Source organism: Mytilus edulis, chromosome 12, assembly GCF_963676685.1.
Source record: "Mytilus edulis chromosome 12, xbMytEdul2.2, whole genome shotgun sequence".
In the NCBI taxonomy this organism is placed as follows: domain Eukaryota; kingdom Metazoa; phylum Mollusca; class Bivalvia; order Mytilida; family Mytilidae; genus Mytilus; species Mytilus edulis.
In genome coordinates, this window is record NC_092355.1 from 30,616,938 (window position 1) to 30,689,026 (window position 72,089).

Consider the following 72,089-nt stretch of genomic DNA (forward strand, 5'->3'; position numbering starts at 1 on the left):
AAGATGGATGGCTACTTATCGTTAAGCAGCAAATAAATATGCATATTCAGGAGAAGAATATTATGTTAATGTGATATGCATATTAACCCTGTTTTACTAGACCAACACTCTGAGCCGAATTATAACGTGCTAATTCAAGGTAACAGTCCACAGGAAGACAAGTTACCTTACTCGGACACAATATTCTGACCTCTAACCGACTAGTCTTAAAAGTTTGCTGTTACTCCTTAGTGCCACGTTCGGAGAAGCAGCAAATATCAATTTTAACGTCTTTGTTTTTATAAAGCCGCAGTCTGAATCCACAACATCTCGCAATCGAGACGAACTCGCGATACCACGAGAACACTGAGGCGGTATATGCATATTTTCATCTCTATCCCTGGTTCTCAACTTTATAGTTACAAGGTTTTATATTATATATGGCTTCTTAGTATATTTGTTTTCTTCAAGCCAATTCGCTCCGAATATTCTCCTGAATTCAATATTTAATAAATATCATTCAAAATAAGTGACGGGTACATGTACATAAATATAAAAAGATATGATATGAGTGCCAATGAGACAATTCTCAATTTAAGTCACAATTTATAAAAGTAAACCATTACAGGTGAAAGTACGGTCGTAAACACGGAGCCTTGGCTCACACCGATCAGCAAGCTATAAAGGGCCCCAACAATTACTAGTGTAAAACCAGTAACGTGCTTTTTGTTTTATTCCTTCGGAGCTTAAAAGTAAGTCCTTGACGAGGTGCAAAAATAACAAGATATGGGATAATTGCCAATGAGACAACTCTCCACCAGGGACTAAATTACATATAGAAGTTAACAACTTCCGGTTACCATACAGCCTTCGATGATAATGCGTTAAACCCATACCGCTTAGTTAGCTATACTTACTTACAATGTTGACTCTGGTTTTAGAAATAACTGTATGAAAGAATCGTGGCAAAGTTCCCCTCATTTTTTTCACGAATTGCAATTTGCTAATTGGTAAGAAAATGCATTAAACAGAAACATGTAGGGCATACTGTATATACTAGTATATAATGCTGGCGTCACATATTGACGTATAGACCGGCGTGCACCAGACATACAGAGAAAATTGACAAAGTCCGTATACATTAGTTGCACGCTAGAGGAACGCTAAGTAATCGTTAAACGCGCGTTGCATAAGTTTGAAGTACGTCGAAATGCAAAGGTATACGCTTGGGGAACGCTATAACTCCAGGAAATTTTAATGCAGCTTAAACATTTTCATCCAGCTCAAGTGTGTACCAGTACGCTACACACACGCTATACATACGCTACAAGCGTGCTGAAAACGCTACAGATAAGTTTGAGACACGTTGAGAGCACGTTTTATACGCTTCAAGATCGACTTTAACTCAAACGTATGCGGGTGTGTTTGTAACAAACACCCCATAATTAAACGTCCCAGACACGCCGAAAGCACGATGTATCGTCCCAGATACGACCGGGACGTGTCTCAAATACGTTCAAGAAACTATTTTCCTTCGTAGCGTGCATTCTATCCACGTTAGACAAACGCCAGAAATACGTTAACATACGTTACTTGAACGCCCGATAAACTGTTAGGTACGCTGTTCGTACGCCCAATACGCGCTTAAAGTTCGTTGTGCACACGATACAGATATGATTGACATATTTAATATGTAAAATTTATATAGTCTGATGTATTGTTAAGTGTATGTATTTACTCTATGAAAAAAATTCGAGTTGTAAAAAATGAAATATTGAATTCGATTTCTTAAATTTCTTTGCACTTTAACCCTAAAAGGCAGCCATTAAAGTTTTTCCTTAAATCTTAACTTACTTTTCTATCACTTTAAATTTAGTTAATTTCGTGTACATCAGTGTTCTTGTTTTCTGCAGATATCTTACTTTGTAATATTTCATTCTGCTCAAGAAAATATATCAGGAGCGAATTGCGTAATTTTATTTATTAACGTTGAGTTATATTTTAATATGATTAAGTTAAGAACGTATCAAATTATTGTCACACTGGTGGTTTTACTTGCACAATTATTTTTCAAATAAAGATTTAGGTGACAAAGTTAATAGGCTTATACTGAACATTGAATTAATCTTCATTATAAATTTCTAATCTGCTTTATTTATTGGATCAAATTATCGTCAAAGTCGCATTTACTTGATAACAAAAACGTTTTGAAAATTAGCTTCATAATCTGCTCGGAAAACGTTTTCACAAGGCATTAACACATGATAGGGCATAAAAGGGATGCTATGATAATGCTATCATCTGCTCGTTTATTTGAAAAGTTATCGACTCTGATTGAATAATGCGTTTAATGTATTTTGAAGTACAAACCTTTCCTTGAGTTTCAATATAAGGTTTCAAAACACTTATAAAATGATAGTATATAAATAAAGGAATAAAAAAAATAAAATAAAAAATATTCAAGGGTCCGTTAGCTTTCGTTCGAGATATAAGCCTTTGAAAAATTGGCGGGAAATGATTCTCTCAAGACTTTTCACACATTTAACTCTGGCACCTTGTTCCTTTGAAAAACTATGAAAAAATAACAATAATTATTGTTTTATAAGATGATCAAATATGGCGTTTAAAACTATATGTAATAGGAAAATATGGAATCGAAGCAGAGTTTAGAGGGCAATACTTTTTATGTCATTACATGGATAAAACCAGAGAAATCCGAGTATTCTTTAAAAAATTTAAAAACAAGGTTTAAAGGAACGAACATCCTTTAATAGAACTAACAACTACAAATGCATAAAGTTTTGAAAAGTTAAAGGTGTTAAATAAACTAGAGTCGTGATGAGGTTTACGAAAAAGAGCAAAAGGGAAAAAGAAGAGAAAAAAATGTAAACTAACTTCAAGTTTAAGAATAAAGAAAATAAGTTTACTAAGTTTTACGGACGCCATTACGAGTTGGTTTTAATACTGTCGTGAAAGATCAGTTTCACAGATGAAAGCGTTCATTTTCTTTATGTCGAAACTACAATTTTGTCCCCTTTTCCGGAACGTGGACTAACGAATTTAAATATATCAGGGTTTGTGCTAACATTAACAATACGGCAGGTGCCACATGTGGAACAGGATCTGCTTATCTTTACGGTACACCTGGGATAATTCCCAGTGCTGGTGCGGTTTGTGTTACGCAATCATAATTTTTCTATGTTGCTTTTTTTGTACTTATGTGTGTCTGTTTATCTGTTAATCTTTGTCTTTAATAGATTTTAATTTCGGATTGTTTATATGCGGGGTATCGTTTATTTATCTACAGGAAATGTTTAATCAACTTCAATGGCTATTACTTTATTTGCACTTTATTTAACTTCTAATCCAGAAGTCGTAAGAGAACCAGCGGGGTATCATCTATTTATCTGCATGCACTGTTGAAGGAATAATAACAGCTTCATTTCCAGCAGTGTTTATAATATTTCCAATGCACAAGAGTACAATGTAATTTAAAATGAAGATACAAACTGTGTTTAAAAAAAACTTCTTACATCATTGCCTAGCATAGCTCTCCACGTGATGCTATCATTAACCATTTTTTTTGGAATTTAATTTACCAAGTAATAGCTTAATATGTATCATACCGTTATTGATATTTTAAGAGGCGATGGATCATTTTGCGTATTTTGATAGTACAAAATGTGAACAGCGACAAGCTTCACTCGGCAAACCTCGGTAGATTCCGCTGTCCTACATCTTGTTAGATCTATCATCGAGGTGTGCCGAATGCAAAAAAAAACCCCCTTATATTTTGACATGTCACTGCCTACGTCAAGAAAGGATTTTATTTAAAACTTCTCTTTAAAGACTGTGGTTTAAAGTACTATGACAGTTTATTTGGTATAATACTAATTAAAATAAACAACTTGTAAGAGTGCACGAACATGTTCAATAGTAAAATATTCTGTTAGATACTGTGTCTAGAGTTTATGTAAAGATAAAGTTTTTCGGGTAGTATTTCATGTTAAAGATGTATATGTTTTTTTTTTTTTGGTTTTATACATTATTACGTTTTTCTTGTTCAGGTTTTAAAACTCTGTGGACATAAATTCATATCCAATGATTTTTTACAAGTTTTTTTTACTTATAATAAGCGTTTCAGTCGTATTAGTCTATAGAAACAAAGACTTTGTACTAGGTGACAAAAAGATCATATTTTAGAATACGATATATGCAATTTCAATTTCTTGGATTTCAATTTCACGAAAAGTGTTTTTGAAACTTAATTTATTTTAAATGTTTCTTCAATGTTGATTAATTCATATGAGTATTATTTCGTTCTTATTAATGTCAGATAATCTGAGTACACTGCAAGTTAACATATATTCTTAACTTTGATCTGAGATCAAACTTCGTTTACACTTTTTAAATAATTCAACAGTCATTCAATAGAGAAATGACAACCGACACAGGAATAAAAAAGAAATATTAACTATCAATTCACATGCACACATAACCTCCAATGTCGTTTCTTGAATGTTAAAAAACGTTTGAGCATTCTCAGATCGATTTAGCAAAAAATATCGATGGTTCAGCATTTCTATACATCCAACAAAACATACACTAAGTTACTGAGTTAATTAGTGCATGCACCCAATTTTTGGGCCGGAAATATGGAGGTTTTTGGTTTAAAATATGTGCAAAATATTATATAAACAATCTTTATATCGAGTTGACTTTAATCCTCAATTGACAGAACTGGTACAATCTAATAAGTTTTGATAATGTCTACAGATATAACTTGATTGAGCAGTTGATGAAATCGAACATCGTCTAATTCATTTTCAAAACTCGTGACTATCAAAGTTGCATCTACTGACAAAATAATTGTATTCCTCATATCAGATATGGACTGAAACGCAGCCTTTCACCTCATTTCATAATCAATGAATTTTATGTCCAGATGACATATTTTTTAGAACACTCGATTCTGACTATTACAGGCGCGTATTATTTCTCCACGAGTTTGATCTCAGATATTGAATCTAACGCAAACTTTAATCAGTCACTCATATGTGAAATGTAGGTCAAGATAATCTTATTTTCATCAGGATTCCTTGGTTTTTCAAGGCTGATCTATGAACAAAATCTCATGAACAAAATCTCATGAACTATTACTTATACTTCCACATATAGATGGGGTGTCGTTGTGTAGTGGTTAGTGTATCGGACTCCTAACACAAATGTTCCTCGTTCGATCCCCGATCCGACCCTCCCTTGACACCATTTGCGTGATCTCGAGAAACGATGATAGTCCGTCGGAAGGGGACGATAAATGGCTGACCCATGTTAAGAGAGAGTCATATATATTGCACGTAAAAGACACCCTTGCAGATTTCGAAAAAGAAAAGGATAAATCCGCTAAAAGGCAGCACTCGGACCCGCAAAGTGGAAAGGGATTAATAAAAGTTGCAAAAACTTGTTTTCCAATCCACTTAAATACATATGTTTTAACTAGATAGATGGACTTTTACTTTATGATGGACAGACGAAACACTGAATCCTCCCTCGATTTCGTTTGACAAAATATATAAACCTTAAAGCAAACACAATTTCAAATTATTCCTCTCAGCAAAGTTTGAGAAATCTTAATATCCATAATGTTTTCATTTCTATTCGCTTTTTGGTGAAATTTAAAAGTATCAACAAACAGTCATAAAAATAGGAATGTAGCTTTGTTTGATATCTAACCATGAATTCTGCTCAAAACCAATGCAAAGGGTTAACTTGAACTTATTATCAGTTATAAGAAATATTGATCATTGTTGAATGCCTCATGATGACTTGAAGATGAAGGACAACAATAAAAACGTACCATATTTGGGTTTTACCATGTATTGATATTAATAGTGTCTCATGTACATTTACTCTATATTCCCTTCATACTTTCATTGGGTATACGACAGACTAAAAAACTGCTTAATTCATACTACAACTAAATATTAGAAAGCTTCAGACAGTGTAGTAAATTATTCTCTTCGTAACAACTGAGAAATCCTTTACAAAATGTATTCATTTCCAGTGTTCTCCCCAGAAATTTTTGAAGGCGCAAAATTCAAGGGCGCGTAACTCTTTTTTTGGGTGAAATATTGTGACACGAAAGCAATCAGTCATAAATCATGGCATGCAATATGAATAATAAGGCTTTGTGACATGTATTTAATAATGCATAGTATTTATAAATTAAAAGAATATATACATGATGATGTATGAAATGAACTGATTTCAGTTTAAAAAAAAAGTAAATAAAGTTAAAGAAAAGATCCTCCTGTTCTTTTGGGTCTTCCAGTGCTGAACAGCTTCAGAAATATCTATCTCTGTACTCTCTTCTCCTTCTAGGGATATAGTCACAAGACAGTTTGTTATCTTATTTGATAGCCTGTTCCTCAACTCTGTCTTGATCCTCTTTAGGGTTGAAAATCCCCTTTCACAATCTAAAATATAAATAAATTAATACCTGAATTTTTATATTTCAACTAGCAACTTAAATAAATAGTATGATAAATGAAAAGATTATGCATACTCATGTTATGATGTAAAAGATTTTATTTAGGATATATGTATTTACCTGCAGTAGATGTAGGCAATAATAAGCCAACAGCTGATAGGCTGGACAACAGAGGAAAACCTGCTGCTAACTTGCCAGCCAATTGCTGCATGATCAAACTAGCAGATAGAGACTTGAGGCTGTCATCAGTGTTAATTGTATTCTTTAGTAGCCTCCACTCCTGGCTTAATGGCACCAGATCCATTTTGAAGTGGTCTGAAAGGATCTGAAAAAGATATATTTTCAATTTGAAAAAATAAAATAAATGAATGGAATAAAATAATAAAGAGCCAAACAAACTTTTAGTTGTTATACTTTGTTATATTACATAGAAGAAGTACATGTATAAAGCTATTTACCCCTATTTGCTCCCTGCCATAACCCTCAGCTTCTTCTGGATCTTCTGGAACACTGTTGGGGTCAAACACAGAAAAGCTTTCCAACAGAGAATCTGGAAACCTCTTCTCCAAATTCTCCACCACATGGTCAATGTATGGAAAGTAGACCTAAAATGTATTTTGGAAATGTTTACATTGTGAACAATTTTATAGAACAGACATATTCAATTTACAAATCCATATTATTGGTATGTCATATACATGTACTTATGAATTACCTGTCTTTCAAATTTATCAAATTCCTCCTCTGTTGGACTCTTGACTTTGAAGTTTTCTTTGATTAAATCATCTATCACTTTCCTCACTGAAGCATAATGTTCCCCATGCCTTTCTTTAAATGATTGGATGGTCTTTATAGTTCCAGTCACAAGAGGTCTTACTACTGTGTAGTCTGCATCTTTTCTCAAATCTTGTATTTAATAACTTAATTTAGATTATTTGCCTATTTGAATCTTGACAGTGCAGATATTATAAAATTTTCAATCTCTCTTGTTGCAGTAAAAGTGCAAAGTATTAACAAACTCCAAGTGGAAATTTTAGAGGTTTGGAAATCACTTTCAGCTCCCTAGATCGTTTACGTTGAAAGTGAAGATATCTTTATTTATTATTACTTTTATAAATGATGAAAACTATATACATTATAATCAAAATAGAATATAACATGAGAAAATATCGCAAACTTTAAATCATTCCCATGTTCCAACGACGAGTTGTAAGAACATGGTACCTTGTTTATATTTCTAAAAAATAACTAAAAATAGCCTAGTTTTGGAAAACCCGAAAACCGGTCACGCATTCTGTGCATAATAAAACAATGAACATTCATTGTTATGAATATCTGGCATCTTTTTCCTATATAAAAATTAATAAAAAACGTATCTATTTCAATAACCTGAAAATTCTTATTTTCATATATCGCAGGAAATAATAATGTAGATCCGCAGAAACTCATGTGACAATCTCAAACCCATATCATATAATGGACTGGCTTAGTGCCGGCCAATAAAGAAAATAATGTACCTAATACTCAAATATCAATCAATAACTATTGTTTCTTGAAGATATCATGCCATGATATTATACTCTGTATTGTGTTATGGTAATAAATCAGCATCACATTGCGTTATTTCATTAAATTTGAATTACGTTGAATTCTAATTATCCATTTTGGAAACGTATCAAAATATTGTCACACTGGAGGAAAATACTATTACAAATATCTGAATTGATTCTTTTTAAACGAAGATTTAGGTAACAAATTCTATCAGTTGATGTATTTAGATGACACATATAATTAATACTAATTAAAAATGACAAATCTGCTTCATTTATTGAAACTAAATTGTCGTTTGGATCCCGCTAACATGTTTAACCCGCCACTTTATTCAAGTATGTGCCTGTCCCAAGTCAGGAGCCTGTAATTCAGTGGTTGTCGTTTGTTTTATGTGTTACATATTTGTTTTTTTTCATTTTTGCATATAAATAAGGCCGATAGTTTTCTTGTCTGAATTGTATTACGTACCGATTATCAGGTTGTCTGCATGTCGATATCGTAAAATATCAGCTGCGAGACATAATATGAAGCTTTTTGTCGAGTAAGCGCAGCGAACGAGATCAAAAAGCCTTCATATTATGTCGAGCAGCTGATATTTTACAATATTAAAATGCCGATAACCTGATAATCGATTTATCGGGCTGTATTTGCGTCTTTTGGAAGTATTGTCTTAGTTTCACCAGCAACCGGAAGTTGACTTGATAAGCTCGTGTCAAACTTATCAACGTCGGTTCAAACATTATGACGTCGCTGATATGTCCGGGTCAAAGTTATTTAGGCCAGGTCAACGTATTTGACGTCACAAAGCCGTGATATGGAGTTTTATTAAGAGTTGAGCAGATTGATATAGACAGTTGGACGACCGATAAATTGTCTTATTGGGGCCTTGTATAGCTGACTATTCGGGATGGGCTTTGCTCATTGTTGAAGGCCGTACGGTGACCTATAGTTGTTAATGTCTGTGTCATGTTGGTCTCTTGTGGACAGTTGTCTCATTGTCAATCATACCACATCTTCTTTTTTATATTTACGTAATACCAAAACTAGTTCGAAAATTAGCTGTATAATCTTTGGAAGAAACGATTCCATAAGTCATGACAGGAAATGCAAAGGACGTTTTATTGGTTTCCTTATCTGCTCATTTATTTGAATATGTATTGACCTTGAGTAAAACCCCATGATTTCTTGAATTTGAAGGATGATCCTTCTTCAAAAAGTTTAAAAGTTTATAGATTCAAAGTTTTAAATAAACGATGGTCGTGATCGGATTTACCATAACAAATGATTGACGGGTGATGGTGGGGTTCGTGTTTTTTAGTTTGTAGTTAGCTTTGATGTGCTTTGTAAACTGTTTGTTATTTGGTCTTTAACATTTTTTGCAATATACTTGTCAGTTTTCGACATTTGAGTTTAGTGGCCCTTTGGTATCTTTCGCCTCTCTAGTAAAGATGGGCAGATTTAAGTACCATTACTTGAGGAATTTTGTCAGGTAGTTTTAAGCTTTATTAAACACCACATTGCTGTAACTGCCTCAATAAACATCTACACTACTGAATTGCAGGATAGGCATTTACAGCATGTAGCAGGGTTACAATGTCTGCTAAACTCTGCTCCTTACTTTTTACGTGACATATTTATCTTCCTGAAAAGAGTTTCGAATAGAAAATGTATCTGCTTTATTCCTTTAAATTTAATTGTAAGCACCTCATATCAACCCTAGTTTTTGGTGGGTTTCATGTTGCCTAGTCTTTAGTTTTATATAGTGTGTTGTGTACTATTATCTATCTGTTTGTCTTTTTCTTCATTAGTCATTGATTACTTATTGATATAATAATACATATAACATCATGGTACAATTTAATATGTAAACAACGTTTTCAAAAGGTTGACAAACTCCGGTAAAGGGATGCATAACGTTCGACCATGTGTTGCTCTACATAACATGTACATATTCCTTGGGCTCTCGGTCATAAAACTTTACTCAGTACTCCGAGTACAAAATAAGTGCTCGAAACACAAAATCCAGTATTTTGATTGGTTGATTCTTGAGTCTGAGTACAAAAATCGTATTCGAAAGTTTTATGCCGCAAATATCATGAATATAGGTTGACAGTTAACATATAGTGTACATTTATCATGTTTATAGTCTCATGGTATTTTGCTTCTGTTGGGAGCAAACGCATTTGTCCAAACTACTTTGTACATAACAGTCCATTTGGGGTGCTCATCTTGGTCTGTGTTTCACAGTGTTTCAGTCTTTCAATTTTATTCAAATACTAATTCAACAGTTTGGACAACAACTAAAGATACGTTTTAATATATGTCAAATTGAATGATAAATAAAATATTTGTATAGTGATTAAAAATATAAAAAAAATGATATTGTTCTTGTCAGGAAACCACCAAAAATTGTGCATTGGTTTAAGATATAAATCTGATCCAATAAAAGTCAAGAGAGAGAAAAAAAATCGCTAATACAAAAATATCATTGTTTGATCATTATTCAAGAATGATAAACACATTTGTATAAAACAGAAAACCTTGCAAGACAAGAGGGAAGTCGATGAATTGGATTATAGTACGAACAAATTATTCAACTGATTTAATTCAATCTCAAAGCGCGATTGCTTGATATTTGAAGCAAAAGGAACGGGATATTACAGAATGACTTCAATGAAATAAATACAATAAAAAATAATGTTCATGCTTAACCGGGATTAATGAAAGTAGAGATAGTTATAATGTTTCGGCTGTTTGTACAAAAATGATAAACTGTCATGAAAGAAACATAAATATTGCATTAGCATGATCTAATAAATAAACTAACAATTCAATATCTCTTTTGAATGATTAATTCTTGTTTTACCCTTATATATAATAGACATAGGAAGATGTGGTGTGAGTGCCAATGAAACAACTCTCCATCCAAATAACAATTTATAAAAGTAAACCATTACTGCGAGTGCAAACATGATAAACTGTCATTACTGAAGTATGAAGATTGCATTCACATGATTTCACTAAAAAGCTAGCAATCAAATATCTCTTTAGAACATGTTGAATGACCAATTCTTATTCTTGAGTTTATTTAACATGATCACGTTTTTGTCAAGTTATAGTGTCTAAAAATATTACTCGATAGTTTATTATGATGTAAGTACAGTTTATCCGGATATATGGTACATTATTATACTTCCTGTAAGAAAGGTATTCTATATTAAAATTGGTCTAGTTTTGCATACATGTAGTGTTAAAAAGAAATATATAGCGTTAACTGCACATTTTGAAAAGAGTATGCATTGCTGTTGCTATAGACTATTGACGTGCACGTCAATCATTGTTTGATTTCACGTTCAAAGGCTTGGCGTAGTTGGTTTGACAGACAAGTGGGTTGAACTATAAGCCTGATCATATGTGCGCTTGAAATTACGATGTTATAAACCACTAATTAAAGTCGCCTAATGACTAAAGCGTAGTCTGCAAAACATGTATATCAAGAAACAGAGTTAAAATCAATCATTTCGTTTCGACTAAAAACATACTATTGAATCAATTCCTTTGTTAATCTTTCTAGTAGCCAAGAAGACAAAATCAAGTCTCTAAGACAGCATATATATATATAAATATAGAACCGAGCCCGTCCCCAGAACAAACCTCATCCAAAAATGTTTATATTTTCCAGAATCTGAACACATGTTGGTGGGACAAGTTCTAAGAGATAATTATCCTTTTAACTGTACTAGAAATACAAAATTTTCCAAGAAACACGAAAAGTTTGTGAATTCGCCGTTTCAGAATCGAAAGCATTCTGGGTAATATTTTCAAAAGGGTATACCAGAGCGTCTTGATTGATTAAAAACGTCCTAAATAATTGAAATTCAACCAATGACGTGACGGTATTTTCATTTTGGGGTACGAACAATAAAATTACCCATAGTCCTTTTGATTCTGAAACGGCCAATTGGATCATAGTTCGATCAAATTGAGTAAATTTTAGTTTTATTTCAATACATGATTGTGTTATATATTTAGCAATAATAAACCGGATAGTACAGAGTTATTAGTTTTATCACATTTATTGAAAGACATTTACCAATGATGAAAGTGTTAAAAGAAAAGAAGACGACGTTATAACGCTTCAGTTCTATATATCCTTCGATAGTGATCCGATCAATGTTCTTTAAATATATGATCAGTAACTATAAACAAAAAGCATCTCCTGTGGAAATTAATATTTTTTATTTTTGTAACATGATTCTTTATTCACCAATACAAATATATTATATTACAAATTCAATTATTAATAATTTCTATATTTCAGAAAAAGACATATTTCAATTACATTAGGATTTCGATCATGATTATGTTTCTTAAAATGTAACTTTAATGTTGATGTCATCTTTGTAGGTTTTTTTTATCGCATGTAATAGATAACTTTGATAGTTTGTTTTCAAAAAATATGTTACGATTGGCAATTTCGGAATCTAAAGGACTATGAATAATTTAATCGTCCGAACCCTTCATTAAAATAGCGTCATGTTAGTGGTAAAATGTCAATTGTTTATGACGTTGTTAACAAATCACGACGTTTTAGTGTACACTTTTGAAATTATTTCCCAGATTCTGAAGCGGAGAGTTGCTACAATACTAATGACAAAACTATCAACAGTATATGTGTGTATACATCTTTACTATGTTTTTGTTTAATCTATGATACGTCTGGTCTATCATTAATTTTAAATGCGAGAAGTTTCATACATGAATATTTATAACATATACTGTGGATTCATTTATTTTCGTGGGTATCAATTTTCGTGGATAGAGAAAAAAAGACGTTTCGTGGTATACGTAAATTCGTGGATCGCTGATTACAACAACAAAAAAATTAGATACGTAATTCGTGGATTTCTTTTTGATTTAGGAGATCATATAACCTCCTTGGTTTGATCAATAATAAAACAAAACAAAAAAAGAAGGAATTCATTGAAAAAGTTTTGAATTGTCAAAATCCTCGCTTGGTAATTTTAGGGTAAAGTGTTCATTGATAACTTCGATTACAATAATGGACAGAGACAACTAATTATTTGTTTGTTTTACAATTTATAAATTCTTGTCTGAATTCTATAAGGCATTCAAAACTTTATGATTGAAAGGTCATTTCCCTAATCACGATATGATAAACAGTGATATAAGTATAAGGTGTGAAAATAAATGTTCCTGTCATAAACAATATTACCTACGGGCAATATCCCCGTACTTAATCCTATTGATTTTTAATCACTGATAAACCAAACTATGACACGGTAATTAACAACTTGCAGTTATGTGCCATGAACAGTTTTAATCAATTTTAAAAAGTAAATTATCACTGATATTCGATATATTTATTATAGATTTAATCAAATTACTTGTATCTTCTTTCAATAAAAAACACGTGTTATGTTACAATGTTTATCGCTAGTCAACACTATACTAGAACTGCATAACATAACCGGAAATAAACATCCGACTCCATACACATTTCTCGGGATTATTCTTCGTTGAATTTTTAAATTCGTGGTTCGCTTTGACCCACGAAACCCACGAAAATTGGTATACCACGAATAAAAATGAATCCACAGTAATCTAAAGTCGTATCCACAATTATCTTGTATTGGTTATGAATTTACCGTTTGCATGATTACCAGAAACGAAATGTTGATTGCAAATGGCGAAATGGATTATTTTTTGCCTACTACGCAAATAAGATCAATTACAACGGTTTGGTTGGGTAAGCGTTCATATATTTTGTGTATTTGTTTGTCTTTGAATCTTCTTCTTTTTTGTTTTTTGGGTTGGCGTTATTAGTTTCACTTCGGTTTGTAAGTTGAACCTTAAATTATACTAGAACACACCCATGATATCGCGGGTCGGTGACTGAATTAAAGTATATAACTATCTATAAGCCTTATTTTAGTATTGGTATTGTCATCTAAGAGATTCATGCCGATTATAAGATTCACAGTTTTCTCTGCGTTCAAAATCTTTTTGTCGAACCCGTCGACATTGAACTTATCAATTATTGATAATATTAATTATTTGGAAAACAAAAGGGCCTGAAATGGAGTATTTTATAATCAACAGCATTGTCCTATATTAGTTATAAATAAAGATTAATTCTTTGATTCGCTGTTTTACGTCATGCTGGCTAACAAAGTGAAAACTGTACCTATACGCCTTATTTTAAGTCCAGATTTTTAGTATTCGTATTGTCATGTTAGAAAGTCATACTGATTAAAATACTACAATAGGGAACAATTTGACAATGATTGAATTAAGTAGTGTCAACCCTGTGATTATGACCCATGTATATAGCAAAATCCTAAATACACCGTTTGGTGGTGCGCCTGTCAGATGCGCAACGTACAGATAAGGTAATAGGTAACAGGTGAATATACTATTGGTAACGGTAACGGTATCGGATTTGTTCCGGAACTTGTTAATTATTGGCAATATTGATTATGTGTAAAACAAAAGGGTCTGGAGTGGTGTAATTTTTAATCCACACCATTGTCCTATATTAACTATATATAAAGGTGAATTATCTGGTTTGTCGTTTTTACCCCATGACGGCTGACAAATATGACCTCGTTGTTTTAGTATTATAGATATTTACTAAACATGTTTGCCATCATACTTTTGTAATTCATTTTAGAATATCGTACTACATTCGTTTATCTCAACCATTGTATTTGTATTTATATTGTAATTGTCTCGGTAAACTTGTATTTCTTTTTTTTAGAAAATAAAGTATCTATCTATCTATGTTTAACGTAAATCCATTTTTGTCCTAAAATTTAAAATAAAGAAAGACTTTTTTTTACATATTACAATTCATTTGGTCGAATTCTCTAATAAGTCTTGAACGTACGTTTTCATGGTTGTATGAAAAGTGTTGCACACATCTGTGCCAAAATTTTGATGACACGTTATTTCATCAATATAAAAAAAGAAGATGTGGTATGATTGCCAATGAGACAACTGTCCACAAGAGACCAAAATAACACAGACATTTACAACCATGAGTAAAGCCCATACCGCATAGTCAGCTATAAAAGGCCACGATAAGGCAATGTAAAGCAATTCAAACGAGAAAACTAACGGCCTTTTTTAAATAAAAAAAATAACGAAAAACAAATATGTAACACATAAACAAACGACAACCACTGAATTACAGGCTCCTGACTTGGGACAGGCACATACTTAAATAATGTGGCGGGGCTAAACACGTTAGCGGGATCCCAACCCTCCTCCTAACCTACACATACCATGGAACACAACATCTGTTCCTGCTAACTGAAAATGTAAAGAAAGATGTATATGTGTGTAGAAGTTGTAATATTGTACAAATTATAATTTGTACAGATTTTTTGTACAAGTTATCAGTGTTTTACGACCTGCTGAACAAAAATGAATGATTCAAGCACACAGTCTCTTGCTTCGCATATTATGTCAGATGTTCACAACATCATGATGCAGTCTTATACTGAGCATTGATACAAAAACATTATAAGACCACAAAAAGATTTTGTATGGATATGAATATGGTATAAGGAAAAAAATAAAATTAGAATTTAAACCATTCAGGTATCCTCATTTCCAGTTTGAAGACAAGGAGAATAGCACTAAATGTTAGGTTGAAGTATATTTTTTGGAATTTAAAACATTACACTGGTACATTTTATAAGACAAACCTGTATCACCTGTTGCAAGAAGATAGGTGTCAAAAAACTTACAACTTGTACAAAAACCCTGTACAAATTATAATTTGTACAAACTTACATCTTGTACACAACATATATATTGCATAATATTTTTCGTAATCAGCATAATATAAAAATATTGTTAATGTTTTGCTAAACCGTCAGCCATTACTATATATAGCTAGCTGAAATGAAAGTTAACGTAGTAATATACATGCACAAGCCTTGAAATACTTATGTAAAGCGGAATATACCAAATGGATTTTCAAACTGATAAATCATATAGGAAATAACAAATAACACATCAATCAACAACACCACATTAGCAGTTTTAATAGGAAACTTGTCTAAGAAACAATCTAGTCATATTAGGTAACATTTGTAGTCAACAGTTGCAAATGTAAGCACACAATCAAGTGTCACGAACATTGAATTTTAGTATCAAATATAATATCCTAAAGCTATTGAGCAATTTGAAGTTCATCTGTCAGATAAAAACGCTATGTATGCCTTTAAAGTATTGTGCTAAAAACATTTTGATACAAATGTATTCTATTATGATCGAATTTTGCTCTCAAAAGTAAATATTTAGACTGCTTCGAACAAGACACTATCATCCCCACTTCTGATATTATTTTGGTATCGTTAAAAAATCACTTTGGTAAGAAATGTTGCATGTTAGGGTTTATTTTGGTATCGTCACTTCATAAATTTTTGAATTGTATCATGTACCATTATTGATTACATTTGTTTAATATTCTGGAGTGAAAATTCCAAAAATAAATTGCAGATATTAAATATAATAACAAGCAGATACGAAGGATTGTCCATGAAGAAACAATCCACGAAAGCTAGCTGTTACCTCAAATGTTTTTGGTATGTAATTGAACAGAAGGGATAATTGTGGGTGTCTTCATCTCATCTTATAATCTATGATTTCTAATTCAAAACTAATTAAAGCATCTCGACCATACACACGAGGAAAATCGCAAATATATATTAAGTCTTTAATCTAAAGACGTATTTATAGAGAATCATTTGATCGCCGATTTATTCAATACGATTATAGCATACATTTCAGTAAAATGATTATACGGAGAACAACTGACTCAGTATCACAGATGTCCAGCGCATTACTGTTATATGTACGAGTCTAGACATATAATGAATACATTGAACATTTAGTGCAAAGAGGTACAGAATTGATTATTATGAAGACGAGAGAATGATTATTTTATTTTTTCAAACCGGAAAGTTCCGCCTTTGAACAAACAAAACCAGAAGCAAAGTAATGACGACTAGACAATTCTTCACCTTGACACAGAAAACAAGTGCGGTTTTAATCAAGACTCAAATGTACATCACAGACTGTAAGTTAGAATTGACAACTAGCCTTACTATATACACATGAACAAATAATAGAAAAAACAACACATTTATTTTCTAATTAAAAAGTAGCCAAGTCAGCACTTCGGTGTTGACATGAATATCAATTATGTGGTCATTTTTATAAATTTCCTGTTACAAAACTTTGAATTTTTCGAAAAACTAAGGATTTTCTTATCCCAGGAATAGATTACCTTAGCCGTATTTGACACAACTTTTTGGAATTTTGGGTCCTCAATGCTCTTCAAGTTTGTATTTTGTTTGGCTTTACAACTATTTTGATATGATCGTCACTGGTGAGTCTTATGTAGACGAAACGCGCGTCTGGCGTATTAAATTATAATCCTGGTACCTTTGATAACTATTGCTACATGTACATGTACATTAAACATTTGGATGGTTATCAATTGTGATGTCTCGTTACTTTGATCTATGCATATATCCAGAACGTGACTTTGAGATAACTTTGATATGTTTAAGTTGAAGAAAACACATTAAAGTACAGCTAACCAAATAAGACGGTTATATACGTTAAGATAAAATACAAATATGGCCTTTAGAGAATAACTACAGGAATTTACCCATATCATGTACATTCTAAATGAGATTAAAATGGTACAACACATAAAAAAACATAAAAAGACTGAAATAATCATCTGCATTTAGAAATATCCGTCCTGCATAACTCTCTCCTTGTACCACTCTAAAAGCAATGACTCAATGCATTAGTTGTGACGAACGAATTTGTTTGGTTTTTTATCGGTATCATCAGTTACAAAACCAAAGTTTCCATTGCTTAAAGTGTGGTTCGAAGTTTTAAAAAATCTGTATTCATGATGTATGAATGTTTTGAACAAACTTATGATTATATTACTCGAGAAACCCATACACAATATTTCATAATTTGTGAAATAGAAACCTTTGTAATTGATGCTTCGGGAAATGGTAGTGTTTTCGAATAGAGGTTGGTGTCGTTTAATGTATTAAAATTGCAAATGTTTACTGCATAAGGCCATAAACAATATAAAAAGTCCATTAAATCATGAGTATTTTATAAAATATCTGATTAAATTACAATGAAATAAGTGCTTCTTCAATCAAATACAATTCAAATCCACTTTCAACTGTTTTACATTTATATTAAAATGTAAATTAAATTTGTTCTCTGTGTAAAATCAAATTAATCTGATTTTACTGACACGTGTCAATTCTGCACTTCTTTTTATATAGCTTCAAAAACAGCAACATGTTTCTGCTAAGAGGCGACTAAAAGTAATGCCATTAAAAATAATGAACGTTACTGCAAAAATATAATCTGATAACTTGCCCTGTGATCATAATAAATCAATTAACTAAATTCTGGTTTTGTTTGAATGTGAATGTCTCGTTTACCGGAAGTATTTTACAGTAATTTTTTGGGATAATTCATTAACGTTCATTTAATGTTTTTATGCAAACAACATTGCTTTTATTCGGCTTTTTTTTAAAATTAACGTCAAAATACAGTCATGATCGATTAACTGCTAGTTTAATTGAAGGAGGAGACAGATTACCCGGAATCAAGAAAAATGGGATTCATATTCAAAGAATAACAAGCACTCAGCTACAAGCGGTATCAAGTTCACAAACACATTGCTGAAAGATTGCAAATAGTTAAAAATGAAAAGCTTGAACCACTTGAAAACCAAAGTCCCTCATCCTTACTGACAAACACATTTCAATATGGAAAAAGAAATTATTAGAATTGTACATATCATTTATTATAGTACATGTAAGATTCATGTATGGCTAATTTGTTTTCTGCATCATTCATTCATTATTTCACAACCTGTCTAGAATACATTTAACGTCTATATGGCACTCCACAATACGAGTCTTTATTATTGAGAACACATTTTCATTGCAAGTTTACGGTTATATGGACTGATATACTGAACTTGTATGGATGTCAATTCAATCTGCCCCGAGTTTAACAACAAATACTTAGTTTCCTAACTTGTGTGATGAAATGCTTTTTTTTATTTCCCGGTTCAAGGCTACATGTATTCAAATGCAATTCGTGATAGCAAATGTTTCTAATTTTATAATTGGTAAATTATTGTTTTAAGTCACTTGCCATTTGGCCCTGACTTATCCTAACTTATAATGCAAGAGTGTTTTGAATTACCTTAATGATGCATATACCTTCTAAATAACACCTGTGTTCGTGCAATCAAATATCAAAAATTAGATTTCCGAAAATAGTAGTGATCTCAAATAAATTTGATAATGTCTCACTTTTTAAAATGAAAATTATTTAATGCAGAAATATCAAATTATATCTAATACCCAAAAAATTATATCGTTCGTTTGTAAACTGATTAAAGTATTGATTTAACCAAAAATAACAGTTGTCTGTAGTAGCTAGATTTTTGTGTTGATTTGAACATGTTAATTCGATTTGTTCTCTGCTTTAATATAAATTTGATCTGATTATTTTGACAAGAACCAATTCTGCACTTTATAAATGCGTTCAAAAACAAAGAAAACAAATTTCTTAGAGAAGAATAAAATTAATGTAATAGAAATAATACAAGTAACTGTTAAATAAAATCGGAGGAATGACCATTGATATCATTTGTGCACTAGGAATATAGGAAGACAACAAATGCTATTCCATACTAAAGCCTTTGTATTCACATGTCTCTTGACTTTATGGTTCGACATTGTCCTTTGATTGATGTTGGTGTTAAACTTTTTTGTATGCATTATAAATCATCTTATGCATATTATGCAACATGTGCAAAGACAATATACTTTAATTACACAAGATTTAATACAACTGAAAGTATCCCTCGTCTCACATTTAGATATATACATCAAATATGACTACAACTATCGTCTCAGTATTAGAATATATGCCAGCTGCTACTTTTTAAATTGTCATCTTTGTCTGGATAAACAAAATTAAAGAGCAAATGTTTTGTCATAGAACGTCTCGTCTCGTATTAAAATACAAATAGAAAATCTATGCATATCGGTAAAAAAAATAACGATCCTATTTCATTTATAATGGAGGCGAAAACACAATCTAAGTACTGACAGTTTAGTCATGTAAGTGCTACTGCAGTTCGCTTACTTCGACAATTTTCCCATCGACCCCCCTTAAATACAGATGTATTGATTGATTGATTGTTGTTGGTGTTTTAACGGCTCTTGTAAGCACCATCTTTGGGCTATTTCATGGCGGTCACTTTTTATTGGTGGAGGAAATTGGCAGTGCCCGAAGAAATCCACCGATCTTCGATAGGAAAATTGACAATCCTAGTCAATTAAGATTGGAGTCGAGTGCACCTACACGAGCTGGTTCGAAATCACAACCTCAGTGTTGACTACAATGTAGCTACTGTAGTGATTACAGTAGTAGAACAACTTGACGACCGAAGCCCTCAAATACATTCGTAAGCATAAGGTGTTAATAGTGTTGTAGTAATACCTTTGCATTTATGTGTTACTTAGTATGACATTATCGAAAAGTGTATATAAAGTTAGGATTTACTTAAGAATTGGATGCTTGTTTTTTTGCTACTTTATTGGGGTGTACAAGCGTTGACCGAAGTACATTTTGTATGAGGCGCAGAAGCTTTTACAACCCTATGAAGTTACAAAAGGAAGCATTCAATACTTATAATTACATTTTTTAGTTATGCTAATGATGTCACGATTTTCATTTGATTTTATACTGCAACCAGTCGTGTTTATTTCCTAAATATATTTACATAGCTTTATTTTGTATAATACCAATTTCATCCTAGAACACTTTCTCCACAATCAGGGGTTCATTAAGGGGTGAAAATAAATTTGACATTTGTGTTACGATTTAAAAAGCTCCCAATGTATTAGTTTAAGTTGCAGTATAAAAACAATATTAGGTCAATGTCATAAAAATTTTGTTCTGGTATTATCTTAAGATAAACTGAGATTGAAATGCACTAGAAATCAACAACTATGGGCAGCTTACATCTTAATATTATCTTTTTAGTATGATATTTTTAATAGTTATGGCAATAAATTAGGAATTACCATACAAGCAGAAACGAAGCCTATCATTTCAAACTCAGGATAGGGGTAATTCAAAATAAAATATTTTTAGGTCGGCAAATATGTTTTGGTGTTATTCTAAATGACCTGATTCTTAAAACGACTGGCACTTTAGAAATTAATTTGTTGGGTTTTGATGTTGTGTTTGGTGTTGTCATCGGATTTTGTCAAATGTCTTAACGTTTGTAGTTGTAAATCGTATTGTTTTCTGTTGTATTCTTGTGTTGTGTTGGGGATAACTACTCATCCAGTTCATTTGGTAGACTTAATTTTGGATCAACGAAATTTACACTATCTATTTGGTTTGCAGTTTGATCAGAAGAAACACCCACAAAGCTAGATAATACAATTAATGATTTAATTACTAATATAATTTAATATTAATTAGTATTATAATTTTCACTGTTATTAATATAAGTTAAATTAGTCATACAAATCTAATCTTGAATTTCATCCAAATTCTTTCTTAATTTTTGGAACAAGTTTTAGGAATTTAAATGTGACGTCACGTTGGACGTTGCATTGACTATGGCTAACAGGGCTTGGATTTTGTAATGTATTCGTTTTTATTCTATAGCTAGTCACCACTTCAGTTTAATCATGCATATCTATTATGTAGTCATTTTATTATATTTACTGTTTGCAAAACTATGTATTATTCTTCATAATAATAATGTTTTTGTTCCAGGCGGATAACCCTGGCCTCACAAATTTTTGGAACTTTTCATCCTCGGCGATCTTCAACTTTTCAGTTGTTATGGCTTTCAAACTTTTTACATCTGAGCATATTTTTGTGTGGACGTAGCGCGCGTGTGGCGTATCAAACCACAAACCAGGTTCAAGCCACCATTTTTTTCATAAAATGCCCTGTACTAAGTCAGGAAAATGGCCATTGTTACATTATAGTTCGTTTCTGTGTGTGTTACATTTCGGTGTTGTGTCTCTGTTGTGTCGTAGTTCTCTTATATTTGATATGTTTCCCTTAGTTTTAGTTGGTAAATCGGTTTTGTTTTTTCTCTATCGATTTAGGAATTTTGAACAGCGGTATACTACTGTTGCCTTTTTAGAATACGTACGTAACGTGACAAACATTATACAAGGTAAAACGTGACCAATATGTGTTTTCATAATGCTACAAGCTCTTTACAAACATAATTTCCGTCTTCACTTTCAAGATTTATCAATCATAACATATTTCCTGAAAGTCTATCCGACAGCCTATGATATTGTTAGGTCAAACACTTACATTAAACATTCAATTATTGACCTACATGCCTTGCCTTGTGTAACATTAAATCATTTAAAGTACAAGCTTGTCGATAAAACATATTAGTAAAACAATATAGTTTGTTGAAGATTTAATATCGTGTAATAATCGAGAGCTGCTATACATACAAATATTCTTTTCTGTGAGACAATGAATTAACTCAAATACGACCTAATGCTCTTCCAAAATATATATATTAAGTATTCGAAAACAAAAAACATTCTTTACACATTCACGGATGTGTTTAAGATGGGTTTTTTGGCAAAAATCGGCCTTAAAGGTCATAGTTACATTACAACTAGGTTTAACTGTTCAGTTAGAGAGGATAATCGCTTTCATATATTTTACAAACAATTGCTATTTTAATAGCATAAAAAAACTTATAAACTCTAATGAAAAACACTTGTAAACGACCCCCACCAATTCATGGTGGTATCCATAAAATCTTCTGAATTTAATTTCAATACAAGCAGATAGCTTTTGGTAACATCATTGTAAAATTGTTGTTTTCAGATTTCTGGACCACAAGTATGGGGAAGCCAGTACAAGCTGCTTAATACCTGTGTATTTATATGAACTTTCCACAATATTATACTCATATTTATAATAAAATGTGCGTTTGTCTCTGCAAGTGGCGTCTCCCATGTGAGAGTTTGTGGTTATTTGATAAATATATTATGTTCGTTTGAGTTTACGAATTAGAATTTAATACTTATTACATATGTATACAATGAGTCTATGTCATATAGGGAAATAAAAATATAAAACCTTCCACATGAAACCGACTTTAAATGTAAGAGACACAGAATTGTAATAATACACTTGTATTATTTGTTGCAATATATTCATTCAAATAAGATGATGTGGTATGAATGCAACTATACATCAAACTCACAATGTAGCTAAAGGTAATATTTATTCATATGTTAATTTTATATTTAATATTTGCTCCAGTGAATAAACATAGAAACGTTTGACAGCTTTTGGTAACATCATTGTAAAATTTAAAGCTTTTGGTAACATCATTGTCTTGCGTACTAAATTATAATCCTGGTACTTTTGATAACTATTTAAACCACTGGGTCGATGCCACTGCTGGTGGACGTTTCATCACCAGCCCAGTAGTCAACATTGTGGTGTTGACATGAATATCAATAATGTGGTAATTTTTATAAATTTCCTGTTTACAAAACTTTGACTTTTTCGAAAAACTAAGGATTTTCTTATTCCAGGCATTGATTTCCTTAGCCGTATTTGTCACAACTTTTGAAATTTTGGATCCTCAATGCTCTTCACTTTGTACTTGTTTGGCTTTATCAATTTTCTCGATTTGAGCGTCACTGATGAGTTTTATGTAGACGAATCACGCGTCTGGCGTACTAAATTATAATCCTGGTACTTTTGATAACTATTGATAACAGCTAGCATGTCATCTTATTTTGTCCAACACTATTATTAGTACATACAGAAAGTTGGAAAAACAGACTTTTTCGTATATCAAGTAACAATGTGACAGTTATATTTGTGTGGTCATGAGTAGTAACAATTAAAAAAAAACACGAAATAGAACATGTAGGAGCGTCATATGAATAATTCTTCATGTTTTAATTTATACTAAATATTTCCAAGAGTGTTAGGTAAGAATTGAATTTTTCATTTCGAATTTTTAGACGAAGTGTGCAAGCGTTCATTGAAATACATTTCCGTACATTTCAATACGTTAGTTTGTTAAACTCACGATAATTTTGATTACCGCATTTGTATCAGTTCATTGCATGATACTGACAAAACTGGATCATTTCCATTTCATTTGTACTTTGTTTTCATAGATATTGTTTATGTAAGTTATAATAATTTAAAAATTCCAACTGTATATTTAAAAAAACCCCGATATAAACGTTTAACAGAAAATCAGATTATTACTGATTCAATCAAAGCAATATCTAGCAAATCCAGAAAAGCTTAAAAATGAAAAAAAATGTATTGCAAAATGTTTCCGAAAATGAAAAGAACATAATACTAGTATGTATTAATTTGAAATAGATTGCAATTTTTAAAAATAAATCACTTTGTTTTGACTGGAAAACAATTATAAAAGACATGCAATGCCATATTGTTGTTATTATCAGCAAAGTAACCACATTCAATTGAACCATGTACAGTTGTGTGCTTGCAATCAAATTGTATACTTTGTAATGAACTTCCCTTTTAAGATGATACTTGTATTGTGTGATACTCAATAAAATTGAGAATGGAAATGGGAACGTGTTAAAGAGACAATAACTCGACCATAGAGCAGACAATAGCCGAAGCTCAAGTATGACTTACACGACATCTAAAAGAGCTTCAATTCATCACGAATCCAGCACATGCGCAGCTTATAATAGACACAGAAAGCAACGAAATAGCGCTCATATTGTTTATTCTTCAGAAATTCAAACATCAAATGCACTAGCTATTATTCTTTTTATCTATTTTCGGTTAATATGATATACCAATTTTGTCGTTATTTATGATATAGTAAGAGGTACTTAAATACGTCAATTAGCTTATTTAATTTGCTCTAATGCTAAATTAATAAAGATATTAACTGGAACATGTATTGTATAAGATCCTCATTTAATTATTTTATAACAGTCGCAGGAAATTGATTTTGAATCTATTTGAGTTTAAGTCTAATTTGAATTTTGGAATGGTATCGTAAATTGTTTTTAACAGTTTTAGTGTCATTTTTTTTTTAATGCTTTGAGTGGCGAAAAAAAAAATGAATGCAATCGCATTGAATTACATAATTTGTTTAGAAGTCATGATTGAAGTGACATTTATAAAATTAGTTCTAAAGATTAAAAGTACACAGCAAAATATCATCTAAATGGACACGATAAAACTAGCTGTTTGAGGTACATTTCATGTGTATAATTTAACTATTATTGTCTAGTAGCTGCATAGTACCCAGGTGGTTTAATACAACATTTAGTTACTGGAGTTTTTTGCTTTTTATGTTTTAAATGCTATGCATGGATGACAATGATATAGTGATTCACATAGAGATTTGAAGGGGATGACTTTGAATATTACGATTGATTTCCCTGGGTTTCTTTCAAATGCGCATTCGAAGCTACGAATTAACAATTCATAGTCGCATTTGATAGGTTGTATCATTTGTACAAACATTGTGTAAACATTTATTAAAAGTATGATTTTATCGGTGTTTATTTTTTACTTATTTTAGCATAATTCTTGTTATTTCTCTAACATTTTTTTTATTCTAATAGGATGAAATATTAACCATTTTCCAAATGCGATTCTATATTGTATAAGGTGTCCATTGATTTTCGCTCGACCTCCCATATTTTGTTTTCCAAGAATGCTTGCTTATTCTTGAATAGATAGCATATAAGCTAGTTATAAAACGAGATGGAATCCACCATTTTCTACAAATGGGAATCCATGTTCTAAATCAGGAATTTTACATTTTTTTCATTCGTGACATATGTATTGCTTTTGATTTTGCCATTTTGTAAAGGACTTTCCGTTTTGAATTTCCTTCGGAGTTTCGAATTTATTTTACGTTTGACTTTACTCGAAGAACATTTATGTACTATTTTAGTATCTTAATGGTGTTTATCTTATTGGATTTTGTAAAAAAAAGTTGTATGAAGCAGAAAACATTAGTTCGAGAGTAGAATATTACAATTAGTTTATTGCCCATAAACAGATACATGGCCAACCGCTTTGACTGATTTATGGAGAAGTTCTATGATAATGTAAAGGTGCTGTCATTGTGGTCAAGGAGATCGAATAATAGTTATTAGTTTGTGTCCGAAGATTATACGATTATTTGCTATTATCGGATTTCATAGGAAGATATTACTTACTGTATACGAGGGAATATTATAAATAGCTAATTTTACGACGTAAAAGTACTATCTTAATGTTTCTTTAATCATTGTTAATGACGCCTTTCCAATAATTTTCTACGTCAAATTGTTTATAATTGTGTAGTTTGGTTGATTAAATGTAATGTCATATACGGGAGAAGCACAAAAGGAGATACTTAATTGCAAACCAAATGATATATAGAAGGAAAAGAAAACAAGACGAAAAGAAATATATCTTCAAGAAATAGATATTATAATATAAAATGTAGCAAACAAATAACATTATGACGAGAACAACACTATACAAACGAGGAAGTTCTACACAATATATATATACGCGACGTGGATTTATCGGAAACTACTCTGTAAAGTTTGATATTCAACCAAATTGACGCTACATTGTTAATACTTTATGCTAACACGTAGCCATCAATGCGTTTTCTTTCTATAAACAAGCAATCATAACTAGTGTCCTGAAACCTATAAAGAACATGGCATTTTTTTTTTTTTAGTACAATGTCAACTGTTAACAGAAGTACATAATATTATTCTGTTTGATGTTCTGAAGATCTCGCCTTTCAACTGAATAAACGAAGATCAGACCTTACTATCTGTATCGTTTATAGTTGAAACCGTAAAGTGTTGAACAATAGCTAAATTATTTTTTGAAAATAATCAGTTTGTGTCGTAAAAATGACAAGAGACATTCATTTAGCCTAGAACACTATTGATTTTTATAAAAACACACTTTTCCCGAAATTTTGTACAGTGAAAGTTTTCGGACCACAAGACATAGAAGTTTGTCATTTTTTGTTTGTAGAAATTTTTATGTGTATAAACGACAGTAAGAATAACTGAGGAAAATATTAAATGTTCGTGTTTTACTATAGATTGCAATTTTAAATACAGATGTTTCTTAAACCACACTTCTTTTGGGGGGATATATAATATTCATACTGGTTCCTGGATATAATCTCTATTTTCGTCTCATATAGAAATAACTTGGGACTATAACCAGTATAAAAAAATATTGCTAAGAACTGAATTATGAAGTAGGCACACAGTGGAGGTAGAGGAAGAAGAATTTTAGTGGAAGTTTAATCTCTAACAAGTTCAGGGTTTATAAATGTTAAAAAAATGCCACACAACCCTATGTTTGACCTTTGAATAAAATTGTAGTGCATATCAGCTGTCCATTCTAGGATATGAATTATTACGAAACTTCATGATAAAAGTGCAATAGTTGTTGCCGAAAAGGGAGTTACTATAGAAAATTATATTGTATATATTTACAGAAATGAAACCTATACTCTGTCTCTTGAAAAACAATAATCTTTGTGTCATCGATTATATTTCTTCAAAAATTTCCTCAAAGAAAATAAAAAAATCCTACAAATCATCGACTTAAATCTTCATCCTTAAGCAGTGATAATTTGTGTTTTACGATGACTAATTGCCCGTAGTTTCAACGATTACTTGATCTGTGTCTTTGTATCTCAGAAAAAAAGTGATTAGTGTAGTGTTTAATGATGAAATCGTGCTTTTAGCAGATACTGTTCTTTTCTGCAAAGAATAGTCGGTATATCCAAATGCGGATAATCAAATATAGACGTGTTAATTGATTGTTAAGTGCAGTATATATATATATCCGATAGACATTTTTATTTAAAATCGCAATGACGTATTGCTACTCCAAAACCAAACAAACATTAAAAAAAGTATTTATTCTAAAAAAATATTTGCTAGTGAATGTTAACTTAGTTTCTTAAGAAATATAAGTAAACTGTGTATTTAAATATCAAATCTCAATATCTTTCTACATGTTCTATGTTATATAAGAAAGTAATCACATTGCTAGGAAAAACACAAAAGTTTCGTTTATGTCATAATCTAGTTAATCATAAATTTATAAAAGAAATCATAACGTTTCAGTAAAAGTTAAGTTAGAAAAAAAGTAGTATACTGAAGCATTAAAAAAACGAAAATACATCCTGACCTATATTTAAATGGGGTCAATAAACATTACAATTGAAATCATGTATACGGAAGTCTATGAAGCTATTCAAGTATAAAACAATCATGTTTGTTATAAATTATTGCGAAATCGGATATTGTACTCTTGACAATGTCGGATAAGTCGAAAGAAAAAGATGGTGTGATAGTATTTGAAAGGTATTAATTGATTACTTTTATAATACATTTTCAATCAACTCCTAACGCAAACTTATATACATCTGGAACAGTTTAAGTCATTGCAATGGTTCTGTTAAATTTTGTCCATACATTCATTTAATATTAACAAAATGAAGATATCTGACTTCAATATGCGTCAATGAGGCTTTGAAAACAAAAGTAAACATCTATCATTTGTATTAATAATTTTCAAATGAATGTCATTTTTACAGGACCAGTAGATTAGGAGCCGGACCAGTAGTTTTCACAGTCCACTGGTCTGGCTGGCCAGTTCACAAAACGCTTAAATTCGACCCCTGTTTTTTCATTTGTTGGTTCTTGGCATTACTTTCAGCATCATTTGTTTTATTTATAAATGGAGAAATCCGGATTCCCTGAGAAACATTCTGACAGTCGTAGTACTAAATAGATCACATTAATATACTTTTCATTCAAAGGGATACGGACATTTATGTATAGTTTATCAATCACATTCAAATTCAGGAACCGAAGGTTCTTATTTAATCCGTATTACAGTTGTTTCTGGGTTTATAGCAATCATCAGAAGAAAAAAATGGTGCAGTGAAGTTAAACAAAGATTTCAACCTGATATCTCTATATTCATGATATTATATCCTTTGAATATAGGAGGATATTGCATATTTGACTATGTTTCAATAATTGAACTGAAAGGATATATTAGAACATCAATTTGAACATTTTAACTACGTAATATTTGACATTTGAGTCCATATATTTTTACTAAATATTTCCGTCTGTTACGGGACCACTGACATATTGATATTTTGCGGATTGAACCTAATTAAATATCAGAGGTACCAGGATTATAATTTAGTACGCCAGACGCGCGTTTCGTCTACATAAGACTCATCAGTGACGCTCATAAAACTCATACAAGTTGCCCTGTGCAGTTAGTTAAGCTGTATGATTACATTGCAAAACGTATATTTGAAATTGACTTGGATCTACGAACTGATTACTCTGCAAACAAATTGACATGATAATGGTGAAAATAATTTTGTGTTCCAGTGATTTGACTTCGTTTAGTTTAATCACAAATAGGGACTGAAAAAGATTACCAATTTTTAATGTGCCACGTGAAAGAAATGAAAGGATATAGAGTATCCATCCATGACAGAAACAGCAATTACACAGACAGCAAGTGACGAAATAGCGCTTGTATTGCGCTTGTATTACTAAAATTCATATATCAAACGCTTTAGCTGTTGGTCTTTCATGATAAGGATTTATGATTATATCTGATATAATGTCTTATTCTTTTTAAATGATATTTTTGTAAATATAATATGTCAATTATGTCGTTGTTTGTGATTTTTTCTGCGTTTGAAAATATTTGTAAGTGTTACTTCAGATACATGAATAAGCGTATTAAATAAATCTTATGTTCAATTTATAAAGACATGCACTGGGATTACATAAGATTTTCGTCATTTGAGTTATTTGTAACAAAAGCAGGAAATAATTTTGAAATTATCTAATTTGTAGTCTAATTTTAATTTTGTAATGATATCGTAAATTAGTTTTAAATACATTAAGGGTCAATGTTCTATAATTTTCATGATTATTGTAGCAGAAATAGTGAATTCTATCTAATTTTGTTACACAATTTGTTTGAAATTCATGATTAAAGTGACAATTTTAAATTAGATTATGAAACTTAAAGTACACAGCAACATCTCTTTAAATTGAAATAGGTATACAAAAACTTAGCAGTGTGAGAAAATTTTCATGTTGTCAACTATTGCTATGCGGTAGCTATGTAGTATCCAGGGAATTAAAAAAAAAAAAAAACTCGACATTTTATAACTGAATTTTTCTGTGATTTCTTTTCGTAATGGTATACATGACTGAAACAGCTAAATCAGTATATAATTCACAGAGCTTTGAAAGGGAAGACATTTTAAAATTTGGCGTTTGAATTTGCTGATTTTTTTGTTTAGCGTCTGCGATACTGAGAGTTAGCATTGCATAGACGCAAATGATTGACTTTTTACGACCGTTGTGTATACATTTGGGAAAATAATGGTTTTAAGAGTATTTGTTTCTGAATAATTCTAGCATTATTATTGATCATTGTTTCAATTATATTTTCTCTTGTCGTGCAATATCTCAACTGTCCGAAGACAAGTGTATGTGGTATAATCTTATCATTTAATTTTGCCAGACTGTTACATGTATATGTTTTACAAACATTGGTCCTCAAGCGTACCTTTTTGAGCTTTGTTTCAAAAACAGCTCGGAGGCACACAGCAATCTGTGATATTCATTATAATGCTTACGTTAAAACAAAGTGTACGTGTAAATTACATTGTCTTATTCCGCACACATCCTGAAATGAGAGTAGAAAGCTTTGGCGCCTGTATTTGGAGTCCTGGGTGTTTAAACCTCGAGATGGAATAAAAACACTATAACAAGTACTAAGAATTCACGCGACATATCTTAATTGCGGATCATAGGTAAGTTGATATAAATCGACGGCAAACAAAAGCAAATAAACATGTAAGGACAAATTTTAGACTTGATCTATTGGAGACATTGAAATGTGTCCCAAAGTCTATTCGAAACAGATTTTACACCGATACAAAATAAATCCTGATGATACTTTGAAAACGATGACTATAGCCGATAGTATGTAAAGTATGTAAAACAACATGTCTTACTGTTGTTAGAAAAAGTTAGTGTTTATCATAGAATGTATAAATGAACACAAATGGTTTCTACCATATTACTTTTAGAAAAAGTTCTAAAATTATTCTATAAAACTAAATTCATGTTTACGATGAGCATGACACTTTCAAAACTTATTTACCGGGGGAAAATCTAATTGTTTAAAGTGTTCAGATACACAATATGTTAGGGGTTGGTTTTGCAACCCTTTAAAACCTAATTGAACATTTTCGAATGACAGGATGCAGGGACGACACTTAGAGACTTAATATGTGGACTATTAAATTATCTAGAGAGGTTAGACAAAAAAAGTAGTTTGCGGAAGGAATCCTGACTCTTTTCAGGAAATTAAACATTCTGAAATGACAGGGTTTGAAATTACACATTTCGTATTTGAATTAGCTTGGATGACCACATTTATACTCCATTTTAATACTATAAATTAAACAAATATGGTTCAAAGTATGGGTTGTTATGATTTGCCAAATATATGCATTATATCCAATTGCAGTTGAAGAAGATGACATCTATTGACTTATTGTATGTATCATTCAAGTCATCTGTTTAGAATAAAGATGACAATATATGATTTCAACAATATGTCAATTATTGAACACTTAATGTAGATCATAAGTAAATGTTTTTTGAGACAGAATTTTCTTATAATTTGCCAAAATGAAGATTTTACTATGCTTTTTGCAAAAATATAATAAAAAGTATGGGTCACCATGCTATTTTTCAAGCTATGAGTCGTTGAAAATTGCCTAAATTTGGTTAGTTTGTTCATGAAGAAACACATAAGAGAGCATACACATTTTTCTATGAGATAGAATTTTGAAATGAATTGTCAAAAGATAGGTTTCATTATATGTTTTAAGAAACGAAAGAAAGAAAACATGGTGTCACCGAACTTGTTTTCTTGCCACAAGTAAAAATATAAAATTTCCCTATTAGCCCAGTATAAATTGTGTACTAAGAGAGTCATCTCCTCTTAAATTGCTCATTTGAAAAAAATGATTTTAAAAACCAAAAAGGTTGATATTTGTTAAAATATTTTAGAAAATACAATAAATTAACAAGTTTTCTTTATATAAATAAACAGTCTAACCATTCAATTGCAAATCTGTTTCCAAATTTGCTGATTTGGGCAAATAACTAGACCGATTTTGTACTGTTATTGTACAATCGAAGATGGCGGTATACCATGAATCTACCTTAAATATGCTCCTTTTAGGATGGTTAAATGGCCAAGAATGAATTCGTAAAATGCCAAAAAAAGAAACAAATATATAAGAATTAAATTCCATGGTATTTTTACCATTCCCATGATGCAATCCATATATTTTATATTCATTTAAGGAGGATAAACAAAATTGAGTCAGAAAATAGATAATTCCATATGTCATATAAAGTATATAAAAGTCGATTATTCATTTTGTAGCGGAGGGACTTGTCATTATTGAATTTTTATACGGATATTACCTAAGAAATTCAATTAAAAAAGGTATCACTTCTGTATGATTTACATAAATTCATCCTGTCTTACATCAATGATTTATGTAGAAAACTGAATTGTGTATTCTCAAAACATAAATCATAATTAAATTCCGAACATTTCAGTATGAAAGTTGCATAACTGTCGAATGTAGTTTTTCCTATATGGAATTTCTTCAATTTCATGATGAAATTGTGATTCTAAACGTTGACTTAGGTGTATGTATATCAATAAATTATTTATAGCTTGATAATAGTTTATAGCTTCATAAATGTTCATAATTGTTTATAGCTTCATAATAGTAATACAAAAAGATACAATCATTGTGTAATTAGCTCGGCAATTTGATTTATCGCAATTTAGTTTTCTCTAAGGAGTAATACCACTTGTCAAGGTTTAATAAAAAACAAAAATAAGCAATAAATGACTAAATAGCATCTCCAAAATTAAAATGGACAAACAAAAAGAAATCTCATTACAAAGAGCAAAACCAGAGTTTTTCCTCAAAGACAGATGCAACGGAGATTGTTTTACATGTTTGCTATAGATTTACAAATACAATTAATTTCTGCATTAGGTTTCTTTTAATTCGATATCGTTTAACTCATAAATTCGTTTTTCATTTTATTTGATCTTCCTGTCATTTACTTCCTTTTTGTCAGAGCGAAAATCTGATTATATATTCTGTAAGCTGCAATCAACGTTGCACTTGCATATTAAATTTGATTCAGTCAGCAATTTTCTGTGGAATATTATATAATAGCATCTCCAAAATTAAAATAGACAAACAACAATTCCTTTGTCTATGCATGTGGTACCTCTCTCTACAAAGTTGTCAACTTTGGATTACCTTTAAAATGTCAAATAAGTGAACGTAACATATTCAAGTCTGGTCGATTGAAGGGTTGAAAAAGGGGAATGTATGACAAAGAAAGATATGAAATTTACAATGCACAAGGAAAATATTGAAATACATACGTAGGTGTTAATAATGCCCTTTAAAAGAACCTATCTAGAAACCAGGTTTTTTAAAATATAGAATGAAGAACACGTGTTATAGTTGAGTCTTCAAACAGCGTTATACAGACATTCGTAAAATAGATTTAAAAATGATTACCAAATTAAAGCAGCTGTATATACATGTGTTGTTCATATTAGTTCCCCTCCTCAGTACTGGAAATGAAAAAGATTTGCATTTGTGTAAACTATTCTTAGAAATGAATTTTTAGTGGACAATGATTGATGTTTTACAAGCTTCTCTGATGTATCATGCCATTTCATGTTGATGTACAATGTATTTGTACGTTTATTATACCGAGAAGCATCGTGCTTAAAGCGGTAAAGAATTGATTTTTCATATATTGATTTTTTTGTGATCGTGATCAATGCGTAGCAGCATTTAAATTCATACGAATAAACACGCATGAATGTAGTTCTTATATATAACTATCCGGATAGAATCATTACCTACTCAAAGAAAAAAACCCAAACAAACAAAAAAGTTCCCAAGTCGTTTACTGCAGAAATTATATCTGCTCCAATAAAAATATGTGTGAAATTTATTTTTATAGTTTGCAGGTCATAGCGTTGTGGTGAAACTTTAACGCTACCATTGCAGTGGCAAATTCAGAACAAAAAGTTTCTTGTAGATACTGGCACATGATTAAACACGCGTAATTTGATTCACATCAAGTTGTCCTAAAATTGAAATGTTATTTTGATGCACAGACAGTTTATGCATACATGTCTGTTTAGATCATGACGTAATTCTTTGAAATGTTCACTTTTTACGGTGAAATTTATAGTAGCCGTAGCAGCGATATTGCCAATTTTAAGAAAAGAACATTAAAATGTCAATCTTGCCAACAGAAATCTCATTACATAGAGCAAAACCAGAGTTTTACCTCAAGGACAAATGTAACGTAGATTGTTTTACATGTTTGCAATAGATTTTCAATTTACAAATACGATTAATTTCTGCTTTAAGTTTCTTTTAATTCAATATCGTTTGACACGTAAATTCGTTTTTCATTTTATTTGATCTTCCTGTGATTTACTTCGTTTTCCTCAAGGAGAAAATAAGATTATATATTCTGTAAGGTGCAATCACCGTTACACTAGCATATTAAATTTGATTCAGTTAGCAATTTTCTATGGAATAACATATTGGTTTTATAGGGGAACAATCAAACATATGACAGTATAAACTGTAGAATTAATTATTTTGAATTCATTGTGCGTCATTCATGTTGTTTTTTATTTAAATTTTAGGTGTAGAGGGTCTTTAAAATCAAATTATATCTATAAAATATACATATATTTTTTACATATATAAAGAAACTCATCATAGATACCGTTTAGCTATGAAATAATTGGTAGTTATTTTAAATAATTGAGTAAATAACTGACTACAAACATGACCAAGAGTGGTATTCCCCTGGCTTTAATGTCAACAGCAATAACAAAACGTATAAACAGTAAAAAAAAATACTGGGCATTACTTCATGACAAAAACATATTGCTTGCTACCTCAGGAATAGATTACCTTAGCTGGATTTGGCAAAACCTTTAGGAATTTTGGTCCTCAATGCTCTTCAAATTCGTACTTCATTTGGCTTTTTATCTTTTTTGGATTCGAGCGTCACTGATGAGTCTATTGAAGACGAAACGCGCGTCTGGCGTATGTACAAAATTTAGTCTTGGTATCTATGATGAGTTCATTTACAAAGTCAGGAATATTACAGTTGTTTTTGCATTCGTTTATGTGTTTAGCTTTTGATTTTATTTTTTGTCTAGGGACTTTTAGTTAAGAACTTTCCTCGGTGCTCGTTATTTTACAAATTTCGCCAATTTAAAAGTGCACATGCAAAGGTCCTAATAAAAGTTTCGAATCCGCCAAAATAACAACCGTCAAAATATTTCGTATACCTTATTCAATGAAAATCGCGAAATTTAACACCTGCAAGAATAACACGCTATTCGGTATGCACAAAGGTTTCTTATTTTCTTCTTGAACATACATATACTAACTCTGTGAATGGGACTTAAATTATAATTGGAGCAAATAACATTAATTTTGAATATTAAAAACACTTCCGGAGCACCTGAGATCACCCCTAGTTTTTGGTGAGGTTCGTGTTGCTATTCTTTTTTTTATGTTGTCATGTGTACTATTGTTTGTTTGTTGGTCTTTTTCTTTTTAGCCATGGCGATGTCAGTTTATTTTCGATTTATGAGTTTGACTGTCCCTCTAGTATTTTTCGTTCCTCTTTTAAGTATGCAAGAGACATGTTTGTACATCATGCGCGCTGAAATTAAACAAATAAATTCATATAATACATATATCATTTAAGGAAAATTACAAGAAAGTCTTGTAATACTCATTTCTCATTTAAAATTTGCTTTACGCATGGTAAGATTCAATTCAAAAATTTAATTACTCACTTGCATATGCAATAGTCTCATCAAAACACAATTGTTTAAAAAATGATTTGAAATGTATGACACTTGAATAAGAAAAAAGTACATCCTCCGGGTATTTGTATGGCAACATCCTGAGCAGTTAGAATCAAACATTTTTGCAATGTACTTCAAGATCTTAATGAGTCAATACTGAATTAATAAAAGATTTAGGGGCGAAATGAATCTGGTTGTATACTAAAGATGTCCAAAGGTCTAAAAGAACACATACAAACTAAATCAATGTCATGTTCATATAGAAACCCTTTGCCTTTTATATCCTTTAAACAAGTGTTCAGTATACAAAAATTAAAAACTGAAAAAAACAACAGAAATCAAAACGTACTGCACCACATCTGCATTGGATGGTTAATGTCTCTTCAGTTTATACAATATTTCCTTTCGTTAAGCTCAAAGATTGGTTACTATGTCGAAGACATGTATTCCTTCGACTTGACATCAAAGATACCATAGATACCGTTAGGTCTGCCTTGGATGTTGACTTACAATCTAAAACTCAGGTTAAATCACCTTTGTCTTCGGAAAATGTCTGTACGTGGCGGGTTTCTTAAATATGACAGTTGTATAGTTGGTTGATAACTTTTGCATGCCACAAAACCAGGTTCAACCCACCATTTTGTACTGTAAACAGTTCCTGTACCATTCAGGAATATGGCCATTGTTATATTATAGTTCGTTTCTGTGTGTGTTACATTTTAACGTTGCGTCATTTGTTTTCTCTTATTTTTTAGTGTAAATTCACATTGCGATAAGACGTGTCGCGGTACTTGTCTATCCAAAATTCATGTATTTGGTTTTGATGTTATGTTTGTTATTCTCGTGGGATTTTTTCTGTGTGTGTTACATTGTAGTGTTGTGTCGTTGTTTTCCTCTTATATTAATGCGTTTCCCTCAGTTTTAGTTTGTTACCCCATAGTTTGTCCATGGAATTATGAGTTTGAACAGCGGTATACTACTGTTGCCTTCATTTGCTATTGTATAAATATTCAAATGATTTATTGAATTTACTTGAAAGATCGGTACTTTTGTCTTCTTCCTTAACATTTAGAAATTGTTAACAAGAATCGATAAAGACCACAGACGATATCAGCTTCCTTTTTTCAAATCTCCAATTGCATTGTCGTCCGCAAAGAGGGTCTGCGAAGTTCAGACTACCATAGGGAAATACGGTTATGTTGGCTGGTAACATATTACTTAGGCAATGGGTTTATAGGAAGAAGACCTCAGGTAACCATATACTATTAGTATTGATATTCCCCTGTCACCTAGTCGAAGCATAGTTTATAATTGACTAAACAGCAAACAGGTTTCAATTGAGAACACGTCCTTAAGTTGACGTAGAACGAATAAAGATGAGAAAATAACCAGAACAGAATTCTAGTAATTGGATTTCCAAGAATTTATTACAAGTTATGACGTCTCTTCCAGCATTTCTGTCTTGTTTTGAACTCCCAGTTATCTGTATTATTCTAAACCGATATTAATTTTGAAAAATTGTAACTTTAATAATATACTCGTACCATGCATTACCTCAAAATATGCATAGAGGATAAAAATGAAGATGTGGTATGTTTGCCAATGAAATAACTCTCCATAGGAGACATACAGAAATCAGCAACTTTATGTCCCCGTACGGCCTTCAGCAATGACCAAAGCCCACTCCGCATAGTCAGCTATAAAAAAGACCCGAAATGACAATGTAAAATAATTCAACGAGAAAACTACTTGACTAATTATAACGCAAAAACAAATTACACAAAACAAATATGTGAAATATAAACAAAAGACAACCACTGAATTAAACATGTTAAAGGCTCTTGACTTGGGAAAGTCACACACAAACATAATGTGGCGGGAGTTTTTCCTAAAGTCCATATATATAATGTATATAACAGAAGCATAAAAGACTGATGTCAGTAGACCTAATAAATCAGTTAACAGATCAGTTTAGTTCTTATCTTTTCCAACAAAATACTTGTTTGTCAATGTGATAGAACATGCACATTTGTAAGAATAGAGGCTCATATTCATCTTTGAATGCAGATGACACGACTTGTAAGAATTATATTTACCATTTGCTTTCAAGATAGGAAAACATTATCAAGCTTTAATGTTTTTTTTTACACAAATTGATACTAAGCACCTAGTAAAGAAATGTATCAAATTCCTGAAATAGAAAACAAACTATATGTATATTACTATTTGAAAAAATATTCAAACCGTTGGTTTTGCATCAGCCTCATTAAACGTCTGTTGTATGTATGACTACGTTGCAATTAAAACTGGATAGATGGCGTACACATGTATACGTTTGTGATAGTTGCAGTTAAATACATATGTCAAAGAAAGGTTTGTATTTTGTAACACTCAGTTGTAAACAATTATTACCATCGGCAATGTGCACCGCCGTAATTAATGTTATAATTCTCCTCTTATATTTAATGCGTTTCCCTCAGTTTTAGTTTGTTACCCCGATTTAGTTATTTGTCCATGGATTTATGAGTTTTGAACAGCGGTATACTACTGTTGCCTTTATTTATGGCTCAATAGACATAATTTGAACTACAGTCATTACTTATAAATAAATTAAATACAACTTTTTAAACACAAAAAAATTATGCAAAAGTAAACGGTAACAAAATGCAACACAATGACGTCATATGTCAGTGCGGAGTAATTTATTGAAAGTTCACAATTGGAAAGCTGAAATCATCTCTTTTGTCGTAAAGTTTTGTTTTCAACCGACCCTCATTTCTTTATTATTATGAGGCTGACTTCATACAGGAACTTCTTAGGAATAAAGATAATAGTTAGCAATATCCTTAAACTCTACTTTCCGCTATATACATGATATAGGTGATGGTCTTTCACTAGATAATTCAAAATTTGGTGACTATGTTGAACGCATATATCCCATTGAACTAAGGATAGAGGATACAACAGATACAGTTATGTCGACCTCATATCTTGACTTACATCTATAAATTGACAATGAGGGTTGGTTGAAAACTACACTTTACGACAAAAGAGATGATTTCAGCTTTCCAATTGTGAACTATCCATTTCTAAGTAGCAACATTCCAGCAGCACCTGTATACGGTGTATATATCTCCCGATTGATACGATATTCCCGTGCTTGCATTTCCTATCATGATTTTCTTGATAGAGGGTTGTTGCTCACAAGGAAGCTAATAAATCAAGAGTTCCAAATGGTTAAGTTGAAAACATCCCTTCGTAAATTTTACGGACGCCATCACGAGTAGGTTGACCGTTGTGGAATTACCGTTTCACAAATGATATCTGATATGTTACTTATGTCGTAAGTACAATCCCCTCTCCTTTTATGAATACTACCTACCGAATTAGACTATTTACACGACGGGTGCCACATGTGGAGCAGGATATGATTACCCTTCCGGAGCACTCGAGATCACCCTTAGTTTTTGGTGGGGTTCGTGTTATTTATTCTTTATTTTTCTATGGTGTGTCATGTGTCCTATTGTTTGTCTGTTTGTCTTTTTCATTTTTAGCCGCCATGGCAATTTCAGTTTATTTTCAATTTATGAGTTTGATTGTCCCTCTGGTATCTGTTGTCCCTCTTTTACGTCAGTTCAGTAATCGCCGCCATGATGCCTGCTTCCATTTTATCCGGAGAATTGAAATACACAATTATTGAATGCTGAGTTGAAAATAAATCCTGATGACATGAAGTTGTTTGATGGGAGAGAACGGATGTAACATTTGAAGTAACACTGGCACTTTCAGCTGTTGACACGATAAGTACTGGTGCTGGAGTAGATTTTGGTGCAGACACGTCATAGACTGGTGATATAGACGATAGATTTGCACTCAAGCTTTCCTTTTGAACTTTAGAACATCCACAGTTATAACTTTTGACAGAGCTCTCGTTTTTGTGCCCGCTTATGTACATTATATGCCTGAGCTCAAACCCGGCATCATTCATACCTTGAATGGAAGTTGCGCGGAGAAAATGTGCTGTGCATAATCTAGAGCATCCAGCATTCATAGATATATCTCCAATAAATCTTGAAAACTGGAACTGCTAAACCGACTTCATTGAAAACCATATGTTTTGTTCATCTGGTAATAGATTTGCATCTTAATCACAGTGATAAGAGAGTGATTCTACTTTAGGATCTGTTTATTCAATCAGTAGCTTCAAATCATTCACAGGACATTTGTCAGTTGTTTTTTCATACATACTTTTGTTGGCAGAAGCCTAAGAATTGCCAAGTTCACCTTGCACATTTTTTTTGACGTGTTTCATGTGAAAGTGTAACATATGTCCTGTCATTCTCATCTTTTTGAGATGTGAACGATGAAAGATTAAATTGCTGGAGAAATTCTAGACCTCGTGAGACAAAATGCATAACCAAATTGTACTAAACCCTATAGCGAAGAAGGACTGGGTTTCCAGCAGAATACAGGTATGTACTAATTTTATAGAGATCTAACTGCGAACTAACTTCCTTGTGCTTTGTAGGTCTAGATAAACCACTTTTCATGTTGTACTTTAATTTCCCATCCAAAATGTCATTTGACATCTTGAATTTTTTGTTCCGGACTATGTCAATATCCATATTTAGATCTCTAAGAAACCTGTTGATGCTTGCCCTGATACTTTTTATGATATTCATATGTCTGAGCTGACGCCATTTCTTTTTTTTTTTGCGAATTTGAGGTAGCCCCTGCCAAATATTTGCCCAATATAATGTTTAAATCTTCAGATGATACAGTAGCTAAGTAGACGTGATTCACCATGACTTTACTGTTCCATTCTGTAACAAAAAAGCAGAATAACATGTAATAATTATCAAAATATTAATTTAATCTTAAAGATAAAGTTTATACAAATTTTTTGTACTAGGCCATTACTTTGAATTGTAAAATATTTGTCTTTTCGAGTATTTTTATACATGATTGCGGTATGAGATTTGCTCATTGTAGAAGGCCGTATAATGACGCCTACTAGTTGTTAAGACCTGTATCATTTTGTCACTTGTGGAGATGTCTCATTGACAATTATACCGCATCTTCTTATATTTTATATTAAAAAGAAGGAACATTGTACATGTATATGGAATAACAGATTTAGATAGCTCAAATTAGAGCATTCAATTTAAAATTGAAAGGTTCCAGGGTCAAACCCTGGTCTTAATATTTGTCACACATAAATACAATCACAATGTACATGTACAGTATGAATCTTATATATTTCATTTATGATTATTTTGTTGAATTTGTGTTTAATAATTATACCATATTCTCACCTTGCAAAATGTTAACTGCCCATTTTGTATGTTTTTTTGTTGATACTGCTTGCCTGATGTTTTTAAGGCTTTAATTTCTTCAGAGACTCTTTTAAACCTTTTTTTTAATTTGTGGTTTTTTTTGGATCTGGCTTTTGTACATCTGTTGAACCCGTTTCTGTACTAGAAAAAATTTCTGCTGGTATTTCTACGGTAGCTATTGGAACAGGCACTTTTTCTAGTTCAATTTCGTTTTCAAACAAGGTTTGCAAAAATAGATATGGATCGCCGAAATCAAAACCTGACATCCCTGTATCATGTGTATCCCCTATGTGTATATTATGGCAGACGAATAATGATTCACGTGAAAATTGCCGAATTATGATTCACGCGAAAATTGCCAAAATTTGTAGTAATTTATTCTAAAACATGTCAGTAAAATCATGTACATACCACAAATAATTTCTAACATATTTTGTAATTACATTCACAGCAGTAAAACTTGTTTGTTTACTTTTGTTTTAAATACCGATGTCCCATTATGACTTTTTAACATTCATTGTTATTCTAAAGGAAAAGTAGTTCCGGCGTTATTTGGGTGTATCTCCACAAAAGTTACGTCTATGAGCCGATAGAAAAACAAAATCAATCAATCAAAATGCTCCAATTTTTTCATATTCATTTATTTCTTAATTAATTTAAAAAACATATTCTGACTTTCCTCTGTGGTGTACAAATTTTCATTCTAAAAATTAGTTAATTGAATTAATATTGTTGAGTACGCTATTACGAATCATGTTTATATATACATGATATAAGAAAATGTTATTATATGAACATGATGTACAAATGATGTATATTCCATTCCCAGCATCTTTACTTAACATACGTAGTACTTTTTGGTACATTCATATCTCTATAGTTCTATATCTATGTAACTTTTCCAAGGCTACATCCAGCAAAATATTTTCATTACGAATAAAAATCATAATCAGTATATTGACCATCCATTCATTCATGACAAACCGCTTTGATTGGATTTATGGTAATTTTGAAGATGCTGTCATAAGTGTTTACGAGATAGAATGAGATATATCAGTCTGTGTCCGATAATAATATGACTGTTTCCTGATATTAGATTTGAAAGTAGAATATACGAGGTAATGTAACCATCAGCTGATTTTATGATTTGCACAGAACAGTTTAATTTTTTTAGTTTTTATATGGCCTTTCCTATTACCTTTAACATCCAGTTGTCTGCTAATCTGTATTATCGTTGATAAAATTTATTTCTTTGAACTTGACTTATTAAACAAAAGAAAAACAAGTTATATCGTACAAAAAGAGAGAGAAGATACAACGTGAAAAATTAAATAACATATTGAAGATAAAGGGACTAACATATATAATAATGTATATACATGACGTGGATTTATCAGAACCATTGCGCATGCTCTGATAGGTACAATGTTCAACAAAAACAAAAGAATATTGCTAATGCTGTAAGCCTAAATAAGTCATTTATGCTTTTCTATCCAATTACAAAGAATTGTTACCATAATTCTTAAACCTAGACGAAACATTAAATGATAAAATGCATGAATAATTTTTGAGTAAACAGTCACATTACACAGTACATGTAGGTACATGTTATGTTTAATAAGCTGTAGAAATTGCTATCTACAGGACTATATTAGTTATTCAGGCGATACTGTCAAACTCATTTCAAAGTCTAGAAAAATAAATAGTTACGTTCTCTCTCCATTATCATATTGGAACACAAATATGTTAGGTATAAAAAAGAAGATGTGGTATGATTGCCAATGAGACAAATTTTCAAAAACTACCAAATGACACAGAGTTTAACACCACACTATAAGTCAGCATTTTGATTTCAACAATAAGCAAAACCCATACCAATCTTTATTAGAAACTCTGGTTTTAGGGTTGACCGAAAAAAAATAATTAGTTCATAAATAGTGTCGAATTAAAACGTTTCATATGAAATTAGATCTAAGTTAACACAATGACTTCTTTTAATTTCTAAGATGATTCGGATTGAAAGATTTGCAATCAAGCGATAAAATTATATAATTTCATTCACCACCTTGAAAAAGATAATTCAACAATGGCGTTTTTCCTATACTTTTTAACACAGACACTCCTACAACAGCTTCATTTTGAAAACATTTCAGTCAGTGCCCCTAATGTGATTAAAATGTTCCAGAATAATACTAGGTATTACTACTAGTCTTTGCAATATCTTTATAACTAGCATACCATTATCAGATATGACTTCTTTACTACATTAACAAGAAGGAGAATTTACTGGTCTATAATCCCTACTATTCAATTGATGTTTGAGTCAGTGTATCAAAAGGTCAACGTGACATTGGCATTGATTAACATATATTTCATGGTGTTTATCAGATATCTAAGGCAATAACTGTTGGATTAATCACCTATGAATAAAAAGGGTCTTAACTGAGGTCAATGGGTAAAATGTCAGAGTGAAATTTTCAGCTGCATTAAATATATTCGAATACATATGAACCATTCCTCGAATCAAAGCTTTTTTTGTACAATTCTTTGAGAAATCTTCCATTGATTATTCATATCTCAGAGAGCCAACTTCTTCCAGAGGGTATGATTAATTTTAGTATGTATCAATCATGAAAGCTAAAAAACTTTGGTGTTAGATAGTTAAATTCATCTTTCAGGCTAATTTTTGAAAGGTCAACATTACTAACCATTAAACTTAAATTTCAACAAAAAGTGTTCTCTTCCTTCATATCTCCAAGGACCGACAGTCGTCTTATGCAACATTTGTGCTTTTGTTGTATGAAATTGTGGTTAATTTAATGTTATTTTCTTTAAGTTTCGGTTAATATAACTTCACCTACTTGAAGTCCTTATCAAATCATTTTTTATCAAGCCAGAATCAAGGCGGACGTATCTGATATCAGTCAGACATCAAGGGAGGCCGAAACACATGTCATTGACGGAGAAGCTCGACAGGAACACTTTACATGCATCAACTAAATAAAATTCAACATGAATTATACAATACCTCCTTTTAGATTTCTATCCCTTATCTATAATCATTACAGACATACATTTATTTAAGCTGACATCGGGAGAGTGTACTAAATTAAAGATTGTGGCGCTATAAGATATCAAGAATTGTTTATTGTCTGTCTCGCTAAACCTTAAAAAGCAGATATCTTAAGCAAAATTTAAACAAAACGCACAATTACTACGAGAACGTGCAGTTAAATCTTAATTTGCAATGTATTTCAAAATTATGAAGTTTAATAAAAGAGTATTTTTTAATCAACTCAGTGATCACAATTAGCAGATAAAACAGCTTGTGTATTTAAATGCATGATTAGGTTATACTATATATGTTTTATACATCAGTGTATTCTAAATTGATTCTTATGATTAGTATGAAATAGAAAAGTAAAAAAGTAATGTTTAAGAAGAAGTAAACTTGTTTCTTGATAATGAATAGTGTCACAATAGAGGATTACTGCTTAGTCTTTAGATTTCTCTGTTGTGTCTTCTGTATTATTATTTGTCTGTTTGTCTTTTGTTTGTATGTAGCCATAGCGTTGTCAGTATATTTTCGATCAATGAGTTTGACTGTCCCTCTGGTATCTTTCACCCATCTTTTGTCATACAAATTATGATTGTTTAAAAATTTAGAAATCATTGGAACAATCATAAAGACTGATGGAATGATTAAAACTTTCAATTTGACTTATTCCAGAATTATCATACTAAAAAGATGCGTAATTTTAAGTTCTAAATTGTTCTAGAAGTTTCTTTTCTGTAGTTTTCTATGAGTTTACTTTCTACAGTCTACACAATGAATAGATTACATTAGCTGTAAAAATATTGGCGTAATATTTAGAAATATGTTGGACCTCGAAGCTCTACTTTATTTGGCGTTTTAACATTTTTCTATTCGAGCGTCACTAATGAGTCTTAATTTTGTAGAAGAGAAACCTAATCCTAGTATCTATGGTAAGTTTGTTTAGAAGTCTCGTTGACAGCTATATATACAGATACAGAAATTACAGAATATACATTAATATTTTAAGGAGGCTCGAGGGTATAAAATTTTCAGAAAAAAATCAAACATTTGTTTTTCATGTTTTTCATTACAAATTTTATTTATTTCCTTTTGTAGTTGTTACTTTATTATATGGTACAAAAATCATTCAAAACAATCAATTCGTGTTGGCTCCAGATGACTTTCAAAATGTATACATCATTGAAAAAGTTCCAAATTATCTCCCTTTGGTGGGAAAATACCATTTTTTGGCTCTAAAATTGAAATATCTTTTTCAACTCATCGGTGACCTATCTTTTTTAATATAATTTCCATATAAGCTGTACTTAAACTAAATTATTGTAAAATTTTAGCGATTTCTGTAATAAATTTCTTTTTTTTATTTCGATATTACCTTTATTTCTCCTATTAGTTCAACAGAAAAAAAAACACCTTTACAAAAATGTATGCTTCTTTCGAAGGCAGATTGTAAGCGCAAATGAACGGTGACCCCACTTTTTTTATTTTATTTTTATATTAACTATAAGATAAAGTTCATTTATAGAAAAATATAGATAAATCCTATATAAATGATTTAGACCTGCGAACCCCCTTAAGTCCTCTTAGTTGGAGTACCACTTTAAGTTACGTTAACTACATTGTTCATCATACTAGATTGTGACTAGTGACTTGTTGGACATATAATTATGTTTGGATTCCGTAACATTGAAGAGAAAAAATACAGATGATAAAAAGTCAAAAGATGTGACACAGATTTTGACAGTTAATTTGACATTTCAATTTGTACCATACTTCTTATAAACTAGTGCATATTAAATCGTGTTACTTTTATTATTGAGTTGTGTCTTTTGTTGGTTATAATTAAGAGGAAATTCCTGGCCATAACATAAATTGTGTGCTCCTTCGTATAACGTTAATATTAGATTTAAAAAATATTGGTATTCAGTATATTCATAATGTGTCCAACCCAGAATTTTATTTTTCGGGTTGTTACCAATTTCCAAAAAAATGTACCTTGATATGACACCGGCCTTTATATCTATAAAGGACGGTGTCATATCAACTGACCGCTACTGTTAACCTACAGATATCAGTACTTTTATCTCAAAAGCTGTCACCCCAAACACTGTACAAAAAGTATCCCGTACAGTGAAGCTCTCAGAGTGGATTTATTCCTCTGAGGAGACTGTCACTAAACGGTTACGGAAAGATCGTGGATTTTTGACCAAACGAGGTTATAAGAAATTGGACAAAGATAAGGGGTTTGCGCGTGCTAACAATAACAGCCGCAATGACCTGTTACAATACAAAAAGGAAATGTCAGCAAATAGTTCCATTTGTGTTAACATACAATCCCGCCTTAACTAACCTTTCACGTTTGATCCGTGCCAATTGGTAAATTATTGCCAATCACCCAAAACTATCAAAAATCTTTTCCAATCCTCCTGTCCTAGCTTCGACAACCATTCAACAAACGCATGACTGGTCATCGTAGTTATTACACCTGCCAGTCCGACCTCCCAATAAGTCGTCATTTGAGATCACCTGGGCACACCCAAGCTGATCTCAAAAACCTAACATCATCATCATAGATCACAACGAGGGTTGGTCAAGGGCCGATAGAATTGCTCGGGAAAGGCTTTGGATAAGAAAGCTCAGGAAAGTTTCCCCAGAGGGAATTAATGAAAAAACATAGAGCGAGTCACTCATTTTTCGTACCATCACTCTTTCCTGCCATCACTTGTTTTCAGTAACTCCTGCTTTCGTTATAGACTCTCACTCATTTCAAGAATTTTTTAATTAAAATTACAGGATGTCAGTACGCAGTCACGTTCAATTGTTTGACCCTAATCAAAATACTCATTTTTTTATTCATTATCAAACTGCTCTTTATTTGGAAAGTTTAAATACACAGTCTCTGTTGTAATTGCTCTACCTTTGTCAAATTTGAAATATTACACCAACTTAGATCGGTCAGGGCTGTTTATTGGAACTGTGTTTCCACTCAGTTGTTGCAACATCCTTACTGTCTTCATCTTTGGAATGAAAGAGTTGTGCCAGTTTGCAAAGTTTGCAAATAATTATTTTTATTTTTACATACCTATGCAGTCTTTGCGTCGTGTTTGGAAATTTTGAAATTGTACCAGCGTCTCTGATGTTGCCCAACAATGTTAGATCTGTAATTTTGCTTTCGGAAATGTTTTGTTCTTCCATCGCCGGGATTGGAACTCATGCTACTGAAATATCAAATTGCCAGCACTTTTTCCGACGCGTTAGACCATTCGACAACCTTGGCTTCACATAATAAAATTTTCGGTGGCCTGGTGTAACCTTTCCTCGTCAGTTTTAATCTAGCGTCGTAATACAGTACATAATATATAAGGCATGCAGATGGAATTGTTACAGATCAGCTGAAAAACAATGTATCTATTGTAAAGAATCCTACAAATTAATGCAAGATACAGTCACAGAAATAATTATATTTATAAGTACGTCTCAACAAGTGAAAACTCTACAACAGATTGGTCCATCGGATCACTATATATATATACGAGTCTAAATTTAAAACGGCAATTTTTATAAGTGCGCATGTAAAACAATTTGTGTTGTAGAAGGGCCTTAATACAGCAATAACAACATTTTCCAAAAGACCAAAAAGGTGGAAAAAGTATATTTAAACAAAAAGCATTTGACTAACAGGACGAACAACTGATATTCTTAAACCCTGCTGACTGCAATTAACGATTGCCAAATTAATTGATCACAGGATGTAACAAAATGGATCTTAATATTAATTTAATACTATACAGGAAACAATAAACATGCGGCAAAGATGTTATACCACAAACATGAGGCGCAGAAATTTGTACACCGGATCCGGATTTCGACAATAAACGTCTCATCGGTGATTAAAGGGATCGAATCGTATTTGAAAGGCCATATGCTTTACCTCAATTTAGAATCGAATTTTGAATTTTAAAGAGTCAAAGTAGGATAAACGGATCATATTAAACGGAGGAAAAATATAATACAAGCCCAATTGAAAACATATATACGAGTTTAAGTTGAAAACTACGTTCAAATATATGATTGCGTTGAATAAAAACCTCAATTTTTATACGTGTGCATGTAATACAAATTTCGTTGTAGAAGGGTCTAAATACAGCACAAACAACATTTTCCAAAAGAACAACAAAGTGAAAAAGTATATTTAAACAAAGCGCATTTGACTAACAGGACGAACAACTGATGTTCTTAAACCCTGCTGACTGCCATTGACGATTGCGAAATAAATTGATCACAGGATGTGTTAAAATGGATCTTAATATTAATTTAATACTATACAGAAAACAATAAACATGCGACAAAGATGTTTTACCACAAACATGAGGCGCAAAATGTGTACACCAGATCCGGATTTCGACAATAAATGTGTCTTCAGTGATGTTAGTGACCGAAGGCCATATCATTTACCTCAATTTAGAATATATAGATATATCCGTTCTTGAAACTTCAAATAGTATTCAAATATAATTGCCTTCAATAGTTTGTTCTTCTTATAATTATGTTGATACTATGCGCTGACGTTATACGGTGCATTTTATATGTTGATTGGTTTCCCCTTTAACATATTCGAAGCTATTTTTTTTATTTAAAAAAAAAACATATTTTCTTGGTTAATTGATGGAACGCTTGGGATTATTCAACTTTTATCATCTATGAATACGTTAATATTTTTCAAATAAATTAATTACTGGTTCAGGAGGTTTTATTTTACATGTCTACTTAATTGGTTGCATGTTAAAATATACTTGTTTATAATGCGTAGTATCATGCTTATCAGGATACAAATTTTTCCATGCGTCTTTTTACCTTGTATGCATATTCCGTTATAGTTCACTGTCCCGATGTCAGCTGGAATAATTATAGATAAGGAATATAAATCCTACAGGAGTTATTGTATAATCCATGCTAGATTTAATTTAGTTGATGCATGTAAAGTGTTCCTGTCGAGCTTCCCCGTCAATGACATGTGTTTCGGCCTCCCTTGATGTCGGACTGATGTCAGATACGTCCGCCTTGATTCCATCTTGATACAAATTGATTTGATAAGAACTTTAAGTAGGGTAAAGTGATATTAACCTGAACTTAAAGAAAGTAACATTCAAGTTACCAACAATTTCATAACCACAAAAGTACATATGTTGGATAAGACGAGTGCTGGTCTTTGTAGATATGAAGGGGGAGAACAACTTTTCACTAATGGTGTTGACCTTTCAAAAATTAGCCTGAAAATGAATTTGACTATCTTACACCAAAGCCCTATAGCTTTCATGATACATACTAAAATCAATTATACTCTCTGGAAAAAGTTTGCTCTCCAAAATTTGAATAATCAATAGAAGTTTTCTCAAAGAATTGTACAAAAATAAATCTTTGATTTGGGGAATGGTTCAAAAGATGTTATATGAAGACATTTAATGCAGCTGAAAATTTCACTTTGACATTTTACCCATTGACTTCAGGTAGACCTTTTTCCTTCATAGGTGATAATCCGACAAGTATTGCTTTAGATATCTGATAAACACCATGAAATATCATTTTTGCAAAGCCAGAGTTCTTTCATTGTCAATGTCACCGTGACCTTTGAACCACGGACTCAAACATCAATAGATTAGGGATTATAGACCAGTAAATTATCCTTCTTGGTAATTTTGTCAAGAAGTCATATCTAACAGATTGTATGCTAGTGATAAAGATATTCATAAGGACTAGTAGTAATACCTAGTATTATCCTTGAAATCTGTAATCAATTAGGTGGCACTGACTGAAAGATATTCAAAATAAAGCTGTTGTATGAGTGTCTGTGTTAAACAGTAAAGGAAACATACTATTGTTGAATTTTTCAAGGTCGTGAAAGAAATTATATAATTTTAACGCTTGATTGCAAATTATTTTAACCGAATCAACTTAGAAATGTTATGTTTTTTTTTGTGTATATGAAAATAGGTTTTAGACATAACTTGCATTTTTTTCTCATATCTTTCTATCATATTTGCCAAGAAAAAAATGAAATGATTAATGGTTGATACTTAAACATATTAAGTAACTGTACGGTATTGTTAAACCTTGGCTTTCAAATACTAAATCTTCATCTTTGAGCGTTCCTGGTGTAGGTAAACGATGGAGCGCTTTAAACGCATTACATTTATAACGTGTTGTTTTCAGTTTTTTAAATTATATATTACCTGTAACAAGATTGATACTTGATACTCGATACTCGGTTGTTGTCTGCTCTATGGTCGGGTTGTTGTCGCTTTGACACATTCCCCATTTCTTTTCTCAATTTTATTGATATAATTGTGTCTTTCATCAGAATCGAGACGCATGAGCTCAGTTCCTGCACACACAAAATCTTCATAAGGCTAAGCATCGATTATTCGAATAGCTGGTTCAAAGTTATAACACAATGCCAGTTCTCTGTAGTAGAATAAGTTTACCAAACAGCGACCGGCACCTGAACAAATAATTAGTAACTGTGGTTATTGTATTATGGAACAAATACTGATAGCTGAAATAGTTTCGTAATAAAAAAAAATAATAACAAGAACTTTTTCTCGACGAAAAAGTCACAAGACGACACACTATATTGCAGAATGATTTTTTGACAAGTGTAATTTTGCAAAGGTCACAACAAATTGAAGGTAAGGAAAAACTGTTGACGGATATAAAACGAGTTTTTTTTTATACAAGTTCCATTTTAAAAACAACCAACCAGTCTCAGAGTCCCGTGTTATCTTGCCTGTTAACGTTACAAGAGAGTACATTGTGTACCACTAACCAATATGAGAGACCAAAGTAGACCTGGCTGTTAACGTGAGAATAAATTAAATTGTGTACCACTAACCAATCAGAAAGACCCGAGTAGACCTGACTGTTAACTTTGGAAGAAATTAAATCGTGTACCACTAACCAATCAGAGAGACCACAGTAAAAAGTATATTTTTCTATCTATACATCGGACCATATGAGTATGAGTGTATGGTTGATAGATTCACATGGTTCAGAACATTAACAGTGTGAACATCAATTAATGTCTAGAGAAGATGGTCGTTTACTTTTTGTTACATATAATAAATTGATAATCTTTAAAAATGAAGTAATCATAGATAAAAGGATTATATATTTGACGTAAAATGTGCTTTTTGTCTACAAAAGACACATCAGTGTACACTTGAAACGTTTAAAAGGCCGAATATTTGTAAAAAAAAAAAGAGTTGAAAATCGTTGAAAGCATAACATTTGAGTAAACAATACTTAATATTTCGAAATAAAAAACCAATGATTGCCAACAGTTTTTTTATATGACCAAAACAACGATAATTCATATAAACACAGAAATGCAAAACACTGGTACTCACGGGATTGAAACCCCTATTAGTAGTGGCATCGACATAGTGGTTGTTTATACATTCTCAGCAAGTGCACACGGGTTTACCTTTTGTAAGCCAGACAAGATAGGAAGTTACTAGTTCATAAATATATACGTAAACTTACGTTCCTGTGAAAGGTAAAATTTCCACCCTTTCGTTGAAGCTGACATCACAGTATAGGTAAACGGATCTGGGTGTAAAACACCCATCCCTGTTAGCTTGTTGTAGAAGAATGATAAACAATGCGCATTTGATATACATTGTATACAACATAGCCCAACAGATCTAACATGATAGGTTTCAATGGCGTTCTCTACTTTATACTTGCTGTCATATTCAGGTTTATGGTGCGCTGAAATCAATCTAATTCTTGATTCGCTCAGGACAGCAACGAACATCGTGTGCAAACCTACAAATAGCATAGATGTATTCATTCTTGTCAGTACGCAAACCATTCTAATATGATTTCCGCAATAGTTTGTGCTTTAAACACTTAGCTGGTTTACGGTACACTGACGTTATACGATGCGTGGATGCGTAGTATGTGTTGATCGGTCTATCTTAACTTGGAAATAATCAAAACTTTGTTCTATGAAAGAAAGAACAGTACTATTGAACATAATACTGAAGTGATCAATGATGTGACGTATTCATATGACTGGTAATTCGAGTTACAGATAGTACACATTTGAATGGGAAGGTTAAATGTTGTTTTTATTAGAATATCAAAGCATTTAACAGAGCAGAGGAAATAACAAAGCTGATATATTCACGGAAGTTTTTTTTAATTCTTCTTTTCTGGCGATTGAGGTATAAATTTAGGTGACAATATTTTCTGCTACAAATCATATATGTGTTGCAAATATTCTAAAATACAGTTCAACCTGCTATAAAGGTGACCTCTTTTAAGTGAAAAATCTGCATTGTAATGTCACACTGAGCTTATCGACTTATACGGACTTCTTTTCCTAATCTATTATAAGGTCGGTTTTCTCAAGTCTCGATATACACTTTTGCTGTTTTAAATTTAAGGACTTCGATTCGTTTAACACGGGTTAGTAGAAACTATCGAGTTTAATCGATTGACACCCGAAACTTCACGAGTTTGACCTTTTAAACCCAACAGAGTTATTTGATATCAACCCTGGGCCCTTATTCGATTCGTCCAAATCGGGTACCCGAGTTACTCGAGTTGCAATCAAAGTACCCGAGTTTTACCATTTTACAACCCTCGAGTTTACTCGATAGCAACCCTGCCCCTGATCAGGTTTAATCGAGTCCAGTTAAACGGCAAGATTGCGATTCAATTTAAAACTCAATTGCTCACTTACATATGCATTAGTCTAATCAAAAGACAATTTTTCAAACGATGTTTCTTATTGTGTGATACTGAAAAAGTGCAATATACATCATCTCGGTATTGGTATTGAAAAGTTGTGAGTTATTGGTACCGCAAGTCTATTTGGGGCAGATTACATTATTTTCGAAAGAGAAAGTTAAATAACCAATTTAAGTATGCAAGTACGGATTGATAGTTTAGTCTTAGATGCATGATTTTTTTATTAGTTGTTATTGGCTTTGAACTAGCTGTCAGATAGCTGCGAGTACTCTCAGATCTGTTCATTGTGTCTTTCTGTGTCGGGATGTATAAATACCCGGCCACGTCCACTTGTATTTTTGTCCATCTGATGAGTTAAGCCTTTTTCAACTGATTTTTATAGTTCGTTCTTATTCTTGTGGGTATTGGTATTGAAAAGTTGTGAGTTATTGGTACCGCAAGTCTATTTGGGGCAGAACACATTATCTTCGAAAGAGAAAGGTAAATAACCAATTTAAGTATGCATGTACGGATTGATAGTTTAGTCTTAGATGCATGATTTTTTTATTAGTTGTTAGTGGCTTTGAACTAGCTGTCAGATAACTGCAAGTACTCTCAAATCTGTTCATTGTGTCTTTCTGTGTCGGGATGTATAAATACCCGGCCACGTCCACTTGTATTTTTGTCCGTCTGATGAGTTAAGCATTTTTCAACTGATTTTTATAGTTCGTTCTTATGTTGTACTGTTATACCACTTTCCCAGGTTAGGGGAAGGGTTGGGATCCCGCTAACATGTTTAACCCCGCCACATTATTTATGTATGTGCCTGTCCCAAGTCAGGAGCCTGTAATTCAGTGGTTGTCGTTTGTTTATGTGTTACATATTTGTTTTAGTTCATTTTTTTACATAAATTAGGCCGTTAGTTTTCTCGTTTGAATTGCTTTACATTGTCTTATCGGGGCCTTTTATAGCTGACTATGCGGTATGGGCTTTGCTAATTGTTGAAGGACGTACGGTGACCTATAGTTGTTAATGTCTGTGTCATTTTGGTTTTTTGTGGATAGTTGTCTCATTGGCAATCATACCACATCTTCTTTTTTTATACGTTGTTTCTTTCATTACCTATATCATGCATGCTAAGGTTAAAGGAAGCAAATCATTAGCTTTGTCACCTTCAGTTTTTTGTTTTACTAAAAACATTTATATAATAACGGGGAAAAAAATTACGGAATAACAAGTAAAATAATATGTATAGTGTTATTTCAAGAACATTTTGTATTGCGTATTTTTTCATTATAAATCTGCTTTAAGCATGATTGCATTTAATCTAAAACTTAATTACGCACTTACGTTTGCAAAAGTTTCATCAAAAGACAATTTTTTCAATCAATGCTTCTAATTTTGAGACACTCAAACAAGTGCACTATACATCCTCTGGTCATTGGTATTAGAAAGTTGTGAGTAATCGCACTCATTACATAACAGGCTTAGCTTCAAACAACTCTCCAATGTAATTTCAGACCTTAAATAGTTAATGCTACTTCATAAAAACATTCCCTGTTGTATTACTGAGATGTTGTCGATACTAAAACATTTAGAGATAACAGTACATACCACCCGAGTCGCATTTATCTTTCAATATAATACAAACAATTGGCTGTTTAAACATTTACGAATGTTCGCTTTTCCTGTTTTTTAATTTCTGTCAGATTTTCGAAATCCTCTGGTTTTATCCATTTCAATGCTTTAGAAATATTTGTCCATTAACTCCTTTTTTTCTCTTGATAAATCTTTTACATTATATATGTCGGCCTTAAATTTATGGCGGGTTCCAAATCTATGGCAGATATCTAATCTATGGCAAAAGTGACGTTACAAACGTCAAATACATCAAATCTATGGCAGATTTTTGTTTTTTCCAAATCTATGGCAGATCTTTAAATTACGTCACAATTGAATAATGCAAGAATACATCTTCGCCGCCACATAAACGATGGCCTAACCCATAGATTTGAACACAATTCCAGATGAAGGTATTTCCTTCGACAACAATTTGCGGAAGATGTGACGTATTATTCGGAAGAGGGGTAAATTGTGCTGAATCGGCCGAAGACCGCGATAAACAAAGGCACCGATTTTTTGTCTGTACTGAATATCTAAAAAAAAAAAAAAGGAGTTTAATAGTTAATGTTTTACTATGTACGGCTGGCAAAGTTCATATAGTGAAAGATAAAATTAATGGATACCAATCTAATTTAAATCGTCATCAAATAAAAAAGATGTATTTATGATTAAATAAATATTATTTGAAAATTCAAACTGTTTTATTTAAGAGACTTACTAGTTGGTTAATAAATGCGTTAAACAGGTATCATAAACATATCAGTTTATTTTTTAAGGGGCATATCATTTAATTATATGATTGTATTAAAGTATATAAATTCATCGTTTACCAAAACATTTGGTTGCCATCACGCTTTGGGTGACCATTATGTAATGTTGATTTCACAGATGTTTACAGACATGCTCGCTCTACAGGTTCATACATGTCCACTTGTTAAAAAAAATCATTGGTCATATATGCGCTGCATTGTTTTCCATTTGCACTTCATTTGCCATAGATTTGGAAACAATACAAATCCGCCATAGATTTGGGTTGACATGATGTCACATTTGCCCTAGATTAGGATTCTGCCATATATTTTAAATTCACCATAGATTTGAGTCCTACATATATATAATTATAAGCCATCTGTAAAATTCTAAAAACACCTTTTTTGTTATTTTTCAATAGTTTTTGAGAACTTAAACTTTTAAAAAGATGACGCTAGAAAAATTAAGAGAGAACATTTTGCCACAACGATTTCAATGGCTCATATCTCGAAAACATGCACACACCCCTTAAGATTTTTTCGTTTTTTCGTTTTCCTTCACTAATCTCTTATAAAAATATACTGATGTTATGAAAAGCTTGTTATTTTGAAACTAAGTAACGAACTTCCTTAGACTGGCACAGTCCTCTAAAACATATTGATAATAATTTAATTTTGGATGTAACGCGTCTTCTGATTGGCTGACGTTATTTTGGTATCAGCCCATAGACATAATTTAGTCATATGACCGTGACGTCATCAACGTTTTTTCATAGTTTTCTACGGTTTAAAATGGAATTTAGAATTAGATTATAAGAAATGACTGTAATATTTTTGTCTGTCTATTCAAAATAACATACAAAATGTGGTGCACACTGTTAAATATAAACCCGCTACGCGCGTTATTCAGTGTGCACCAATTTTTTTATATTATTTCTTCATAGACAGAAAAAATATTACAGTCATTCCTTAATTGATAATTATCATTCTTTAACAATAACAATACAAATTATACTAAACTGCATGCGCATTTCATGCATTCCGAAAGTTGAAAGATGAAAATTCTAAGAAACAATTGTCCAATTGTTTCTAAGGTATAGATCATGTTTAAGTTAATTTCCTCAATTCATATTGTTTTTTTAACTCTAAGATACCTGTAGATTACTTTTATAACATACTTTGTCTTCGTGAACTTTTCTCATATACTTATATAAATGCAGAAACAAGTTTGTTATATTCGCATTACTTGGTACTCGGAAAATATACTTTTCCAAAAAGTACTAAAATAAGACAACTTAGAAAATAATGATTACATAAAAATTATGTGTTTCGAACTCATTTTCCTAAAACATTCTTTATTTTTTGTTGGAGATGAAAAATACATCAATTAGTTGAATAGATGCGCATTTTCTTATATAAACTATGACCAATTGTAATGTGTTTCAAGAACAATATTTTCCTAGTGTTCTACACTTAAATTGACAAAATTGTTCTGTTTTTATTTTGCATTTCATTCATATTAAAGTTATATCATGATAAAAATAATACGTTGATGTCAGTAGACCGAGTTTATCAGTTAAGCTATCAACTTTTTTCTAATCTGTCCAAAATAGTTACCAAAAGTACCAGGATTATAATTTAGTACGCCAATACTCATCAGTGACGCTCATATCAAAATATTTATATAGCCAAACAAGTACAAAGTTGAAGAGCAAAACCATACGTTATTTTCAATTTGAATAGACATTATTTATCCATTTCCATCTTGAAATGAAAAAGACAATATGTTTTTTTTCAAATAACCTTTATCTTTCAGTTTAATGACCTTAAAATGTATCCGCTTTGAAAAAAGAGGGACGAAAGATACAAGAGGGACAGCCAAACACATAAATCAAAAATAAACTGACAACGCCATGGCTAAAAATGAAAGGACAAACAGACAAAGCAATAGTACACATGACACAACATAGAAAACTCAAGAATAAGCAACACAAACCCCAACAAAAACAAGGTATGATCTCAGGTGTTTCGGAAGGATAAGCAGATCCTGCTACACATGTGGCATCCGTCGTGTTGTTCATGCTATACCAAATCCGGTAAATAGTCTAATTTAAAGATAGGATATTGTACGCTAATTATTCAAATAAAAATAGATATTGTTATGGATATAATCTAAAGCGTACACCTAATCCAAAAATAAACCCCAAAATAAATGTTTCATATTGTCCTTTGTGTAAATAAGAATAGTTAGTATAATTGTCAATGAGACAACACTCTTCCAGAGACCACATGACAGAGAATTTTACAACTATATAGGTCAGCATATCCGCCTCTGATCATGAGCAAATTCAAACCGCATTGTAAACTATTAACGGCATCGAGATGCAAAATGTAAAATAGTACAACGGAAAACTATCAATCGGATTTATGTTTGATTGATTGATTGTTGGTTTCTTAACGTCCAGTGGTAAATATTTCATGTATTATCAGGACGAGAACATGTTAACAATAAATACAATAGGTAGGTCTTGTAATAAGAAACTATCCGGGATGATAGTCGGGAAAATGAGGGTACATTGGATAGAGGCAGAACGTTTGTGTTGCAACAGGCCACCTACGGACCCCTCAAAGAGTTGTTGCAAGGGTTCTTAACGTGCAAAGAGCGTGGCACTCACTTTACACGAGTCATTGGATTTAACGTCCCAATTCTGACCGGACGTGACTGCAAACTTAATACATCCCGCACAGCCAAACGGACGCCCCACTTTGGCAAGCGTTTTACTGCCGATCGGGAAAAGACCAAGTGACCATGCATACGTCGTTTCCCAAGTCACCCAATCTGATTTATGTATAAAACAATGAATGAAAAACAAAAGTGTTGTTATTAATTTAGCTTTTTATTATTAAAAAAAATTACAAACGTTTGATGATACGATCTGTATAATTTTATAAAGCATCGAAGAAAATACATATTAACTTGCCGAAAGGATAGAACATACACAAAAATACGTCGAACCAACGGGATATTGTTTTTTTGTCCTCATCGTTTAAAAATTATGGTGTTCAATATTACTTCGTATCGCAAGAGTCAGCTTGTAAGTCAATAACGGTCATTCTTAATTGAAAGGTTGATACGTCCGGAAAATATTCTAGGTTTTTTCTTGGAGTTTGTTTAAAATTTGAACTGTTGTAGATTAAGTACAACAAAATCAACGTAATGAATAATCTGTATTCATTCAATTCGATACGATTTCAAAAAACAAAAAAAAACAGGAATGCAAATCTAATTTTAGAATTCTAAGATTAATCGTCCGTCCGTTTGTTTTTTGTCTAGAGGTTAATTTTAAATCCATATTCAATAAAAATTAATGAAAAGACAAACTCCGTTCAATCAAATTTAGTCAAATGAGGGGTGCATTATTTGTACACATGCTGAACTTATCACGCGTCAAACGTATTTTCCAATTTGTAGAGATTCTATGCTTTTGATTCACTTTGTTAGAAATAAAAGCTTTTTACCTATTTGTATTGCTTATTTATATAAGTCGGGGTTTTTTTGGTGACATATACTGCTTATATATTCGTTTTGCTTAGTCCATAGTTTTCTATGTTGTATCTTGTGTACTATCATTTGTCTTTTTCATTTTAGCTATAACGTTGTCAGTTTATTTTCGATTTATGAATTTGACAGTCCCTCTGGTATGGTTCACCCCTCTTTCATCTTGAAGTTGAGTCAACATTGTACAAAACTTGGCATAATGACAAATGACATCAAGACAATATAGATTGTTTTTAAGAAAAATTATAATATTTCAAACAAAATTAGAGTAAATAGTTTTAGTCGAAGCAATTTGGTCCTGTGATATTGATGTCCTAGTATCTTTCGTCGTTTTGTTATGTAACATCAATGTGTCAATCAGTTTTCATTAGCAATCATCCCTTAATTACATTTGAAGTAAAAAAAAAAATTAAATCTGATGTCAATTCGATGGTGCTTAAAATTCTAAATTCTTATCTAAGAACAGAAATAATTTTGTAATGACAATTTTTATATTGAAAATCAAATGGTATTAGTACAGCGATGAATAACTAGGTTTACAATGTATGTCATCTGTGTTTCTATAAATAACCCATTTCTCTGTTGCTGTTATTTCCTGTACAACTTATAAAAAATCAAATATAGCCTTGACAAATTTTATAAAAGACCACCAACGACAGCTGATTTGAATCTGAATGGCATGTGGTACACATAAATTACAAATGTTTTCACAGGAACATTTTGATTTACATAAGGCATATTTCAAATTTGAAATAATTCAACTTACTTAAACAAATACTAAACAAGATAAATACACAAGCAAAAACAAAAATCAAAACAAATCTTTGAAACTTGTTTTACATGTTTTATAATGTTTATTTCAAGAAATGCATAAAAGAAAACTGCAGCTAAAGCAGATTGAGTTTTAACATATGCACATATTTGATGTTCCTACATTTTATTATGTTTTCCGTATTTGTAGTTTTCAACCTGCAACTATCTTAATCTTGTTTGATACCTTCCTAATATAAAGCAATATGAGAGAAACTCATGGGAACACATGACAATAAGACACTGATGCCACAGAGACATGAAATTATATTTTTGATTAAGACTAACATTTCCAAATCTAAGGAATATAATGAGATATTTGTTACCAATATTTGTGACATTTCGGTAGTGTTTTTCAATCTTTTAAATAAGAAAATTATTGGGAACATTACAATAAATGTTGAGAATGAAAATGAAAAATGTGTAGAAAAGATATCAACCCATTCAAAAAAACAGAAGACCATCAATTGCTCTGCAACACAACGACAATATCCTGCACCTGGATACTGACTCCAGTGACATGCTTCTAAAGAAAAATTCTACTAGTTTAGGGAAAATGGACGTTATAAGAAAATCCATAACATATTATTGAACTAAAATTAAAAACAATACAAAAGTAACGAAGGTTAGAGGATTCTGACGTTGGTTGGTCACAACAATGCAGCAGGGTTAAACATGTTTTTCAAGACCACAATCCTTTAGATATACCTCTAGCCAAAATTAAAGAAAAAACACACAGCAATACGTACAGTTAAACTCAGTTCAAAAGCAAATCCGGGTCCGACATTGTCCGATGACAGAATAGATAAAAACGAAACTGAGCACAATGAGATTTATACATACATTAACACAGGACTACTGGTGGGTATTGAAACGACAGTTTCAGACCTCATTAGACTGAATGAAAGATGAATGAAACATATCATTTGAGACGTACATACATGAATAAAAGGAAATATGCGGGATTATCACTTCAATTTAAAATCAATCCTATGTTAATATTGTTTTGGAAAGTGCGTAATTTGTCAACCCGCATCATTTGGTAAAAAAATTAAAAGTTATTTTTCATACACAACTTCCTCGTAAGAAACCGATCATAAAACAAGATATTAAAAAACCATGAACATTAATATGAAAAACAATCTTGTCAGCACGAAAAAAAACCAACATAAAACCAGGATATGGTGAGCCTGGAGTAATCAAATATTACATAAGTCTAATGAAAATTATGTAATGCCATCATATTTTGTCAATCGAATGGATTATATAAGAATATAAAAATATAAGAGATTATGAACTATATCGTCTGGTCGGAAAATATTTCATATTGCATTGTTCATCATACTTATCTATCAAGATTAGTAAACAAATGACTTATTTCACAATTCAGGATTCATTTGTAATTAGACGTTTTGTTGTCCACGGATTTTCCGTTTCTCATTTGTACAATATGAAATAAGTGTATCGACAGTGTTGTTTTACTAAGGTAACATTATGGTGCGCTTTACAAAATGAAATATGTATACATAGTTTGACCCATATACAGTGGAGATCACTTCTAACCTCTCATTAGAACTGTCAGAATATTCTGTCATAGAACTGTTATAACCTGTCCTAGAACTGTTCTAGGTAGTCCTAGAACAGTTCTACCTAGAACTGACTAAATCAGTTCTATGTATAGCTGTCAGGATCAGTTCTAGGTAGAACTGTCCAAATCACTTCTAACCGTAGAACTGTCAGCAGAACTGACTAAATCAGTCAGGACTGTACAACAGTTCTAAATGACGTCACTGCAGTAAGGGCACTTTTTAGAATTTAGAAGAAATAAATCACTTCCAATTACTTTGCTATATAATAGCAGATTTTCTATATGTTTTACTGATCAAACGTTACATGTACAAATATCGAAGTAAATAGAAGGTTATCCTACTCATCGGAGAAATATTTTTATAAGATTGCATACGGAAACATTATTGTTTACGTTTCTTCGTTCACCGTTTTTAACAGTCTCTTCCTGAATATAACTCTGCATTTAATTTATGGAATTTTAATAGTAATTTACCTTGTTTGCCTTGGATTTACATTCATATAAGATTCTGTTTTGACAAATGTTCAAACGAAAATTGTACAGTGGATGAATTATGGAATATTCATGAAAAAAGTGTTGTATAACGTAAAAAAACTGTACATTTGCACCATCTCCTCAATATTTAGCCAGACTTATCCATAACGATTATAAATGATATCTGGGAGTCTGGAACTCAGAAAAATATACTCGATCTGAACATGAATGAAACATTTGCCCCTGGACGTTCGGCTACCAAAGGATCATGCATTTTTCTTTGCCTTCTTCAAATTATATTAACAGTATACTATTCCAAGAAGAGAACTTCCCATACATGTACTTTTTATTTTTAAATATTTTATAAATACACCTTGTCGCTATTTGTCTGCCATTACTGGATATCACACAGGTTCCGGTAAAATTTTGACGTCATAAAACAAAATATCTGACACCACAATGGAAAAATGGAAAAGTGATTGTTGAATGCTTCAAAAGTTCAAGAGGCCGGGTCAGCCGGGATTAGGAATTAGATGTATTGTGTGCCAAAGTTGGTGTCATTTTGATCCGTCCTCACACAGAAATATTATTGGTTTACAATGAGGCGATATATATTTACCATGTTAAAGTGTAAATATGTTCAGTTTTGGTTCATGCGGTCAACTAATTTTGTTAAAACGACTCAGTCTGATATATCGAAACTACTGAAATTTGTTTACAATTCAATATTTTGAATAAAAAGAGGACTTGCTGATACTCTAACATTGTCTAAATTAATGTGGAATTTTTTTTTGTAGTCTATGTGTTCCAATATTCATTGGTATTGCTGTCATTTGAATTATACAATCCATCGCAATATATATTACTATAAGTGATTCAGTATGCGGCTATATATATATATATTAAGATTTACATAACAAAGTGTAAATATGGTCAGTTTTGGTTGATGCTGTCACATATGGTCAGTTTTGGTTGATGTTGTCAAATATGGTCAGTTTTGGTTGATGCGGACAAATAATTTTGTTATATGCATGGGTCAGTCTGAGATATCAAAACTACTGAAATTAGTTTACGATTCAAATTTTGATTAAAAAGAGGACATGCTGGCACTATAAACTGATTTGAGGATAATTTTGTTTTCCAATATTGCTTTCATTTATATTAAACAATCCATCCTGATATAAAAATATAAGTCAATTACTTTGCGGCTATTAAGGTTGACATCATGTACATAATAAAGTGCAAATATGGTCAGTTTTGGTTGATGCGGACAAATAATTTTGTTATACCATTCAGTCTGAGGTATGAAAACTACTGATATTTGTTTATGATACAATATTTTGAATAAAAAGAGGACATGCTGGCACTCTAAATTGACGCAAATGAAATTAGGTAGCATTCTGTTCCAATATTTCTATCGTTTGTATTTTCATGATTTTACAATCCATCCTTACATAAAAATATTACAGATTTACTATGCGACTATAAGAGTTACATAAAAAAAGAGCAAATATGGTCAGTTTTAGTTGATGCGGTCAAATATGGTCAGTATCGGTTGATGCTGTTAAATATGGTCAGTTTTGATTGATGCAGACAAATAGTTTTGTTACATGAGTCAGTCTGAGGTATGAAAACTAATGATAATTTTTTTCTGATGCGATATTTTGAATAAAAATAGGAAATACTGGCACTCTCAATTGATGCGAGAAAAAATATTGTGGTCATTGTTTTCCAATATTGCAGTTATTTATATACTACAGTCTCTCTCGACCTAAAATTATAACTGAATTACTGTGCAGCTTTTAGATTTACCAAAAAAAATAATCAAATATGGTAAGTTTGGGTTGATGCGGTCAAAAGATTTTATCACACGACTCAGTCTGAAGTATGAAAACTACTGATATTTGTTTATGATTCAATATTTTGAATAAAAAGAGGACATGCTCATTGGCGGATCAAGGGAGGGGGTCCAGGAGTTGGAACCCCCCTTTTTTGTTTACGATCAATGAATTTGAATGGGAGGATATAGTTGGAACCCCCTTTACTCATGGTTGGAACTCCCCTTTTAAAATGGCTGGATCTGCCCCTGCATGCTGGCACTATAAATTGATGCGAACACAATTGTTTTCTAATATTGCTGTAACTTGTATATTACAGTCCCTCTTTACCTAAAATTAAAACTGAAGTACTGTGCAGCTACATGTATATAGATTTGCAGAAAGAAAGAGCAAATAATGTCAGTTTAGATTGATGCGGTTAAAAGATTTTTGTTGAACAGGTCCGTCCAGGTATGAAAACTATTCGTAAACAGATATTACATTTGGTTAATGAGGTCAGATAATTTTGTTATGTGAAAACGAGCCATCCTGACTCCCGGAATAACAAATGAAAAACAATTTAAATAATAATGCAGCCCCCCCCCCCCCCCCATAATACTAACGGCCTAATTTATGTACAAAAAATGAAAGAAACACAAATAATTTATGTAACACATCAACAAAAGAAAATCACTGAATTACGGGCTCCTGACTTGGAACAGGAACATCCATGCAGAATATGGCGGGGTTAAACATGTTCTCTTGCCGACTATAAATCTGAAATAAAACCGGCAAAATAGCAAAACTCTACATAATATTTATTAATCGCTATTTTGCCGAAGCCTTTATATTTAGACAAAGATTTCTTAAAACTTACAAATCAATTCTAGCCGTAGAATTTATAAATCAATTTTAGCCGTAGAATTTATAAATCAATTCTGGCCGTAGAATTTATAAATCAATTCTAGCCGTAGAATTTGAAATCAATTCTAACCGTAGAACTGTTCTAGGAGTAGAACTGACCAAAGATTTGGTCAGTTCTAGCTATAACTGTCTACAACTGTTCTAGGGTAGAACTGTCAGGATCAGTTCTAGGTAGAACTGTCTAAATCAGTTCTAGGTAGAACTGTTCTAGCTAGAACTGACTAAAAGGTGTCAGGCTGACAGTTCTACGTACTGTCCTAGAACAGTTCTCCTGACAGATTCTGACAGATTTAATGAGAGGTTAGAAGATATATCCACTGTAAATGTTGCTGAGCATTTCCCTATAGACTCCTATTTTTTTTTAAAAGATAAAAAGTTTTTGTGAAAGTGCGCATAACACGTGTTTCAGGAATAACTGTCACCATACACGTTTAAAACCAAACGTGCAATACAATAAGTCATAGTTGAGTTTCATATATTTTCAATGCGACATCAAACATCATGGCAAAAGCCTATACATTTGATGAAAACATAATTTTAGAACAAACTTATCAATAAACGAAAACTACACGAACATATTATTTCAGGTTTATTACAAAAAGTCAGTTGAAAGCGTGACTTTTTTCAATTTATTTTTGAATGGACTACTTGCATTTTAATAAAATCATATCTAAATCAATTTTTATAACACAGGAGTGGCATTTAAGACACTCAGAAAAAAACAAAATGCGTCGTCTGGGTTTTGTATTATGGAATCGTGATCAATTGAATAATAACGTTACATATTTACGTGCCTAAAGAGACAGTCAATTTCCAACTTTACATTATCAGTCACGTGTTCAAGAATAACTATCACCATGCACGCTTAAGATCAAACGTGGAATTAGTCATAGCTCTGTTTCATATATTTTCAAAGTAATATCAAACAAAACGCCAAAAAGCGTATAATCTTGTCTATTTGTCGTATTGGAATCATACTATATTTCCTCCTATATTGTTCATGCATGGTTTTTAATGTTGAAAGAAATAATAAGACGACTTATGCTGTCAATAACTATGCCACAATTTTTCCTTTTTATTGTACGTATGACTTATAGTAATTCAGGTTAATACCAAGCACATGTATTGGTCATACCTCTGCAAATAGATGGAATTAAAATGTCATGTAAATAAATTCAAAATTAATGTTTTTTTATGTCAGTATGCTATAAAAGGCTCCAAAATGACAAATAAAAAATAATTTTAATGAGAAAAAAGTAACGACCTAATTTGTGTGTTCATTTTGACATTCAGACACTAGTAAAGTGGCGTAAAATTTAAACAGTGGTATTTGTAAGTACAAGTACTACACCATTTTTGGTGTCGTATTCGTCACATCTATCTGTATGCTTTTCAAATGAGTTTGTCTGTTGTATTGTATGTATTTCAAATTATGTCTTCCTGATCCCATTCATTGTGTCATACATTAAGTATGTCTGCTGGGGTTGCTTATTCAATTGCATCACTATAACAAATTCATGAACTGTCTCAGAAATGAATAGAAATTTTGTTAGCTAGAAAACCAGGATTTACCCACCATTATAGTCGGAAATTGTCTATAACAAATCAAAAACATAACTTTTATTTTCTATTTAGATACGTTAACTGCTAGAGTTTTCCGTTTCAATTTGTCAGTTTTATTGTGTTTGTTTTACAGATTATCATAGTTGTTATGTATAAATGTTCATAGTTGTCCTGTATAAATGTTCATAGTTGTTCTGTATAAATGTTCATAGTTGTTCTGCATAAATGTTCATAGTTGTTCTGAATAAATGTTCATAGTTGTTCTATATAAATGTTCATAGTTGTTCTGTATAAATGTTCATAGTTGTTCTGTATAAATGTTCATAGTTGTTCTATATAAATGTTCATAGTTGTTCTATATAAATGTTTATAGTTGTTCTGTATAAACTTCAAAGTTGTTCTGTATAAATGTTCATAGTTGTTCTGTATAATTGTTCATAGTTGTTCTGAATAAATATTCATAGTTGTTCTATATAAATGTTCATAGTTGTTTTGTATAAACTTCATAGTTGTTCTGTATAAACTTCATAGTTGTTCTGTATAAATGTTCATAGTTGTTCTGAATAAATGTTCATAGTTGTTCTATATAAATGTTCATAGTTGTTTTGTATAAATGTTCATAGTTGTTCTGTATAAATGTTCATAGTTGTTCTGAATAAATGTTCATAGTTGTTCTGTATAAATGTTCATAGTTGTTCTATGTAAGTGTTCATCGTTGTTCTGTATAAACTTCATAGTTGTTCTGTATAAATGTTCATAGTTGTTCTGTATAAATGTTCATAGTTGTTCTGTATAAATGTTCATAGTTGTTCTATGTAAGTGTTCATAGTTGTTCTGTATAAATGTTCATAGTTGTTCTGTATAAATGTTCATAGTTGTTCTGTATAAATGTTCATAATTGTTCTGTATAAATGTTCATCGTTGTTCTGTATAAATGTTCATAATTGTTCTGTATAAAGTTCATAGTTGTTCTATGTAAATGTTCATAGTTGTTCTGTATAAACTTCATAGTTGTTCTGAATAAATGTTCATAGTTTTTCTGTATAAATGTTCATAGTTGTTCTATGTAAATGTTCATAGTTGTTCTGCATAAATGTTCATAGTTGTTCTGAATAAATGTTCATAGTTGTTCTATATAAATGTTCATAGTTGTTCTGTATAAACTTCATAGTTGTTCTGTATAAATGTTTATAGTTGTTCTGAAAAAAAGTTCATAGTAGTTCTGTATAAATGTTCATAGTTGTTTTGTATAAATGTTCATAGTTGTTCTGAATAAATGTTCATAGTTGTTCTATATAAATGTTCATAGTTGTTCTGTATAAATGTTCATAGTTGTTTTGTATAAATGTTCATAGTTGTTCTGAATAAATGTTCATAGTTGTTCTATATAAATGTTTATAGTTGTTTTGTATAAATGTTCATAGTTGTTTTGTATAAATGTTCATAGTTGTTCTGTATAAATGTTCATAGTTGTTTTGTATAAATGTTCATAGTTGTTCTGAATAAATGTTCATAGTTGTTCTATATAAATGTTTATAGTTGTTCTATATAAATGTTCATAGTTGTTCTGTATAAATGTTCATAGTTGTTCTATATAAATGTTCATAGTTGTTCTGTATAATTGTTCATGGTTGTTCTGCATAAATGTTCATAGTTGTTCTGAATAAATGTTCATAGTTGTTCTATATAAATGTTCATAGTTGTTTTGTATAAATGTTCATAGTTGTTTTGTATAAATGTTCATAGTTGTTCTGTATAAATGTTCATAGTTGTTTTGTATAAATGTTCATAGTTGTTCTGAATAAATGTTCATAGTTGTTCTATATAAATGTTTATAGTTGTTCTGTATAAACTTCAAAGTTGTTCTGTATAAATGTTCATAGTTGTTCTGTATAATTGTTCATGGTTGTTCTGCATAAATGTTCATAGTTGTTCTGAATAAATGTTCATAGTTGTTCTATATAAATGTTCATAGTTGTTTTGTATAAATGTTCATAGTTGTTCTGTATAAATGTTCATAGTTTTTCTGTATAAATGTTCATAGTTGTTCTGAATAAATGTTCATAGTTGTTCTATATAAATGTTCATAGTTGTTCTGAATAAATGTTCATAGTTGTTCTATATAAATGTTCATAGTTGTTCTGTATACATGTTCATAGTTGTTCTGTATAAACTTCAAAGTTGTTCTGTATAAATGTTCATAGTTGTTCTGTATAAATGTTTATAGTTGTTATGTATAAATGTTCATAGTTGTTTTGTATAAACTTCATAGTTGTTCTATATAAATGTTCATAGTTGTTCTGCATAAATGTTCATAGTTGTTCTGAATAAATGTTCATAGTTGTTCTATATAAATGTTCATAGTTGTTCTGTTTAAATGTTCATAGTTGTTCTGTATAAATGGTCATAGTTGTTCTGAACAAATGTTCATAGTTGTTCTGTATAAATGTTCATAGTTGTTCTGAAAAAATGTTCATAGTTGTTCTGTATAAATGTTCATAGTTGTTCTGAATAAATGTTCATAGTTGTTCTATATAAATGTTCATAGTTGTTCTGTATAAATGTTCATAGTTGTTCTGTATAATTGTTCATGGTTGTTCTGAATAAACGTTCATAGTTGTTCTGTATAAATGTTCATCATATTTTGTCTGTTAATTTGAATAGACAGAAAAAATATTACAGTAATTCCTTGAAATATATATAAATTCATATATATTGTTTATATGTTTTAAATTCTAAATGTAAATTTTCCAAATTCGATAGAAAAGTTTAACAGAAAATTAGTTAATTACTGATTCAAACAAAGCGAATTTCAGCAGTTCCAGAAAAGCTTAAAAAAATGTTCTAAAATGTTTCCGACAATAAATAGAAATCTATGTGTATTGATTTGAAATAAATTGCAATTTTTAAGAATAAATCACTTTGTTAATACTGGAAAACACTTAAAAAACCAGCATTACCAAGCATACGGTTTATATTATCAGCAAAGTAATATCATTCAATTGAACCATGTACAGTTGTACATGTATGTTTGTAATCAAATTGTATACTTTGTTATGAATTTCACTTTTAAGATGATACTTGGATGGTGTAAACTTCCCAAAACAAAACGTGTATGGTGTAATGGTGTATGGCATATGGTGCAATGGTGTAAGGTGTAAGGTGTATGGTGTTATGGTGTATGGTGTTAGGGTAATGGTGAAATGGTGTATGAGGAATGGTGTGATTATGTAACGTGCGATTGAGAATGGTGTGAATGAACGGTGTACAACATTTCATTGGTTGAAAACGAAGTTCTTTTTATTTTATTTTTTCGGATTGTAAACATAAACAATAATAATAACCTTAATATTTTAAATTTAATTGCATTATGGGTAATTTCGGCTCGTGAAGATAGAATGGGGAATGATTTATGGTGTAATGTGTAAGGTGTATGGTGCAAAGGTGTAACGTGTATGGTGTAATGGTACAAGGTGTATGGTGTAATGGTGTATGGTGTAATGTTGTATGGTGTTAGTAGGAAGTTTACACCATACAAGGACTATACTTACAGACGACTAAAACAACATATAAAAGAGTTTTAATCAATGACACGAATCCAGCACATGAAGAGCAAACAGACACAACAACAAAACAGTGCTCATATTGTCTTTTTCTTATGAAATTCAAACATCAAATGCATTAGCTATTACTCTTTTTCTCTGTTTTTTGATAAATATGATATGCCAATTTTGTCGTTATTTCATGATATAGTAAGAGCAACTTAGATACGTCAATTAGCTTATTGAATTCGCTCTGAGGCTTAATTTATAAAGATATTCACTGGAACATGCATTATATAAGATCCTCATTTTAATATTTTATAACAATCGCAGGGAATTGATTTTGAATCTATTTGAATTTAAGTCTAATTGGAATTTTGGAATGGTATCGTAAATTGTTTTAGCAATGTTAGTGTCAATTTTCTATTATTTAAATGCTTTTAGTGACAGAAAAAATGAAAGCAATCTCATTGTATTACATAATTTGTTTAGAAGTCATGATTGAAGTGAAAAATATAAAATTCGATTTTGGAATTAAAAAAACACAGGAAAATATTATCTAGATGAACACGATAAAGTGAGCTGTTTGAGGTACTTTCCATGTGTATAATTTAAACTATTAAATTCTAGTAAATTAATAGTACCCAGGTGGTTTAGTACAACATTTAGTAACTGGATTTTCTTGCTTTTTATGTTTTAAATGCTACGTATGGATAACATCGATAGAGTGATTTAATAGTTAACCCAAACAGATTTGAAAAGGATGACCTTGAATATTGCGATTGATGTCCCTAATTTTCTTTCAAATACACGTGCGCTGCTGCGAGATAGCAACTCTTTTGAATTTGATGTGTTGTGTTTACAAACATTGAGTTAACATTTTTGATAATAAAATTGAGAATGGAAATGGGGAATGTGTCAAAGAGACAACAACCCGACCAAATAAAAAACAACAGCAGAGGGTCACCAACAGGTCTTCAATGTAGCTAGAAATTCCCGCACCCGGAGGCGTCCCTCAGCTGGCCCCTAAACAAATATAGGAAGAATGATTTCATAGATATAGAAAGATGTGGTCTGAGTGCTAATGAGACAACTCTCCATCCAATAGATATAGGAAGATGTGGTGTGAGTGCCAATGAGACAACTCTCCATCCAAAAGATATAGAAAGATGTGGTGTGAGTGCTAATGAGACAACTCTCCATCCAAATAACAATTTATAGAGGTAAACCATAATAGGTCAATGTACGGCCTTCAACATGACGCCTTGGCTCACACAGAACAATAAACTATTTATAAGGGCATCAACATTACCCGTGTGAAATCATTCAAACGGGAAAACACACGGTTTTATCTATATAAAAAACGAGAAACGAGAAACACCTATAAATTAAATAAACAAACGACAACTACTGTACATCAGATTCCTGAATTAGGACAGGTGCAGGTATTCGCAGCGGGATTAAACGTTTTAATGGTACCAAACCTTCTCCCTTTTTCTGAAACAATAGCATAACATAAAAAAAAAAAAAATTGTTTATTTCTTACTTACTTAGCTTCATTCTTGTTAATTCTCTAAAAAAAATGTATTTATTATTGTTATGATGAACACGTGTATTGTTTTGAAATTTGTCACATGGCTAGATAACAATTTGAAATTGATGAAAAATGGATCAAATCTTTCAAGGGAACCATTTGCCCTGTTCTTTTAAAAAGACTACTGCTTTGAAGTTCATAATATAGGTCATAATTCAGATACTTTCCCATGACTAAACACGCGTTATTTGATACGAATACAGTTGCCCTGACATCTAAATGATATTTAATGCACAGACAGTTTGACCATAAATGTCTATTTCGATGATTACGCAACTCTTTGAAATGTCATCTTTTCACTGAAACATTTAAACTAGTCGAAATGTTCAGTGTCTTTGCCAATTTCAAGAAAAGACCATTAACCTGTCAATCTTGTCAAGTGAAATTTCATTGCAAAGAGCAAAACTTGAGTTTTCCCCTTCGGAAAATTGTAGTTGAGATGATTTTTCAAATGTTCGCAATTGATTTTCAGTTTACAAATAAGATAAATTCTGTTTTAAGTATTTTTAATTCG

General features: G+C 31.5%; 1 pseudogene; it reads right to left on the minus strand.

Moving 5' to 3' along the window:
- Positions 1 to 6,127: 6,127 nt before the first annotated feature.
- On the minus strand, positions 6,128 to 40,890 carry LOC139497566 (uncharacterized; annotated as a pseudogene).
- Between the last annotated feature and the right edge of the window lie 31,199 nt (positions 40,891 to 72,089).